Genomic DNA, 71,899 nt, shown 5'->3' with positions numbered 1-71,899 from the left:
CACGTCAGTCATACTCGTGGCGCCTTAAGCAAGATATTATATTTTTTTTAGATCTTGCTTTAAATGCTGAGATGTGAAGGTGAATCTCTGCATTCCCCACGCGCAGCCACGCCACTCAGCCACACCACACACCCACACAGCCACACCACACACCCACACAGCCACACCACACACCCACACAGCCACACTACACAGCCACACCACACAGCCATGCTACACAGCCACACCACACAGCCACACCACACAGCCACACCACACAGCCATGCCACACAGCCACACCACACAGCCACGCCACACAGCCACACCACACAGCCACACAGCCACGCTACACAGCCACACCACACAGCCACACCACACAGCCGCACCACACAGTCACGCTACACAGCCATACCACACAGCCAAGCCACACAGCCACACCACACAGCCACGCCACACAACACACCCATGCCACACAGCCACGCCACACAGCCACGCCACACAGCTACACAGCCACGCTACACAGCCACACCACACAGCCATGCCACACAGCCACACCACACAGCCACACCACACGGCAAGCGACGGCTGAGCGCCACATAGGTCATTTCAGAACCATCACGATTGTTTTAATTTCTTTGCATGATAAAAACTTACTCCCTTGTGAAAATGTAGCCACTTGTAACATTAATGGAAGATTTGATGTTTTGTTGTTTTTTTCCCTCTCTTCTTTATAACTTATCATTTTCATTAGCATCACCATCATAATCATTGCTTTCATCATTACAATAACAACAATAACAATAAAATGCATAATGATAATGACAGTGACAATAATAATAATGATGATGATGATGGTAATGGTAATGATAGTTATAATAATAATAATAATAATAATAATAATAATAATAATAATAATAATAACAATAATAATAATAAGAGTAATGATAATGATAACAATAACAATGATATCATTAGCAGACATTATTATTATTATTATTATTATCATTATTATTATCATTATCATCATCATCATCATCACTTTCATCATAACTACCATCACCATCACCATCACCATCATCATCATCAGCAGCAGCAGCAGCAGCAGCAGCAGCATCACCAGGGACGCATTGGATAAAATAGGATTTAAAGTTTCAACTCCCTGCGATAGAGGTTTTCAATAGCATGAGTGGCGTACACGCGGTTAGTGCGCACTGAAATATTCCTTGGGAGAAGGTTTTTCTGCTGAAATAATGGCGTGAAAAGAATCTATGAGCCACACCTGCGTCTTGGCCAGGAATACTGCCGATGATTACGTGAAGGTGTGTGTGTGTGTGTGTGTGTGTGTGTGTGTGTGTGTGTGTGTGTGTGTGTGTGTGTAGATACATACATACATACATACATAAATACATACATACATATACATGCAGATATTTAGAGAAATATGAATAGATAGATAAATAAACACACACACACACACACACACACACACACACACACACACACACACACACACACACACACACACACACACACACACACACACACACACACACACACACACACACACACAACCGTTACAGCGTTTCTGTTATCATTTATCACTTACATAATTGCACTGCCTCCGCCAATATTACAACATAAAAGCAAGCCAGGTGTGTTGGAGCAGGTTATTAAGTTCATTAGTAGCGAGCAAGAAGTCGCTCTCTAATTTGCCAGCCCTCGTCCCCTGTGAGGTGCATTTATCTCAGGTGAGGAGTGGCGACACCTGCTGTGCACCACCGTCAACATTTCCAGGATGAAGTAAAATCGATGTTATGGCTTCCTCGTGAAAAAACCCTAGATTAATTCTGGGATAATTAATTCATTAATTCTAATAATTCATAGAAGAAAGGCCAAACCTCGCTAATTTGAGGCGCCGCAATCATAAGGTCAGGCGTGAATGAAATATGATGACTGGCGCAGTTTACATGCCTCTGGACGGGCGTGTCTAGCCCTGTTAACACCTACCCGTCACGACTTAGTATTTACAACACAGGCTTATTCCACGCTTATTAATATTTGTTGACAAGAAGGTGACGGGAACATCTACTGCTGGCTGGGATGTCGGGCCGGCACGAAGCTCCATAGAGAGACAGGAATAAGGAGAAGTGATTATAGGAAGATGGAAACTGACACAATAATCTCCCTGGTTCTCCTCGCATGCTAGGAAAGAAAAAAATAAATAAATAGAAGAAAGGAATAAAAGCGAAACCCATTTGAGGGAAGGTCGTCAGGGCGTAAAGGAAGGAGGGCTCACAAAGACCTGGCGTTTTGATGGTGCTGATAGATCCATCTTTCCATTCCCCTTATATTGATCAACGCTCATAGACACCCAGACACCAGCCAGCCGCCGCCTTGCTCACCGTAAGGCGAGCTCGGTCAAGCGTAACACTTATACAAGGCAGCAGCCATCGTGCCGCTACCCTTCCCCTCTCCTACACCTTAAACATATGATAATTTTCCTTCGTCATTTACATAGGAAAGATATATATATTTTTTTTAATTCCTCCGCCTGTGCATCACTCCGCGGTGTGGCACAGACCATTTCTGACCGTAATTTCTGGTCTGTTGTTGCATGCGAGCAAGCAAGCAAGAGCACACACACACACACACACACACACACACACACACACACACACACACACACACACACGTACATGGCAGTGTTGCCAGCTTTCCGCCCATGGCAGGTTGCGAGGTCACAATTATTCGCGGGTTACGTCTTACGACCAGTATTTAATTTCCGCTAAATGAACCAAGGCCACCTGAGTACTCCAGTAACCTTGAGGTGTACAGGGACTAAAAACAGCGAACAACATCAACCCAAATGGTCTTCACCCTTTCGTTAGTGAGCCCGGCACGCAAACCGTTGATCACTACAACACCGCACATATTCAAGGCATTGGTACTTATTTCAACCACTACCGCTCTTTAGTAAGCATGATGATTCCAGAGTCCCCCCTTCCCTTTACCAGCACTACGTACAGTACATCCTGCCGTGATGGATGAGTCATGAATCTCTCCTACAGCTGAGCCGAAGTGATATTCTACGTAATCACTCCTTCCCCTCCCATTAATTCTGAGCGAAGGACCTACTCATGAAGTCAGGCAGCATGCACAAGAATGTTATCAGGTGTGTGTGTGTGTGTGTGTGTGTGTGTGTGTGTGTGTGTGTGTGTGTGTGTGTGTGTGTGTGTGTGCTGAAACCCCTTCATATCTGGTTTACATCACGCGAGGGATGTGACCGAAGCGGTTTTGCTTGAAATCACATGGACAAACATAAAGGCTGAAGTCTAAATTAACACAGCTCGTCTGCATCACCGTGGCCTGTGTTACGTTTACAAGATTGAGGTGAGTGACGAGTAGGTACAGAAAGTGGTGACATTTGTAGGGAGATCAGAGCAATGGAGATATGCTTTTGCTATTATACAAACGATACAATAATTGGGTGATATGTGAAATGACTCTATGTACGAATTTTGTCATTAACCGTTCAATACCATGACGCGTTTTCATATTCATTCTAGCTACTACTTGATGATTTTATATAGCTTCGGAAACTTATGTGGGGATTGAAATAGTGAAGACTCAGGCCATTAATCTTCTGACCTCTATAGACCCTTCCAAATATCAATAAAATCGTCTAATCATACCCAAAAAAATCAAGGTAAAAAGGCGTTCTAATAATGCGGGAGTTAACCTGAAAATTTAGATTATGTAGGTACCTTTATTTTCACTGAGAATTCTTTGCATTATTCACAACGAAAAAAATCTTCGATCAAATAATTAGTCACGTGATTACGTTTAGTATATCAAACCCAAAAGAGTTTCCCTGCCAGCAGGTGCTCGCACCCTCGCTGGCTGTCCCACTCGTCTCCCGCTGGCATGTGTTAGTCTCAGGAGTCATCTCGCCCCACAACCTCGCCCCGCCACGATAATTAGAATAAATCTACGCCAATGGTTCCCTTGTATCATGTGCCACACACACACACACTCACACACACACACACACACACACACACACACACACAGAGAGAGAGAGAGAGAGAGAGAGAGAGAGAGAGAGAGAGAGAGAGAGAGAGAGAAAAGGGGGGAGGCCGGTGGAGGAGTCCTAAGACACAACGGCCTGGCACTCTGGCAAACGATCTCGGTTCTTTGATTGTTTTCACGCGGCGGTCGCTGCTTGCTGGCCACATGTCTTCCGCATTACGCGGCTGCTGTCATTCTCACAATCCTTTGCCGCTGCTCTCTTACGCTGCCCTGCATCCCACATGATACCACGAAACTGTGTGTGTGTGTGCGTGTGTGTGTGTGTGTGTGTGTGTGTGTGTGTGTGTGTGTGTGTGTGTGTGTGTGTGTGTGTGTGTGTGTGTATTCTTATCCATTCATTCATTCCTTATTCATTTCCTTCACAAGAGTTTCTCTCATACATCAGTCTTACAAATGACTTATAGAAACGTGTCAAATGCGTTCTGCGTATTCAATGCATCCCCAGGAGAAAACTCTATGGAGAAAACTCGAATACCAATACTATAACGTCTCCAGATGAAGAAGAACGCAATTTCGGTACGCTAAGGAAGACATCTAATCATGTTTCACGAATGGCGTCCGTGTCCCGCTAGTACCTCCACCACACTGTCCGTTATAATAACACTGCGGTGGAAATGTACCACACATATTCTGCTGCAAATACTAATAACATCATATGACACACAGACTCTTAAAATGGAATGCACCGGATTTGAATGCCCAGCTCTGATTCTGAATCCTGAAATGCTTCATATTTCGTGCAAATATATATACGTGCATCAGAAATGTGACTTTCAATTTGGAATACGAATCAAAGAAATTTATTTATTTTTTTATCGCAAATAAATGTTTTAATTCATTTCCATTTATACGAATTCCATGACCGAATTACAGAAGCATTTAAACTGACACTAATTTCATAACCGTGTATAAATGTTTTATATTTGTATTTATAAAGCCAAGTAGTTGTGGTGACGAGGACAAGCCGCGTGTTGAAGAGCAAAGGCCACTACAGCCTCTCACTGCACATGTGATGGCTGCACCTTGTTCCAGGATTCGCACATCGACAACACAGCTCTGCATCATGGCGATAGCATCAGGGCAAGGAGGCCCAAGGGAGGCAGCGGAAGGCCTTCTCGGCACAATACAAGGCTGTCGTAAGAGCTGACGATAACAGCTTTAGATATCAGACGCGGGTTAACGCTGATGGCATTGAAAGGCCACTCGGTTTATTGCGACAAAGAAAGAAATCTTGAAAAAGTTGAAGTGAAAAGTCACCTCGTTACGTAGAGAGCTTATATTCTCTTAACTATACCAAACTTTACTCAGAAGCTTTCCTTCGCGCCAATCTATAATACACTTCGGTAATGTGTTTATTAGCAGCTTTACGAGGCACGGAACTGCTTTCCATATATCAGATAAACTCATCAGCCTCTCATAATTGGCTCACGAGGGCGTGGAATGGCAGTGATATATGAGGCTGACACATCACCCTCACCCCAGTGACAGCACCACTCCCCCAATGAACGATGACGCACCGGGGGGCGACACGTCTCCTCTTTCTTGCCTTGCGTGTCTAACCAAGGACTCCTGGTGGATGTTCACTGAAGTGGAGAACTGGTTTGTATATTAGCCTTGCTGAGTGTACATATGAATGCAATTTTTTTTCAAGAGCATGCAACTGTTCTGGGAGACGCTACGGGAAAAAATGCCGGAAAGTCAGGCACGGGAAGCTACTCAGCCTTTTATCCGCCATGATCCCCAAGATATATGGTGTCCAATAATGACATTCTGAGGAAACTTTAGCCGAGACACCGCGGGATGCACAGCCGAGGAGGAAGGAAGGAAGGAAGGGGCCGGAAGTGCAACATGGAGAGAAGAAAAAAAAAGTTGAGAAAAGTGAACGAATATATAGTTTACGGTAAATTGACCTCCACTATGTATGTCGGGAAAACCCTTGATCCAGAAATATTGAAGTGAAGTCTGTTAGCGGGAATGTCTTGTAGGTTCTACGCCGGAATTCCTCAAGGAAATACTAACGGCTATCTATTCTTAAATTAGTTTGTATATGAGTGTTTTTCAACAGATATAATCTATCTATTCACATGCGTATTAATAAATTCATTTATTTATTCATTCATTTGTTTTTTTATGTTTATTTAGAAAAGCGCAATGGAGGTCATTTGATAATTTATGATATTTCAGTAAGATATTCCGTAAAAAAATTCCAAATTAATGCATATATTAATGACTAATCTAAAAAAGAGAGGAAATAGAAAACACTTTTATCTCACATGATAAAAATTAATTGATAATAAAAAAAATTTATAAGTCTTTCTGTTCAATCATTCCTTATTTTTCTCTGCCAACCAGAATCCAACAGAGCCTTAATTGTGTGTATGTCAGCCTGAGATGTTCCTCGCTGCTGGAGACGTATCTGTGCCGCCCCCCATACACTCCCCACACTAGCACGAGGGAGCACGAGGGACATGGAAACGGGACTGACGGAAGCACATTAGGTACAGTGACCTTGCGTGCTGCACAAAGTAAAATATTCATAATGTAAGCGTCCGCGATAAGACCTGGTTACACACACACACACACACACACACACACACACACACACACACAACAGGAAAGATTTATGATGCGTAACAAAACATGAATGACAAGTTTGTGAATATGACGTCATGTAAGGTGCTGTAATTGCCGTGCGCACTGTTACTCTTACTATGGCAGCATAGTGTACGTAAGACAAGTACGATCACTTACCGGCAACAAGTAGGAGCCAGAGAAGAGTGAGAGCTCCAGTCTGGCCTAACCTCAATGGGGAGGGGGGGAGGAGGTCGCAGAGTCGTGACCTCCTCAACGCCGTCTCCATTGTTGACCGTCACCACTCTGCCCGTCTCAACACCGTGCGAGTGGCTTTACGTCCCAGTCTTTCCACTCAACAAGTTTATTACATAAGACCCATGGGAAATGTTCCCCGCAAATTCATCAAATTATAAAGGATATATTGCAAACGTTAGTCACCGAAGTTTGAAGGGCATTTCTTTAAGTTTGTTACAGGACGAGTGGTGCGAAGCAAAGCAGAGAGCTAATAGACTGAGTGAGATGCAGCCTTGTAGAGCGAACCGAGCGAGACTGTGCTACGACTACTGACGCGCGCCAACTGACGGGAAACTGGGGCGAGAGCGCGCTTTATCGACGTGCGGTGGGCCAGTACGCACGGTAAATTTCCGCTGAAACTTTGTGCCACACAAGCTTATGACTTCTTGTGTCACAAACTTTCGCTTATTGCCTGGTGAGATTCCAACTCTAACTGTTTGAAGTCTCACCAGACTTTCTCACAATATCCGATGGCCACCCGTGACCCATCCCTCTCCCAGCGAGTCCCACCAGTGTGTCACTAATGCACAGTGCACACTTCACAGCTACATGTACTCACCGAAACACTACCTCACTTTGATGACACGGAAAAGAAAAAAAAAAAAACGGATTTTTTATTTATTGACGAGTGATACACACACACACACACACACACACACACACACACACACACATATATATATATATATATATATATATATATATATATATATATATATATATATATATATATATATATATATATATATATATATATATATATATATATATATATATATATATATATATATATATATAAGTATATAATCACGGCGGATGCTCCAAATGAATGGGTGCGGACAGGCGCCTGTGGAGTTTTGACAAAGGCACGTGCAATATGACAGCGAAGACAATCTGAAAATATTGCCCAAAGAACTGGCAGAAAATGTAAAACTACATCACTGAACTAGGAAGAGTTCTTAAAATTAAGGAGCTGTCATATTTCATGCCAAAGAAAGACAAAACTTAAGGAACATGGGATGGACTCTCGGGTAATCGTCAGATGAAGTTGCGACGAAAGAGGATAAAATTACAGAATAAACAAACTTCAACACTGATAACTAGTCGAGAGAGGGAACTTACTCATAGAACTGGCAAAAAAAAATAATTTCAAAGTGATGCACATTTTCCAAGTCAAGTAATTAAGAAGTGGACAAGGAAGAGTATGGTGAGACGAATATTAAAATTCACTCAGCCAGGATACGAGTAATTACAGCTAGACTTGAATCGAATACAAAACAACTCACTCGTCTCTAAAAGTAAAGTTAATCTCCTAACCACCAAGTTCCATGTGCTGCATCCTTAGACCTTAACCCCTCTGCTGCTCACATAAACACTGGCGCGTCCGAGGTTCTTGCGGCTGTCATCCCACTTGAGGGACCGCACTCACAAGTCTTTCTACCTCTATCTCCATTACTTTTAGCAGCCTCCATTGTAAGATAGCGAAAGTTACATAGATATTTCCGAGATTTGCGAGAATTTAACGACGATTTAACAAGTATTCTGCATTACCAGTACTAAAAAGATGATAAGTAAGAGAACTTGCTTTGTCATTTTTGCAGCTTTTAGTCGTCTTGGGAACCCGCAGCATTAAAGAATATTTGCTTAGGAATAATATATTTTTTTTCCTAAGCCTCTATCATAATGCATATATCTTTTCTACATAATGATCTATTCACAGGACATCAGAAAGTTACCCTCCACACACACACACACACCGCGTAGTGTAGTGGTTAGCACGCTCGACTCACAATCGAGAGGCCCGGTAAGCGGCGAGGCAAATGAGCAAGCCTCTTAATGTGTGGCCCCTGTTCACCTAGCAGTAAATATATATGGGATGTAACTCGAGGAGTTGTGGCCTCGATTTCCCGGTGTGTGTTGTGTGTGATGTGGTCTCAGTCCTACCCGAAGATCGGTCTATGAGCTCTGAGCTCGCTCCGTAATGGGGAAGACTGGCTGGGTGACCAGCAGGCGACCGAGGTGAATTATACACACACACATTTGAGGGACTTAACGACTGCAGAAAAAATTAGCACGGATGACCAAAACTTAGCTAATGCTTGGCTCTATACCTTAAGATTATGCAGCATAGTTTTTTTTTTTTTTTTTCTTGCCAGTGGTTATAGCACTGCAAGTCTTCTCCTCTTCCTGTAACAACAATAACAACAACCACAAAAATACTGTCGCTACTGCTACTCAATGCTGCCACTTCATAAATTACACTATCACAAGAAAGACTGGACTGGCAGACTGGTATAGACATGTAGCTTATGCATACACGCATAAGGGAATACATAAAGGCAAACAGGAACAGATAATAAGCACAAGCAGGGTCAGAATTTATCAAGCCTTTCTCTCTCTCTCTCTCTCTCTCTCTCTCTCTCTCTCTCTCTCTCTCTCTCTCTCTCTTTCAATACCGGTGTGCGCATGACGAAGATGAAAGATAAAAGAGCGTTGCTGTATAAGTAGAATCAACGAGATATTTTTCTTCTACTGGCACAATATTGTATTAAACTGCTGTTATGTATGAGTGTTCCGGAAATGTATCCTGTTTTGTGACTGCAGAATCTTAGGCTACTCACTGACATATCGAACATCATTTCACCACCAAAATTAATTGTTACCCATTAATTTGAAAACCGTAACAGAATTCTGAGGTCAAAGCAATTCCCCGAGGGTGTTAGGTCGGCGCCTCTATATATTTAACCCTTTCAGTACCATGCTACGTTCTCTTATTCATTCTGGTTACTATCTAACGATTTTATACAGCTTCAAAAACTTTAGTCGGGGATTAGAATAGTAAAGACTCCAGCCAGTAATTTTCTGACCCCCATAGACCTTTCCTAATGCAAATAAAATATATTCTAATCCTACTCAAAAATCATGGCAAAAAATGCGTTTTGGTATTGAAGGGGTTAATGTAGATGTTATATGAACACATCACGATAGAAAACTGCAGCGCATCACGAAGCAAACAAGGCTAATTTTCAGTTTTGCACATCTTTTATTGGCACTCTCGACCATCACTTCGGTAAAGATCCATGTGAAGAACGCTCGAGTTACTAACCATATCTTTCTTTTTATTTCTATTTTTATTTTTTTCTATTTTTTATTTATTTTTTTATTTTTTTTTTTTTTTTTATTTATTTTATTTTATTTTTTTTTTTTTTTTTTGCCAGAGACAGCGATATGATGGCGTCTGTTTGGCTGTTGCTGCTCGTTACGACCTTAGCGATGGCTTGCCTATCTGCACCAACGTAATAAGCGGACTGATAGTTACTAAGTTCGCTCCACTGTCAGTAATTGTGCCGATGCTAAGGAAACGAACAAGTAAAAAAGTAAATGAATAAGAGATGTAAAAATGAAACACTGAAGAACTGCATAGTATGTGAAATTGTGAAACACTGGCATATTCAGAAACGCTTCTAACTTTCACCACGACCATTTTCAAAGACTACAGAGACGATTAGCCGCGTTTTTTAAATATATTGTTCCTGTTGATAATGCCGGAAACTTATTAATATGTCACTAGAATCATAGAAACATCCTTAAAACCCGTGTCACTTCAATTAGAACCCTTTGAACATAGTGGAAGTGCAGCGCGGAAGTGTTTTCATTACTCCCATCAGCTGTACTCGTATCTACTATAAACTGGCGGGACCCTCACAAGTCCTTCAAGTAAAGCAGTTTTTCGTGACTATCGCAAGGAGGTCTGTCAATGCAAGTTTATTTTTCTTTAAGTTTCAAAAAGGTTCGTAGAATATCCGAAACAGGTTGATTTCTGGGAAATCGTATTTTCAGTAGGAAACCAATCACTAAGGTAGCTACGAGCAGCATCTTTAATGGGCCAAACGTTTCGACATTTCATCTTATGTCATCATCAGTGGTCTAAAATAAAACGATAAAACAAATATAAGTATAAAAGAATAAAGTTAAAATACAAAGAGAATTACAATGGTAAAAATTCACACTATCATAAGTGGGTATGCTGACAGTATTGTTGAGGGATGGCTATATATGTAAAGCCATCCCTCAACAATACTCTGTCAGCATACCCACTTATGATAGTGTGAATTTTTACCATTGTAATTCTCTTTGTATTTTAACTTTATCCTTTTATACTTATATTTGTTTTATCGTTTTATTTTAGACCACTGATGATGACATAAGAATGATGAAATGTCGAAACGTTTGGCCCATTAAAGATGCTGCTCGTAGCTACCTTAGTGATTGCTTTCCTACTTCAAAGAGGTTAGTATGAAGGAAAAAAAAGGGGGGGGAAATAAACCTCTCAGATTTCCTACCTTTGAAAATTTGAATATTTTTTAACAGTTGGTTAATCTAGTTATGGTTCGAGGTGTCTTTATTTTTCCTTTGAAACAGCTCAAATCACAGTGTGGACCAAAAAGAGAAACAAAGATTTAAGGTTTGCCAGTGAAACTTATGAAAACGTGAACATCTGATAATTCCTGTATTCGTAAGATGGACTATGTAAGTGTGAGCGCGAACACAAAAATCATGTGTAGCAACTTAGGAAGGCCGCGGGACGGGAGGAACGCAATAAAATAATATAAAAAAGATTAATAATAATAATAATAAAAAAAAAAATAAATAATAATAATAATAATAATAACAACAACAATAACAACAATGTAAATAAAGGTAGAAGATAGCAAGAGATCCAACATTCCGGCCATAAGTGAGACTGAGAAATTTTTTTTTTTTTTTTTTACATTACAAGGGCACTGGCCAAGGGAAAACAAAGTTGGAAAAAAAAAAATCCCGCTGGTTGCCAGGCCCTGTTAAGAGGAATAGTATAAAGAGAAAAAACAAAAAAATCTAAAAGGAGGGTCCAGTTAACGTAAGAGGTGTCTTGACACTCCTCTTTTGAAAGAGTTTAAGTCATAGGCAGGTGGAAATACAGACACAGGTAGAGAGTTCCAGAGTTTACCAGTGTAGGGAATGAAGGAGTGAAGATACTGGTTAACTCTTGCATTAGGAAGATGGACAGAATAGGGATGAGAAGAAGTAGAGAGTCTTGTGCAGCGAGGCCGCAGGAGGGGGAAGGCATGCAGTTAGCAAGTTCAGAAGAGCAGACAGCATGAAAACAGCGGTAGAAGACAGATAAAGATGCAACATTGCGGCGGTGACTTAAAGAATCAAGACAGTCAGTTAGAGGAGAAGAGTTGATAAGACGAAAAGCTTTAGATTCCACCTTGTTTAGTAAAGCTGTGTGTGGATCCCCCAGACATGAGAGCCATACTCCATACACGGGCGGATAAGGCCCTTGTACAGAGCAAGCAGCTGGGAGGGAGAGAAAATGGACGAAGACGCCATAGGACACCTAACTTCTTGGAAGCTGATTTAGCAAGAGTAGAGATGTGAAATTTCCAGTTTAGATTTTTAGTGAAGGATAGACCGAGTGTGTTTAATGTAGAGGAGAGGGAAGTTGAGTGTTATTGAAGAAGAGAGGATAGTTGTCTGGAAGGTTATGTCGAGTAGATAGTTGTAGAAATTGAGTTTTTGAGGCATTGAACAAAACCAGGTTTTCTCTGCCCCAATCAGAAACAAGTGAAAGATCAGAAGTTAGGCGTCCTATAGCATCTCGCCTTGAGTCATTTAATTGTTGTTGGGTTGGGCGTCTGTTGAACGCTGTTGAATAATGCAGGTGGTATCATCAGCATAGGAGTGGATAGGGCATTGAGTCAGATTTAGGAGATCATTGATGAATAATAGAAAGAGAGTGGGTGATAGGACAGAACCCTGTGGAACACCACTGTTGATAGTTTTAGGGAAGAACAGTGACCGTCTACTACAGCAGCAATAGAACGATCGGAAAGGAAACTGGAGATGAAGGTACAGAGAGAAGGATAGAATCCGTAGGAGGGTAGTTTAGAAATTAAAGATTTGTGCCAGACTCTATCGAAGGCTTTCGATATGTCAAGGCCGACAGCAAAGGTTTCACCGAAGTCCCTAAAAGAGGATGACCAAGATTCAGTTAGGAAAGTAAGAAGATCACCAGTAGATCTGCCTTTACGGAAACCATACTGGCAATCAGAGAGAAGGTTGTGAGCTGATAGATGCCTCATTATCTTCCTATTAAGGATAGACTCAAAGGCTTTAGAAAGGCAGGAAATCAAAGCTATAGGGCGGTAGTTAGAAGGATTGGAGTGGTCACCTTTTTAGGGACAGGTTGAATGTGGGCAAACTTCCAGCAAGAAGGATAAATAGAAGTAGAGAGACACAGATGAAAGAGTTTGACCAGGCAGTGAGCGAGTTCGGAAGCACAGTTTTTGAGAACAACAGGAGGGACTCCATCCGGACCGTAAGCCTTCCGAGAATCAAGGCCAGAGAGGGCCAGGAAAACGTCTTTATAAAGAATTTTAATTTTAGGGATGAAGTAGTCAGAGGGTGGAGGAGTAGGAGGAATATGCCCAGAATCATCCAAATTGAAAGCAATTGAGTTGATGAAATGTGTTCCACCAGGTTTATGTACTATATGCCATGAGCGGAGCTTTTACACACGTATGTAGAAGGCATACCTCATACAAAGACGGCAAGACCCTTACACAGAGTACAAAAGCAACTGGATGGTAGAAAGATATTGGCAAAGACAATGATGAATACATCACAGAAACTGTTTAGAAAGAGATAAGATGTTCCCAACTGAGATCTAAATCAATGGAGATGAGAGTAAACTGTTATGACTGGCATTAATAAAAAGTACATGGAATTGCTGTAAACACGAAGAGAGATAAAAGGAGAGTTTGAAAGGGAAGACAAACATACTCATAGCAGGAGTGCAAGAGGCACACCTGAATGGTTCTGTGATTCTTATAACAGATAAATCAATTTCAGGGTTGAAGATTTCCCTGAGATATGGAAGAAGTAAGGAAAAAGTGTCAAAATAGAAAAATATAATAAACAAATAAATAAATAACTGAATTCAAGGAATAGATGGAATATAAAGTTGAGGTAAGGAGTCCCTTCTTTGAGTTACCAGAGGGAACAAATAATACCCAGATTTTGAAATGGATGTTAGAAATAGAATTACTATTGAAGAAATATTTTACTAGAGTACACATTATGGTTACACATCTACACACCCCAACTTCAATTTGTGATATTTTGCTTACACAACTGTGTAAAAAATGACATGTAAAGTGATACCAACTTTATTAATTCCTTCTACTTTCCAAAGTTTTGTTAAGGCTTGTGGCTCCAGAAAAATGAGATCTGGGAAACTAGTCCATAATATAGTCATTTAAATTTTCCTATGCTTTACTCAATACATCCAAAACTTTTCAAAATATCTTAGGCCAGATCATAAATAGAAAAATGTGAGTAATATATGGTCATTGACTCAAAATATCTTCCGTACATAAAATCCACATATTATTTCATAGATCATATTTCATTAATATGTATCTAGAAGGCATGGATAGCTACTCACATGTAGTAGTGTGAATTCAAATGCCAAGTTGATATGCATGTAAGGGTATGCAGAGTTAATAAAAGAACACAAGTAAAATTGTAATGAGTATGTTGTGCAGAGATTAAGCAACAGATACACTTTCATTTTGAAGATCACATACATACCAAGAATTATTATTAATCCTGAAAATTCTCTTCCCATACACAGTAGTCTACAGACCCAGCAAAGCTATTGTTCTAAGTACTGAAAAACAGGTAGAATTTTTTTTTAATTCTGTCAGTTCCAATGAATTCTAATTTACACCATGCAGTCAGTATTCAGATCCAAACATTAATCAGTTACTTAAATCATTTTATCACCTACATAGCATGACAAGGATAATTTTGATAAGTGACAAATGAAAATGCATGGTTGCATCTCTAGATAATCATATTGAAAGTCTGAATATAATTTCTTGGCATTTAAACAGGTCTAGCCCAAGACCACCCCATCAAAGTTTACATAAACTCATTGTTAAAAAAGCTATTTGACCATGACCAGTGTCACAAGCACAAAACAAGTGGCATGAGAGAAATATGGTAAGATGGCAAAGGGAAGGAAGAGCAAGAGGGATAGGGATAAGGTACTGCATTTCACAAATTTCATACTTGTTTATTTGTATCACTAAAGGGAAGGCTACCAATGTAGTAGTACATACACAGGTGTATGAGAGCTTTGGCAGTGTCTAAGTCATGGATGCAAAACAATTTTTGTGCTTTACCACGGTGTTGCAAGTGCTGAACACCAATCAAAGGTGTACAATAAAACTGTACACAGGACTAAAATATAATTAAATGAATTAGCTTCACAACTACATATGCTACACATCAATGACGTATTAGTGACTCACTAAACCTTGATACCTTCTGTTGAGACAGCAACTGAGATACACAAGAACATGAGTTAATAGGAAAGGTCAGCGCCACAGGAGTACTCATAAACACTGCATAAACATCAAAGCCAAAGGTAATTAAGTCTCACAAGTACGTTGGCTATGCTGGCACAGTTTTGTAAGTGTTGAGGCTGATGTCATCCTGAGGCAAGCACAGTCTCAACTTCAACACTTTTTTCAAACAAACTGTGCACCTTTCAACTTACAAAGAAACAACAAAACACAACATATATTCACCATAAAAATATTTTGATATATCAGAATATAAGAATACATAACCTGAAATAACTGGTACCAGTCTGGCACACAGCACCTCCTTGAAGCACAACCTGGCAAACAGCTACCACAGGCCACTATACTTTTGCTCCAATTTCTTGTACAACTTATTTGGTAATAGTGGCAGTTCAAGATACAGTGTAAGATGTTAATATCAACACTATCAATGTTACTTCCAAGAGATCCATCACCTCTTGGTAAAATGGGTGTTACTTCATCACATATTACACATAATATTATTCTTCTAGAGTAAACATAAGCATAATGTTATGGAAGAGGATAGGACTATGCTGCACAACAATTAAAGATATTGAACTGCTCCTCATCCCACACTATTTTCTTTTACTATGATAACATGGTATGTATTTAAAATTGTGGATAATCACATCTATATGTAAATATATATGTAACTGTTTTTGCACGTAAAGGGGACTAGCCAAGGGCATAAAAATTGGTGTGCAAACACAATACACTTAGTTGCACTCACTGACAAGAATGCAGATCAGCTCCAAATAGACAGGCCACTTTTAAGTTCTGGATAATTTTTCATACCTTTTCTTTTGAACTCATTCAAGTAGTAGGGAGAAAGAACAAAAAAGGTGGCATGCTACAAAATTTAACAATGAAAAAAATGAACTAATGAAGATGGCATATATTACAAAAGCACTATGATTGTTCAGCAATGATGTGAACTTGTGGATTTTCGGTACACAGTGAAAAATAGAATTATTGAAAACTAGGGACTGCCAGAAGTGTTTCAAGTTAAGGCACTCGTTTGTAAGTACTGAACATGAAGCTTTTCTGGTAAAACTTGGGTTTGAGTTTTGGTATAAGGTATGAAATTTTACAAGGAAACATATTAATAAAATAAATAAAACTATATATTTATACAAAAATGCAAACACTGATTCTTCTGAGAAATAGTCTTGAGCAGATACCTAGAATAACACTTAGAGTTAGCTAAAACATGCATATTCAGCACACTGCCTTTAACCTGTGAGCTGCAACATACTGAACATCACAAGGGATGGTAACGGTGGACTGTGACTCGTATTAGACGAGGGAGATTTTCATAATTGCTCCAAAACAGTGAGCTATATTCTATTTCACTCTCATCCTTAGCCAGGCCAAAATTCCCTTGCAGTGCTTAGAAGACACTGAGATACACCATAGTGAATAAAACATCAAGTATGACACCCAATCACTTCCAAATTTACTAGCAGAGACAAGCTAATTTACAAGGTTTTCATCAGCAATGGTGAGGATGAAATGTATCAATAGGACATCATTCAAGAGAAGGAAAGGTAGAGAGCACATAGCCTAATGAGCAAGAAGACACTGAGGTGCAGCCTCTTCCACTCACATCTGTTGTTGCAGTATCCAAGAGGAACAGAGAAGCCAGACTTATAAGATCTATCATTAGCTCCAGCTCATTTTGATTTTAACTTGAGCTCTCTTTAAAGACCTTCAGGCAAATCATAATCCCAGTTTGGTACCTGAAGTAACTGTTACCAGGATGGCAACACCTCTGAAAGTCAGTGCCACAATTGATTAAGTGAAAGTCTAGTTTGTCAATGGTGACACCTGAAAATGTTTTATACTAGGAGATGTAGACTGTTGAAACAAGCCCAAGGATTATTAATGTAAACCATCCAAAGAAGAATAAGAAAAAGACAGTAAAATCTAAATGGCATGTTTGATTCCAGAGCTTCAGCAACCAATGCAACAGATGCTAATGCTGGTGAGAAGACTCTGCAAACCAGCCCCCTGCCAGTCATGCACCCTTCCACAGCAGACTAGGCAGAATCTCTTATGGGATTCTTTGCCATGATTGATATGAATGTGGAACACCTGATAAGCAAGTTACAAGATCTCATGACACTTGAAGCTCCAAAAAAAGTTAAAAGAAAAGAGTATGTACAAAGAAGTCAGCTCTGATCAAGATTCTTCCAAGCACAATGAAGGAGTCAACTGCACCTGTGTCAAGTGATATATGACTTGACACTCATCTGAATCCAGATGACCACTTGCACTGGCCACACCAGTGCAAGTGCTTCATTTGAGCTGAACTGGATGCCTTCACTTTTCTTGAAATGCATTATAGATGTTGTCACTGAAGTGATACATTTATAGACAAACACATTGACTCGATACAATAAGGGCAAGAGCAGCTCTTAAAAAATCTTTTTACAAAGATTGGCTTCTCTGTCTTCCTCTAAGCTGCAGTAACAGTGTGTGAGCAAGAGAGGACAGGGCAGTCAAGACTGACCACTCAGGACTTGGCAATCTTCTTAGTCTAATTGGTAACATGTAAACTTCATGTTTCTTTGATTGTCATGCTGTAGATTCAGCCACAAGTTATCACTTTCTCATTGCCAATTTCTCTTACCCTAATTATTTTTTTTTAGTCTTATAGTGATGTTTCAAATCTTTGCATGACACAGTCTAATATTTCCTTAATAGAAACATGATTGCTTTTCTCTAACCACCTGCCTAACTTGTATGTTTCATATCTCTCCCTTCTGGTTCCTCCTCTTATTATAAAACACTTCCTTTCTTTTTTCTCCTTTACATAATACTAATTTGTATTTGTACATAATAGATAAAATATTTTTAATATATATACTTCTTGTATCAATATTGCACAGTGCTCAACAAAAAGACTTGGCTTCTGGTGAAAGCATGGGATGTTGTTCATTCTATCATTGAGGGGAATATGAAAGACAAAAGTTGTGACACTTGCATGTTGTCATAAAACTTTCAATGCTTTCTAAAGGAGGTAGTTAGCATCCAACAAAGCTGGTTTTGTGTTGTAACTGCTGAACACAAACCTGATTGAATTTATGAGTCCTTGCTGGTTTATAATGGTTTCTAACAGTCACAGACAAGATACAAAACTAAAACACCTTGTCATTTACTTTCTTTACTTCTTCTCCATGTATTTACATCAATAATTAATATCACCAGAAAATGCTTTACGATATTATGAGACTACAGAGCTCTTCTGGAGACAGCCAAGACTTTTCCTTAGCAAAAATGGCCAACAACTATTGTCTTACTTTATTAGACCAACTGACTCCTATATTTCTCTGCTTTTGTGACCTTTTTCCTTCAGAGCAATTTCCAAGCCTATTCTATGGGTGTTACTATTACAAGTCATACTAAACCAGTAATCACAAACCCCAACCATTACTACATAAATTCAAGCAAGTTCATATGCAGCAAAGATGATACAGAACCAGCCTTGGTGGACACCCATAGCAACTAACATGCTATCTAATTCCTGCAGGGAAAACAGAGGCTATAACATCACATAGGCAACTCTGTCTCACACATTAGCATCAAAAATAAAATGAACAAAATTCACCACTATGTATGAGCACCTTATACTTGTTCTTTTTGTTGGACCTTGAAAGATTTACAAATTCCCTAACCTCATACCTCATTGTACTCCCAGAGTGCACTAAGCCAGCATGTGGCAGAATTACCACCTCTCACCAACAAAGGGACTTGCTCAACCACAAAACCAAACAATATTACAAATGCAAACTGAACAAATAGATCTTAAAAGTAGATGTAGCTACAATGCATAATCAGTTCATGTATGTATGTATGTGCATATGTGATTTGAAAGTGTTGGAAATATGACCAACAATACCTCAAGGCCACTGATGGACCTGTGCCGTGTCTTAGAAGTTAATGGAGATTATTATTCCTTCAACATACTGATGCTGGAGATTAACTAAATGGTTGCAAAGATAAATGGTAATTGCAGTGAGTGACTCATAATTAGAGAGAGAGAGAGAGAGAGAGAGAGAGAGAGAGAGAGAGAGAGAGAGAGAGAGAGAGAGAGAGAGAGAGAGAGAGAGAGAGAGAGAGAGAGATAATAATAATAATAATAATAACAATAATAATAATAATAATAATAATAATAATAATAATAATAATAAATCGTTTATTCCATGAAACATGGTTATTCAATTGAGAGAGAGAGAGAGAGAGAGAGAGAGAGAGAGAGAGAGACTACTGTGGAGGCGGGAAGCTCAGGCGAGAAGACAGAGGCTGATGACATTAATGATCACTGGTATTGGCAGGTATTAGGCAAGCAAGCAGTAGGTAACCTCACACTCAGCACTAGTACTTGTGACTAGTGCAAAACTGTTCACGAACACAAGGAGAATATAGGAGCTGGTCGTCTGGCAACCAGACTGAGCCATTTGGCGGATCTTTTAAACATGGCAGATAGACGGAAGCGTGCTGCGAAGAAGAACATGGCAAAGGAGGCACTGGAGGAGGATGAGCCTATGGTGAAGAGAGGACGTGGCAGAGGAAGACAGGCAGCATGCAAGGCGGTGGCTGGAAGGAAGAAAGAAGAGCAAGTACAAGTGAAAGAAGAGCTGCAGGAGAGAGATGAAGAGGAGAGTGTCACACCAGCAGTCACAAAGAAGACTAAAGGAGGAGCGCAAGCAGAAACAGTCCGCAAGGAGATAAAAAAGGAATCCACAAATGAAGATGATCAAATAGAGGAGGAGGAGGAGGTGAAGAAAGGGAGGCGAGAGAGGAATGCTGTTGAACATAAAGAGAGTGAGGATGCAGCAACCCAGAGTAGCATAGTAAAGAAGAGAGGCAGAGGAGCAGCAAAAAGGGCAAAAGAGGAAGGAAGCCAGCTGTCAAAGTAGAGGAAGACACAGCTACCAAGGGAGAGGTGAAGCAGGAGGCACCAGCCACAGCCAAGGGGAAGAGGGGCCAGCCAAAAGGTAGAGGAGGCAGAAGAGAAGAGTGGTGAAGCAGACCAGGAAGAAAGGAAGGCTGCCAGCTCTTCCAAGGCCTCAGGTGAGAGAAATGCTAAGTTCAAGGGTGCCAAGGGGAAGAGAGGGGATGCTAGGGCCATCAAAGCTGAAGAGAAAGAGAATACTGACACCAATAACCTGTCTAAGAAGTCTGGTGAGAAGACAAGTGTGGAGCGAGTGGTGGTGGTGAAGGGCTGAGCAGCAGTGGACGCCCTGTGCCCCATTGCCCATTGCCATGTGTATGAGGACGAGGATGGCATCTAGGACTGCATGCTCAACCAGACCAACATCCAGTTCAACAAGTACTACCTCATTCAGCTGCTGGAGGACAACTCGCGCAAGTCTAACTCAGTGTGGATGCAGTGGGGACGTGTGGGTGCCAACGGCCAGAACAGCCTGCAGGCCTGTGGTGGTGACCTCTCCAAGGCCATCAACATATTTAAGAAGTTCAGTGACAAGACCAAGAATGAGTGGGAGCTGCAGTCCATATTTGAAAAAGTGCCTGGAAAGTATGACCTGCTCAAGATGGATTACTCTAAAGGGAAACTAAGGACTGCTTTGATTACTGCCACAACTATGCAAAAATCTAGTTAACTTAGACTTACTGGTATCTATCAATTACATTTCCCATTGAAGACTCAACTACTAAAAGGAAGTATGCAAGTGCAAACAATACTCAACATTCTATTTATATTTTAAGATATTCATTTTTTACTTATGTAAATCAGACTTAGATTGGTTCACCTGTCTTATAAGTATCAATCTTCATATTACAAACAATTGCTGCCTAGACCAGGTACTTTTCACTATATATCTTTTTTTCACAAATAGTCTCCAGACAACAGAGGTCTGTGTGTGTGTGTGTGTGTGTGTGTGTGTGTGTGTGTGTGTGTGTGTGTGTGTGTGTGTGTGTGTGTGTGTGTGTGTGTGTGTGTGTGTGTGTGTTTCTGTATTCATGCTAAAAGCACAATGAAAATATTCTCAACAGAAATCCAAGGCATCTGTGTGATATTTTGTGCATATTTCACATAAAAGACTACACTGTTCACATAGTTCATATTTGTAAAAATGCATTAATGTGCTTCATAGCATACTTTATCACAGTAAGTATCTTAAGACTCATGAACTGCTTTGAAGAATGATATTTATGCAAAATATTTTCAATGATATACATGGACAAATTTGAATACTCAATGGAATGATGATAATAACATGATACTAGCCTCTAATAATAATAATAATAATAATAAAAAAAAATAAAGGGAAATATTCTTGTTTGACAGATAAGTTTTTCATACATATATATTTACAGAATTAAAATTACTGAAAAGATAAAAAAGCACCTCCTGATTTTGCTTACAGTTCAACTTTAAGTATCAATAGTGGACTAAATGTATCTTTTTTTTTTTCTTTTCAGGTAAACAATAACTCTTACTCTAAAAGAATGCATAAACATCTCCGCACAGAATAAGACAAGACCTCCTCTATTCTGTGTTACACACAAGTAAAGGAAAATGTCACTAAAATCTAGTCAATGCAAAAAACAAAAAACTCATTTGGGACTTCCTACAACTCAACACAGACTTAAGCATCAGAAACTGTACAATAATATCAAGTCAATTTCAAATTCAATCTGTGTCGTTACCCAAAGAACTAAGACCAATATAATCTTTCTCTATCCTTAATAAAGATCTATAGCATACAACAGATAAATAGTATCTAATGCTATAATACATATTTAACGAGGAAGATATCAGGCATAGGAATGAGTGTAAACCCATGAGCTGTGACTTATAAAAAGTTTTTGTGTGAGCATATACAAACCTACAACACACCATGTTCATGAGTTTATCATCATCATGTTGCTTAGCTGTGATTTCTCACCCTCATAGGCATGATGAGTCTGATGAGCTGTAAAAAAGAAAAAGAAAATATAAGATGAACTGTATTTCACTTAAGCTACAACCTTAGCTCCTTTTCTATCTCCTGTTCATGCAGGGTGACATCTGAGAGCATTTCCTCAGAAACACAATACCTAATGTAATCATTGTAACTTTCTCTAACTTGGTTCTTGCAAAACTTGAGTCATGCAAAATTATTTTGGAGAACAAATTTCACCATAGCTACTGTAAGCATTCTGAAAGGGGACCTGAATTATAGACAAACTGCAAGGACTGTAACCCATTCTTTCCTATCTTCCTTCCAACACTGTGACACCAGGCAACACCTTGTCATTGTGTTCATATTGTCACATAAATAATGAACACAAAATAAAACATTAATGAAGATTTCTAATCATATATTGTAGAAAAATCTGTTTAATTGTGCCTGATTTGATTCTTTGAATTTTGCGTTCATTTACTCTATGACATTTTGGAGAAATATAAAATATACAAGTCATAATAAATTCAAGCAAAAAAAAAAAAAAAAAAAATTATATTCTTATGAGACAAGCCATCTGATGCTGCCAACCACTGAGCATCCTTTGGCTCCAACAAATCCAGCCTGTCACCCAGACATTCTAATGCATCATGGAATAAATGGAGGAAATAAAGCAAAGTTTAACATCTATGGTCATATTATGCATGATAAAGTCATGTTCAATTTATATTTATAGAATAATACTAAAACACACACAGAAACACAGACACACATACGCACAAGGAAATAAACTAAAAGGGCCTTGGATCAATTTGTTTACTGAAAAATTTAAATGTACTCCAGTCTGGATGCTTGGAAGCCATCACCTTTAAAAATGTTGGTGCTCACTCTCATAAAATTTCTAGATTCACATGGAATGAAACATGTATATGGACCAGTCTTTGCTTTGCAAATTGATAAATTAATTATCATTTAATATCAAACTGAGCAAAACAGTGAAAGCCACTGCCTACAGTAACTTGCAGTCACAAAAAGAACAAAGAAAGATCAGTAACTTACGTTTATAGAACTCAGCATTAAAGAAAATGTCTGGGACTAGACTATGGACTTTCTTCATTACTGATGCTTGATTAGTAAGGTTGCAGTCATAATTCCAGATTTGTAACAGGTCATCACGCTCCCTCACAGAGACGGAGATGCCGCACACTTCATCTCCGGGCGCTAGGTGTCCCTCAAACTGTTCACCAATTGCTGCTAAAAGTAGCTCCTTCCACAAACGTGACTGAAAAGACAAAGTTTTAAAACTTATCATACTCATGTAGATTCAAAATTTGTCACATTTAGTAAACAGAGCAACAATTTCAAGGAAACATAATATCCACATACAAGATTTGAATAATTTTTTAACTTTGTACTTACTGTATCTTTCTTTGATACTTTAATTCTCCATGTTCCCCCATTCTGATTTCCTTCATCTTCCCACATGGGCCTCCTGTTACCCCTCATCAAGTGGTAGGAATAGCGCAGAGACAGCTCCGCAACATCAGGTATGTGATTGTAAACTGACCAAAAGCTCTGAACTGTCGAGACACTGTATATTTTCTTCATGTTGGCCTCATATTGAGCTGCTGTTGCTCCCCTTGTAGCTCTGTAAATAACACAACAATCTAAACAAACCCTTGCTGCTCCTACAGAAAAATGTCTGGTATGATAATTGTCAGAAAACCCTTAGAGATTTAAAGATGAAAAAAAAAAAAAACTCCATCGATTAGCCAAAGTCCCCAAGCTTGCTGAGAAAACAGGAAAAAAAAAAACACAAAGGGTATAAATACAATGTATGAAATGGCAATTTTTACATTTCAATCAATATCACCTAGCTTTCTTTTTCCTTTCCCTCTCAGCAAGATACCCTAGACTTCCACGGAAATTAAGTAATAAAAGAGAGTTGATATATATCTTTTTTTTTTTATTTATTTATTTTTTTTTTTTTTGCTGTTCTTAACTGTTCTTACAGGTAAAACTAGAATTAAGATATATCCTAAAACTGAAGAACCATCATAGTTAATTGCAATATACTCCACAAAACCAATTAAGTCCAAAACGTATTCCAGTTATAATAAAATCATTCATAAGTGGGAAATAATGACACCCTGCCCAATAGGTGATATTCAGCGGTCCCTAATTTCACCACGATGGAGACTAAACAGTGAGGGTTGAGGTGCACTCACTTATCAATCCAGAAGGTCCAGGGCGTGTCGAGGGGCACCCCATCAGTCTCGTCCTGCTTCAGGGTGTCCAGGGTAGAGGGCGGCAGGCCAGGGGAGCGGGAGGTCTCTTCCTCTATATTGCCATTCTCACTTCCAGGGATGGGAATAGAGGCCATGGTTCTTCCTGCAGTCACTAGAGTTTAGAGGGAATCGTTGTGGGTGCAAAATAGTGGCAGCCACACAAGATGACAAAACACTTTCTGCCCAACAGGTCTTTAGTACGTACCGTCTAGTCAAAACGTCAACAGAGTAACGGGTATTTCTATATTTTATAACTTAAACACTACCGTAAAGGGAACAACACAGTATCAATATTGTAAATTTAAAGGAAGAAAATTAAAAGGAGAAATACAGCTACAACAAATTTGTGATGTTAAGTGAAGAGATCACACCGTTGTAAAGACTGACGAAAAGAAAGCTACTCTCTCTCTCTCTCTCTCTCTCTCTGAATGTCTTTCAGTACTGCTCAACATTTTTTTTACTTTGTACCCGTCAGCTTCATTTTTTGTATGTTTGTCTATTTCCACCAAGGAGATTGAATTTTCACAAAATTACCGTCATTCATGAATTTGTCTTAATTTCTCTCTCTCTCTCTCTCTCTCTCTCTCTCTCTCTCTCGTTTGTCTTTTTCTATCTAGCAGTCACAATTGTCCGTTTCTCTCTTAAATCTTTCTTTTGTCTGTTATAATATGTTGTCCTCTTTTCGTCATTACGCCTGCATGGTTATCTTTGTTTTATCATTTTCATTGACTCTATTTACCGGTCTATTTTTCTCTCTTACCTGTCTGGCGAGTAACGAGGATGGGTGATAAGTGAGATAAAGAGAAAGATTCCTGTACAAAATTAGATGTGGAGATCAGAGTGAGAAAAACTGGCAGAGAGAAGACTTAAAATACCTAACTTCAGAAAAGTTGTTTTAGTTAGAAAATAAGTGAAATTTCCAGTATGAATTATAGAATAAAGGACAGTATTCATCATGCGATCAATCGATGGAGTGTCATTGAAAAGCAGCAGGGCATAGTTGTCTGAAGCTGTGTCGAGTTTTTTTTAGATAATTAATAATACTAAGTTTAATCTGCTCTAATCAGAAATTTTGGAGAGATCAGAAGACAGCATTCTGTGACTTCCCTGCGTGATCTGCCTTCTTCCTGAAAGGTTTATCGTCTATGAAAAGACATGGAAAATTGTGGGGTGATATTATTAGCATGGGCGTAGATATGACGAGAAGTTTGGTTTGAATCAATGATGAATAATGAAAAAAAATGTGGGTGATAAACCTGAGAAACACTATTTAAAACGTTCTATTTGTTAATTTATCTATCTAGGTATTTAGCTATCTATTTGTCTAATTATCTATCTATCTATCTATCTATCTATCTATCTATCTATCTATCTATCTATCTGTTTATCTATTTATCTATTTCTCCTTCTGTCAGTTCGTCTATTTCCTATTTTTTCTGTTCTTCTGTTTCATCCTATATATATCTAATTTCTAATAGTTTCTCAGCTCTTTCTTTTCCCCTGTTGATCTACCTGTTCATGTTTGCCTTGCCTGTTTTCTTTATTCATCTGTATTTCTCCGCGTTTGTCTGACAATCTCTATTTAGCTGCCTGCTTGTCTTTTTTCCATACCCATCTGTCAGTCTGTATATGTCCGTATATCTGTGTATTTGTCTTTCTTTATATTAGTTTGTGTTTATTTGTCTATTAATCTGTCTCATCTATCAGCTCTTAATGCCTTTCTATTCAAGTATCCTAACTGGGTATATGCGTTTGCATTATCTATGTCTACAGTTATTTTGTGTCTGTATATGTTTGTCTGTCTGTTCTTATCAATCTTGTCGTATACCTTCTTGTCTGTCTATCTCTTTCTCAGCCTGTCAGTCTGTCTATCTATCTCTTTCTTTTGCTACATGTGTGCCTATCCAGACGTCACTGTCAATCCTATTCTCAGACTATGTAGTTATTCCCGCTGGCGGGACCCCGCCGGTAATCGTCTCAATCAGTAGGTACCCGCCCGCCGCCCAGTAATCGTCTCAACTTTGATCCCTTCATCACTGAGCGCTGACGAGTAGCAGTTTGTGATGGATACCCGTGATCTATACTTGGGTATATCGGGTAGACCGAGATGGATACCTATAATCGTGATTACCAGAAATCCCGTACTTTGCCTGCCCTAGAATGTACTGTACTTCCCTTGGAAGCTCCCGGCGGGCCGGCAAGGATTCCCCACTCGGCACTCAATAATACTATTCTGTTCCTGATAAGCACACACAGAACTTTACCATATCAACACATATCTTTGATTTGCCCTGTTTACACTAGCAGCCGCAATTGATCACATGCTCTTTTACACTGTAGCTAGTTTTCTATAATACAATAATTTATGTGGTTGTAGGATAACAATAGATACAGCTTATTGCAATTAACATAGCTAAACAAGTATCTGAAGGACAGTTGATCTTTTAAATACTTTTATAATAACTTGTATTGTCTTAAATATTATCCTTATACACTATTTATCTTACCACCGGCTGGCAAACAAAGAATGTGAGGAATTTTCCTCTCCGAAAGAGAGAATCAGTCATTTTTCTGATCAAGGTAATCTCGGTATGTTGTGTAAGTATCTACATACTGTATAAAATGACACAAATATCACGCGTAATTTTCAATGTGGGTTTCATTCGTTAAAACAGAATCCGGCTGCTTTACCTATATCGTCTACAAAGAAACAAATTTCCGCGCCAACCATTGAAACTGAAAACTGTTTTTTGATTGGCTGGTGCGTAGGACCGTTCCCATTCCCTAAGACAACTCACTCCTGGCGGGATTAATTGACAGGCAGTTATTGCGTCCTATCGAGCTCCCAGTATATTCCAAACGACTCATACTCAAGCATTATCTTATCTTCCATCTTCTGGTTATGGTGAAGGTCCAAATAAAGGACGATGTAGGGAGAAAAGGGAGGATTTAAGGGGTGGTCTCTTGGTTCCGTTCCGCAGTGTACCACGTGACGGGTATTGACCAATCAGGGGGCGCGCTTTGTGACCGCCGCCAAGATCATACCGCCGCTCGCCTCGGGAACACTGTGGGGACCAACTCCAATTTCTCCCCCAGGACGGTCTTAAACGCCCCTCCATGACACTCCCAAGTAAATGAATGTATGCGATATACCATCACCGCCCCGCTATTCCAAAATGTAGGCCGCAAGAGGCACACCAAGCGGCCGAAAAGGGAGTGAACAGCTCGCCATTTTAGGAAGCTGCAGTCGGTGGGCTGTTTGTTGTTGTTTTTCTGTGTCCGGTTTTTGGTACTGTGGAGGCGTCTTTTGGGCAACTGAAACTCTTGCCGGATACTGTGACGCCTGTAGCAGGTCAAGATGGCTCAGAACCAGCAGAATATCACCACATTGCTCATTCCTGACCCGAATGGTGAGTGGAAATTTGCCTCCTTTCCCTCCGACTTACAAATTTCACCTTTATTGTATTACCTGACGTATTCCTCAGCTGCCCACTTCACCGTCTGCGTCCTCCAGGCAGGGGCCACCTGGGCAAGGTTGTCAGAGTTTACAGGTTTTTATGCATGACCTTTGGTGCATTTAACTTTTTTTTTATTCGTCATATATTTTCGGCAGTTGCTACGTAGTAAAATTTCGGTGGGATTTTTCTGTATTTTATTTTCATTTTTTCCCAAACTGTTGAATGGGAGTGTGGTGTACTGTATGGTGGTGTGTGATGGTGAGGTGAGTCGGTGATGTCATTGTAAAGGCAGGCAGGCAGACAGGCAGACGTGGCCGTGGAATACGTGAACAGAACCACATCAGGTGTTCATTGTCGTGCTGCATTTCAAAGGTAAATGAAGTTAACATATTTCGCTGTACACTATAGCTTTCCCCACTGTTTTCAAATTGCTTTTGCAACACAAAGGAAGCAGAGTGGGCCTCGTCCTAAAGTGCTGGTCAGGATTGGTTGCTGGTAGCCACTATAAGCATTAGCGAGCAGCACCAAGGCTGTTACAATTTAGAGAGTGGGGGAAAATGCTACTTTGGTTAAAGACACAGTTGGTATGGTTGTGGCTGGCATGCTTATAGTTAGAACTCCTTGCATGCTCATTACCACCAATGTAGTCTCAGGTAAGCAGGATAGATGCCTTATAAGGTGGAGTCTGCCTCATGCACTGCTGCTTCATGTTCCATCATGCTGCAGCAGATTGGTGCAGGCTTCACCATTCACTGCAGTGTGCATTGAAGGAAATAGAGTGGAAAATTGTGGGAGTGATAGTGCATGTTGAATGATTTTGCAGTTTTGACAAGAAATTTAATGTGGCCCTTTTTCTAGGCAAAGGTCCAGTTTAACTCCAGTGCCTTAATTTTCTTTCTTTTTTTTTATTTTCACAAAACCCTTTGTATACATATAATACAATAGTAAAAAGTAGCAGAGGTAAGATAAGGTAAGGTTAAGCATGTGTTTAGGGGTCAGTTTATTAATGAAATCTATACTTACCCCTTAAACCTGTGGTTTACCTTATCTAATCTAGCCTCTGTCACATTTTACTAATGTATTACATGTATACAAAAGGTTTTGTGAAGGTTTGGAAGAAAATGTACGAAAATTAAGGTGTTGGAGTTATGGTGGACCTTTACCTTTCCTGCAATAATTAGTTGATTTTTGTAGAAGTCAGTTTAATTCTGAAATGGTCTGTTGAAAGCTGCTCACCAGGACATATCAATATCTAACTTGCCTATCACATCCTTTACTTTCAGGATATCCTTTGTCACCACACACCTGCCCACCTCTGGCTACCCACTGGTATGCTGTATGAAATCTAACACATTTATTTCCATTCCCCCCACTGTGTTAGCCAATACAGTCTGACGCAAGTAACTTGCAGATATCCAAATATTGCACATGAGGCTAAAGTACTGCAGCCTATCAACTAGTCACTGGAAGTTAAGCTGATCCTTAAGACACACCCTGCCTCCCTTCCTTTCCCCTCATCAGGATAGCTTGTTAGTTCACTGAAGTTCTTGTCACTTCCTCATTTATTTACAGTTAAGTGTTTTCAGTCACCTTCTAAGTTGACCTTGCTCCAAACCAGTCTTGAAAATATCAATAAGTAGATGATAATAATGTCAAAGTGTCAGTTATTCAGTAAGAAAAAATATAAATTAGCAAACCTGTTGTTCAATGGTATAGATTCATTGATATGAATGTCAAGAAGCACCACCATTTCAGTGTAACATCTGCCTCCTGTTTCTTAATTTATCTCTGCAATTTTTGTAAGGAATGATAAGAACAAATTATTCTCTCTCTCTCTCTCTCTCTCTCTCTCTCTCTCTCTCTCTCTCTCTCTCTCTCTCTCTCTCTCTCTCTCTATATATATATATATATATATATATATATATATATATATATATATATATTTATTGCAAAACCATCTTGGGGCAAATCTATTTGATAAGGTGATGAAAATAAGTACTTAAATAAATTAACAGAGAGAGTTATAAGACCCTTATGCATGGACCTATCAGCTGCTGCCCCACTGGAAATAGGAGGTGGAGGCCCTACATTCCACATCAGCTTAGCCTCTGGCAGATATAGTCTTGCAGTTTCTATCCTAAATCAAGCTAGGTAATATTTACATTTCACCATGACCAAACACCCTCTTACCCATAGCTTACCTTGAGTTCTTTGAAGAGGGAGTGTCAAAACAGTGATGACATGATTTAGCTTTATCCTTTCAAAATCCTTCAGCAGTCTACTTTTTAGGAATGGTAGTTATTGGGGTTTTACCACACGTGTGTGTCTTTATAGCTTCATAACTCTATGTCAGTCTTCCATTGTTGTTTCTATTCATATGATTAATGAGTGAAGTCATTATTTGTGTCATACTGTGGCTCATTTGAATGTGAGTATACATTATCTCTCTCTCTCTCTCTCTCTCTCTCTCTCTCTCTCTCTCTCTCTCTCTCTCTCTCTCTCTCTCTCTCTCTCTCTCTCTCTCTCTCTCTCTCTCTCTCTCTCTCTCTCTCTCTCTCTCTCTCTCTCTCTCTCTCTCTCTCTCTCTCTCTCTCTCTGAGTCTACTATAATTAGTAGAATAGGGCCTTTAGACATGAGGTGGAAGGTGTAATCTGTAGAGAATTTTGAGTGATTGGTAACATCTGATGTAGCATTGATTCATCTGGTGGTGCTACAGTAATGGGATCTTGGTGAATTTTGAGATATTTAGCAGCTGGCTGGCAAACTTAACTTTGCTAAGAAATAATATATTCAGTTCAGGTCACCAAACTTGGTGTCGTTTCATAAATTCCAGGAATTTGTAAATGTAAGATCTAATGGATAAGAATTTTGGGAAATGAATGGGTACTGTCTTGATTTAGTCTATATGTATATTTATTCAGAAAGTGCATCAGTAGTTTGATTATTTTGTGCTTATGTTAACTCACAACATACTTATTTTTTGAGTATCAGATCATGCATATAGTTAGTGAAAATTATAGTTTTTCACTTTAAAAGTTTAAGGAATCTATAATGGTGAGGAAAAATATTTAATGTTTATTGTTTTACAGGAGGACAGCCACAGATGATCAAGTTAATGGGTAACAAGGGTGGGCACTTGCCTGTCCAGCTGGCTGGAGGGGGTGCTAGTGGTTCTGGAACCAATGTCAAGGCTACATTTGTCAAAACTTCAGGTGACCAGGTAATGTTGCCACTAGGAAATTTTAGAACTTGTCTCACATAAGATGTGTTTACACCATTTTGTTGAATTTAATTTTAAACAAGAATAAGTAATGAATTTTCACTGTGTGATTGGAGGAAGGTCACTATGAGGTTATGTTATAGGAAGCAAGAGTTTCCTGAGTGCTAAGTTTGCTAGAGAAGGCCATAGTACTGTGCTCTTTTTAGCCTCTCAGACTGTAAGGCTGCAAGAATGAATTCATAAGCGACTCAGTGATTTATTATACATTCATCTTAACATTCTTGCATGAACTGCATCTCAGCTCATTCACCACTCAAGGCCTACATCAGGAAGTTCACAGAGGGAAGGCACCAAACACCTGACTTCTGATCTCTCAAAAATTTCTGATTAGGACACAGCAAATTTATTATTGTTCAATGCATTAAAGGACTCAATTCCTCCATCTATCAGCTTGACACAACCTTCCAGACAACTATTCCCTCTTCTTTAGTGACTCAATTCCTTTACTTATGTTCTTAAATGGAAACTTCACATTTTATCTCTTGGTAAAACAGCTTTTATGAAGTTAGACATTCTGAGTTGTCTTGCAGTTTATCTCAGTGTCTTTATGCATCTGTGAACATTGGAAAAAAAACAATATATATATATATATATATATATATATATATATATATATATATATATATATATATATATATAATTTTTTTTTTCCCACTTATATATTCTGTAAAATTTGTTCATCTAGCTATTGTATTTATTCATACATAACTTTTTTTTTTTTTCAGAACCAGACTGTACTGCAGACCAGCAAATTACCTAGTGGTCAGATTATTGCCATACCAACAAAGCAAGGCCAGCTCAGTACCCAGAATATGCGTAAGTGTGTTGGAAAACAAGTAATCACATTACATGTAGCAACTGATTGCTTTTTTTTGAAGTCGTACAAGAAGTTATAATTGCTTCTTTAAAATCTTTTATGTTATGTTATGTTTATGTTCTTTAAAATCTTACAAAAAGTTACAAAGTGTTGTCTTCCATGTCACTTGTGGCTTTAAGAAGTCTACACTTCCCTTTGAATGAATAGATATTGCTTAGTTTTAAACATTTTAGTTATCTAAACCCTTGTCTTATAACACTGGCTTCTGGTCAGAGGGAGATATTACTTAATGTTTAATTGGCCACATGTGAAACTGGGTAGCAGCTAATTATAAACATAGCAGACTGCTGTTTAATAAAATGGACATCACCATGCTCAGTTAAGTTGAACTGTGAGAAGACATAGATTTGGACAGTTTGAGAAAGGGCATAAGTATAGTTTTATTTTGTTTTATTTATTGTATTTATTTTATTTATTTATTTATTTATTTATTTATTTATTTATTTATTTATTTATTTTATGGCAGGATTACCATGTCTATTTGAAAAGAAATCTTGCCTGTGATTCTTCAATTGAGTGTACTTCTCTCTGTGGCAAACAGCCTTAAGGTTGTTAAGGGGAAAATGTACTTTATTCCATGATCATATTTTGAATATTTTGTTGATAATTTCTTGTTTCAGGTGGAAATCAAGTAGTGTTACCAGTCAGCAGCACACAACTCAAGTCACCATTAAGAACTTTGGACCAACAACATCCAGTAGTTGCCAGTAGATCATCTCTCACTACCTCTCCAGTTGTCATTCGTACACAGACAGGTTCCCTTACTTCCACTCCTGTAGTAAGTATTTCTAATAGAATACTCATCAATTTGGTTATCATAATCATTGACATTACTTTGAAAGATGAGGTGCATCTGTGTTTGTCATGTAGTAGCAGCTTGGAAAGGTTAGGATTGTATGTTAAGCCTTTTGCCTTTCAGGTTTTTCAGGACATGATCACATGTCTTGTATACATTACTGTATTCAACTGTTCTCTTGGTTCATAGCTGATGCTTAAAGCTCTTTTCCACATACTCTAAATTAATCTAGACCCTGACAATACATGACTGCTACAAGAAAGTTTTCATTCTTATAGATTGTTTTGTAACATTACTCTTCAATAAGTATATAGCTCAAGATAAAATGCACTTGTGTGAAAAAAAAATCTTACTCATGATAGATATGTTTAACAGGTGTGATAGCTTAGGTTATTTGATAAGGTCATAGAAATGGTATAATTTCATACTTTGAAGGCAATAAGTAGTTGATCACAGTAAACAGTCTTGGCTCTTTTTATACATTAGATGTGTGTTGATGTGGTCATAGTTTTGATTACTCTTGTGTCATGAGTGAAGTAATACTTTTGTACTAATTATTCTTTTTAATAGACTTTACAGACACAGCAGGTGGGGCAGCCTCAGGTTAGGCATCATCAAGCTCAGCAGACACAGCAGCAACAGTCACATCAACAGCATCAGCAGCAGAATACCAGCCAAGTCATAAACAGCACACCTCCCAAGAGTCTCATCACAACGCCAATCTTAGATCACAGTGGTGCTCGGAAACGACACGACTTCGACTTCGATTATGGAGTTGAAAAGTATGCTAATTACTTCCTTTCACTTTTGGATGAAAAGAAACATCTCTAGTAAAGAGGGATTGAGTATGTGATTTTATAGGCTATCATTATCAGTCATAAAGATTCCACTGCTGAACAAAGGTCTCTAATAAGTCTCAGTATCACTTACGTCACTTCAGAATTTGAAGCAGGTTACAGAACTATTGAATTGAAAAGCAAATTTCATGAAGATAGTTTCTTGGTTATGCTGAAGAATTTTGATATGGCATTGAGTGATAGATGAGTGAGGGGATTTGCATTTATTCATATGTTATCAATTTATTTATCTTGTTTATCCATCAAGATCTGAAGTAAATAATTTCTAGTCCCATAATAAGTATACACACACACACACACACACACACACACACACACACACACACACACACACACACACACACACACACACACACACACACACACGAGGAAGACAAGACAAGGTCACAACTTCTCAGGTTATATCTCATTCCTAACTAGCTGAGCATGGATGAATGGAAATAACACCTGCCTAGTACTGATATTTCTGGCTCAAATGTGCACACACATGTTATTATAAAAGTATTGTGATGTGGATGTGTATGTTTGTGAATGAGAATGTGCAATAAGGTATGTAACTCTTGTTTTACTCAGTTCATCTTTTGCAGCAAACGAAGGAAGAGTGAGAAGGGAGGTAAAGGCCTACGTCACTTTTCCATGAAGGTTTGTGAGAAAGTTAAAGCTAAAGGCACGACTTCCTACAATGAAGTTGCAGATGAGTTGGTGTCAGAGTTCACGGATCCCACGCGCTGTGCTTCACCGTCTGATGGTGCTAACGTAAGTCACCCATGTGTATACCTAACTATTTCATGGTAATGTTTTTACATCTGCACTATACATATTAGGCTGACTCTTTATTTATTTATTTATTCTTGAAGCATTTCAAGTACAGTTTTAAGTAGCTTAGAGAGTAAATACAATTGGTGATAAGTTTTCATTACCTGATTGAAAGTTACATGAAATTATTGAAGATTCCTGTACTTGTATAATTTGAGGTTCCATAAAAATGTGTATTTTTCTTTTTATTCTAATTAATGTATTTGAATCGTAATGTTAACAATGTACTTTTTCATAATTTGAACAAGGTATTAATATATTGATTTATTTCAGTATGACCAGAAGAACATTCGGCGGCGAGTTTATGATGCTTTGAATGTTTTGATGGCCATGAACATTATCAGCAAAGAAAAGAAAGAGATAAGATGGTTAGGATTGCCCACAAATTCAGCTCAAGAATGTCGGAAACTGGAACAGGAAAGATATAAAAGAGTAGAACGAATAAAACTCAAAACACAACAGCTTCAAGATCTCATAATACAAGTAAGGCATTTGTTTGTACTAGCACTTATCATTACATGCCAGTGGAACTTTCTCTGTAAAGGATCTCTCCACTAGATAGGAACTCCTGATTACTTGTTTCACTATTCCTGCTTCCTCCACTGGATAAATAAAAATAGATAAGCTTAAGTAAACTAAATAAATTGGTTCTGTGTCTTGAGGTCAAGTAAAAATCTGAATTAGTGAATGCTGGATGTAGAAAGTGGTGCTGTCTTTAGATGCTACTATAGTGGTGGTTATTTTAGAGGAAAGATGTTAAAGAAATGTTAATTACAATGTGTTAGGCTGTACTATTTCTGTTGTTGAAGGACAGACATAAGCTATGATTTTAGTTTGATGGATACTTGTTTTCCAACAATTGTATATTTCTTCCCTGACGAAACAAAAACTTTCTCTCCATTCAGCAAATTGCCTTCAAAAACCTGGTTGAACGAAATCGAACTGAAGAACGGATACAGGGAGCACCTTCGCCAAACTCAGCCATCCAGTTACCATTTATCATCGTTAACACTAACAAGAAAACCGTTATTGAGTGTTCTATTTCCAATGACAAGTAAGTTGCGTGATCAAGTTATTTATATTCTGTTGTTAAAAAAAATGTCAGAACTAATACTGTATTTAGCGTGTTAGTTTGTGGTGAATGTAGTTGGTAAGTTGAAGGTGAAATTCTTTTTAGGTGTTTATTTTTTATTTTTTTTATTTTTGAAGTTCAAGAATAAGTAAGTAACTGCTAAGGAATTATAATGATGCAGTTTGATAAGATAAGGTTGGTAATTCTGTCCTTTGTGTGTGTGGGTGTGGATGTGTGTGGATGTTGATTTACCTATTTGTATTTTACCTTTTTGTGCTTGTACAAAATTAGTTTATCTCATGACATCACATTTTTATATCTGATTGTCACTTCCTGTAAGTGTGTGTAAATTGGTTGCACTGTGTGTGTGTGTGTGTGTGTGTGTGTGTGTGTGTGTGTGTGTGTGTGTGTGTGTGTGTGTGAAAAATTATGCCTCTTCAGGTCTGAAGTGGATACTAGCATGGTGGCCACTGATGCTAAATTCAGCATATCTTTTATTCTTCTATAGAATGTAAAGGAATAGGTTAAGTGTGGATTATTAAGTTAGGAGTGTCAAAGGGCAAGATGCTTACCAAACAGAAGATAAGTCCATTATTGTAAGGCTTTTTTTCTGCAGTTACTATATTCATCAAACTTTTTCACCTCTGACTGCCTCTAATGAATACTTGCACAGCTACCTGCCTCATCTTGTTTTTTCTCCAAAGTTTAAGTTTCAAGTTTGTACTTGTTTCTATGCACTCTTGTTTTTATTTATTTTTACTATCCAACAGACTTTCTTCTCAAACTGTAGTTGATGCATATGTTTTCTTTCTGACTACTTTTTAAATTTATTGCATCACACACTCCCTCTGCAGGAATGTCACCAATTAGCCTTCATGTGGTTATCAGATTCCAGTGCTTTGTATGAATGCCAGGTGATGCACTTCCATTAGGGTTCTCTCTCTCTCTCTCTCTCTCTCTCTCTCTCTCTCTCTCTCTCTCTCTCTCTCTCTCTCTCTCTCAGGGAATGTATTGATGATAATTTAATGATTTGTTCATATAACAGGCAAGAACAATTTCTACTTTTGTTTCCAGGATTGTTTCAGTTGTGGAGTTGTTAATGTGAGATAGGGAAAATATATTTATAGGATATAAAAAATATTTTGTAGCATTAACAAACTTGCCTATTTGTCCTTACAGAACTGAATATCTTTTCGACTTCGAAGATAGATTTGAAATCCATGATGACATTGAAGTTTTGAAACGAATGGGCATGGCTTTAGGTTAGTTGGTATTTTTATTTAGATAGAAATTATATGATATTTTGTTTGGATCTTGCATTTTCTTTGAAATGATTTAGCATAATAGAAGACCTAATATATTGTAATAGCGTAGTTTTGCAGATATTTGTCTGTTATTAGCATTGACAAAATATATTCAGTGTTTCTCATATTCCCTCAGGTCTCGACAAAGCTCAGTGCTCAGAAGTGGACCTAGAGAGAGCAAAGGCATTGGTACCGAAGGCTTTGGAAAGCTACGTAATAGGTAATTTATCCACTATAGTGTGCAATATTTACAGTATGATTATTCCAGTCCTGGTTTTGCAATGCAGTGTGGAAAGATGTAGTACTTGTAGTCATGTATGGTATATTTCTATTAGTTATGCACTACAAGACTGAAAAGTGTGAACTAGCAATTTGTGCCATTACTTACTTCATGTAGGAATCAAATGAGAAGCAAAACGAGGAGGGCAATTTGTTTTTGAGAAACTATAATTGAGCAGAGTAGGATGAGTTGTAATGGTTCAGGGATGCAGAGAAATTGAAGAGCTACTGATGAGGTAACGATCTTTCGACGAAGGTAAGGGAAAGACCAGGAATGTGGTGGATGGACAGTCAAAAGCAATATGGATGCTAGAGGGACATTTGTAGGGAAAGAAAGAAAAAAAAAAATTGTGAATACACTTAACCCTCGGCTATTGCGCCCAATTGGGGCCAAAATAGCCACGCTATAGCCGAAAACGCGATAGCCGAATTGATCTTGGCGGTAAGGCGGCTTTGGTCAGTGAGTGCTCAGATATTCCATGATGTCATGGCTGGGCGTGCGATAGCAGGCAACTGAAGTCGCGATAATTAAATTTTAGCAGCTTTTCATGGGTGCGTGATAGCAATAAAACGTGATAGCCGAGGGTTGACTGTACATGAATGGTGACATGACATCGTGTTTCTTTGGGAAGGTCATTTGCATCTGGTCTAATCAGGGACAGGTGTGAAGTAGGAGACATGTATTATGTTGCAGCAGGGATCCAGCTGTGTTGTTTAGGCTTTAGCAGCTGACCCTTGCACGATTTGAACTGTGAAGAATTAATGATGTGAAGGAATACTGATGTAAATAAAAGTGATGGGAAATGTGAGTATATGCTTGGGAGGAATTGCCTGAGTGATGTATCTTCCTTATCAGGTGATGTGATTCTGGTATATAGATCAAGATTGTCTCTTTAATAGGTAATCTGTGTTATACTCGTATGTTCTACTCATGGCCAGTCATTCCATGTCATTCCTTTAATTATTCAATGATCACTAACACCTTTAATAGTTCAGTAATATTAGTATATTTGCTATTCATTATTGTTGTTATCCGTTTTATTATTTACTTATGTATTATCTATTCACTTATTCATTTATTCATTTGTTTATTTTTTAAAAGTCTTATCTTGACAAAAGCATTGTACCAATTCCAGGAATAAAGATATGCACAATAATGTTCAGCATACACAAGAAAGTTCAATAAAGATACAGAACTGAGCACATACAAATACAAATTTCTTGAAGTATGCATAGATGTGTCTGCATATAGTGAACAGTTGTGCCTGGGTGTGGAATATTCTATGCTTTCATAAGTAATGGAAACCAGTAAAGATTGATGCCACTGTTATTTATACAAGTATCTACAAGTGCACTTTTGATAATGTTTAATGATATTCTCAACAGATTTAGCGGAGGGTAACCATGAACCGAAGCTCAATCTGCGAGAAGATTTTACTGTGCTGGGCTCAGAGGGCTTTGCAGAAGAGGACCTAGAAGTGGGTGCCATGACACGGACAGGTACTACAAGTTCTAGTAACACACTTGGAGCCATATCCCGCCACTCCTCACTCATCTCCCTCCAGAATGAACATCGAGGAGACTCTGCTTCGCCGTCTTCCTTTGGTGATGAGGAAGATGAAGACATGTTGGATGACTCTGATGTGGACATTAGTTAGTGATGCAAATGGCTTAGGAGAGGTGACTTTATGTTGGCAAACCTGTGAAACATGAGGAAGGATTTTTATTTTGAGTATTGTGAAGCATGGTGTTGCAGTGTTGTTTGGAGGTTGATAGTGTAAGAAAATTTGTGGAGTGTATGGTGTTGGAGCAGTCATGTAGCATGCATCTTATGGCCTGTGAAAAGTTAGCACAGGTTAACTGGTGATAAGTGTACATCCAGTGATTGATAAAAGGAATTATCTGAAGCTTCTTTTATTAAACTGGAAGGGAAGTGGGATGTGGTTGAAGCTGGAAAGTTTTCATACAAATTACTCGAGCATTTTTAAGCGTGGAAAGTGATATCAGTGTGGAGTACAAGTAAGGAGTTGGCCCTTGAATGTTAATATTGAAAAGATAGAAGTGCTTTATTTTCCTGAAAGTAAACACATTGGGAAAGAGAAGAAATGGGAGTATACTAAGTGGGATTTGTAATACTTGTATATGAGGGAGGGCCATTTCAGCCTTGGGATTTAGTACAAAGTAAAGTACAATTTGTACTATTGCATCTCTAGTGGCATAGGCATTTCTTTGACTGGACTGTTTATATGCAATCTTTATTTGAAATGTCACTTCTTTTATATCCAGAATTATTTATGAGTTTTACAGATCTTTCTGCTGTGGGAGACTGGCAAGACTTGAATTTATTGTGAAGTACTGTACTAAAACTTTTATGAATTTTTCTGAAATTTATTGAATTAATGTATGTATACATACTCAATTAAGTTTTGACCATGCTCTCGAAGTGGAAAGGCTTGAATCACAAATGATAAGATTTTTTCCAGTGATAAGGTAAATGTCCTTGCCTGCCAGCTTATTGGTGGAATACATTATATGCCATTTAGGGATATATAGGTATGTTTGCATCACCAATAATGTCATTTCACATCTTACAAAGTGAGTTTATTTTTTATGAGAAATATATGTGCAACAGAAGCTTATAACCTAGTGTGAAAAATGTGTACATAAGACTGCTCATACAGCCGTAATTAATGCTAAAACTGTCTTCACATATGCATGTAAGTGGCAAGGGTAGATGGTCCTTGTTAATCAGTATGTATGCTATTGTGTGTATTATTAACTTCTAATTCTGGAACTGCTAAAACCTAGTAAATGAGGATCTTCAACCCTACCCTTGTCACAGGCACCCCACCCCACCACTTTTTTGTGATTTCATTAAACCACATAATGGTCTCAATACAATCATTACAAAATTGTGAATAGTACAAATTGTTTAGATTGAGGTGTTGATATTCCTCTCATTCCCAGATAAACTTAGAGGGAAATGATGCCTGCCTACCACAGTAGAGTGAGTGTGGAATGAGTCTGTCTTAACAGTTATTGGTTGCCTGATTAATATTGTTACATTGTACTCATTCTTATTGATAGCCTGTGGCATGACAATGAAAATAGAAATGAAGGGGCATTTAATGTTTATAGGTAAAGTTGTTGTCTTAGGTAGTAATGCAAAGTAATTTCTTGTTCTATGCATACCCCATAATGTTGATTTATATTACGGACTAATAATTTTGAAAATTTTTATTTAATATACCATGTATCAAATCAAATTGAGAAATTTGGGGCAAAGGAAAAAGATTATTGATGAAATTGAGAGTTAAAGATTAATTACTATATATTTTTTATATCAGCCTTTACCAAGAAATGTTAGCTACAATTTAAAACCAAAGTTATGAATGGAAACGTTCAGTGTTAAAGGATGGAAGCATGTTTATGAATTACATTTCAGTATAAAATACAGAACTACAAATTCAATGGATTAAAGTTTCTTATTCTCCATCTGAATGAGATAAACCTGTCCGGTGTAGATGAATATGAATAAAGACATGAACACTGATTTCTGCCAATCTTCAAAAATTCAAGATGGAAGGAAATAAATGTGTGGAAATGGTGAGAGTGCTATGTAGACATTAGTTTCTGCACTGAGGGGTCCCTGTTCTTTTGTCTTCACACAGACCTTAAGGATCACATTGTAAAATGTTGGAATAGATTTTTTTGAGTAATTTGCAGTTTATTTTTGAACCAATTTATGCTAAGAGCAAGTTAAGTAGAAATTACCTTGAATTAATTTTATGAATAAGTGTGAAGCTGTTTTTTTCCTTATTTTTCTCTGCCTTACATTTGTTAAGCATTGGCTGTTTTTCTTTGTTAATTAGATACCACCTTGCATGCATGGGAAGGTCCAAGAGAACAATGTATAACAACTGTATTACTTACACACTGGAAATTCCTTTTTCTGCTCTAAAATCTTGCACTTTTTAGCAGTGTAAAGCAATTTCCGGAGTCCCTACCTTAGCAGATCCTCCTAACCCCTCACTCCCCTTGCTCTCTCTCTCTCTCTCTCTCTCTCTCTCTCTCAAAAAAAAAAAAAAAAATACAATGTGAGGGGTTAACAGTGTAACTAAGTGGGGAAGCTAAGATGTTAATATGATTTTACATTATTTGATAATATGTTAACTTTATCAGCTATCTCTGTGTGTGTGGGACAGTGATGACATGGAAGCCTGTCCCAATCAGAAAATTTTAGAAATCAGAAGTTATGCGTTTTATGTCTTCCTGCTCGTTTAGGTACTTCCCGAAGGGTTGGTCATCATCAGCACAAGTATTTACTTCTTTTCTTTCATTCATCCGATGTTCATTGTTTGCATTTCATTATACAAAGGGTGATAAAATATAAAACCATATATATTGTGATAGCACAAGGGTAAATCCAAACAATGGCTTACATTTCTTCAAAGTACTCCTGTCTTTTATGGAGAGTTTCATCCTCCTTCGCCACTTCCTGAAGCAGTCACGTATGGTATTCATGAGCCTGGTACAGGTCTTGGATGCGATGAAACTGTTTCCTTGCGATCGCATCCTCGGTCTTTGGAAACAACAAAAAAATCACAAAGCGAGTTGAAATCGATAGGGTGCATGAGGGAGAATCGTGATCCCCTGCTTACTGCTGCTCCAGGCAGGAACTGCAGTGAGCGAGCTTGTGTGAGCAGTATTGTCATGGTGCAGCAAAAGATATTATCGGTACCGGGTTAGTGCGGACCTTTGGTCTGATGTTCCATGACACGAGAAAAGACCTGGGCAGTGTGATACTGGGCTGTGATAGGTTGTTGAGGTATCATCCACACACACTGGCCCTTGAGAACTAACGATGGTGAAAAGGCACTTCCAGCTGTGAAAGCCGAATTTCTTCAAAACCCGAGGTTAAGTCTTCATCACTCAGTCACACCATGCTGGAATGCTTAGCTCTGGTGGTGAAAAAAGAAATACAGCACTGATCACCGGTAACATCAGAACAATATCCGAGCACCTTTCTCGACCATTTGACTCAAATTCAATCAGCAGAGACGTCAAAACCGCACCGGTTCTCTCTTCTGCTCTTGCGTTAGCAAATTGGATATCCATCGAGCACACTTCTTCCTCAGCACGATGTCATGTGCACTCCTATTACTGACACCAAGCTCCAAGGATTAAAAATAGGAGTGTAGCAGCTGGATCTTTGTCAGTGATGATCCACGTAGGGACTATTGTTGCTTCATGAGTCATGGATCATTGGATATACTCCAGAGTGATGGTCATCTTCCAGTTGAGTTTTTCCAGCTGCGACACCTCGAATCCAGTGAGAAACAATTTCCAATGATGGAGTAGACTTGGGAATAACCTGCAATAATCCCCCCTCCCCTCTCTCTCAAGTTTGCAGCTAGCTACCGTAACTGGAACCTCGAGAGATACGTGTCTATGGTCACTGGTCAAAGGATGACACCGACACTGTGGACGTAATATCGCACAGCATAACGAGAAAATGTAACTTAGCCACAAGAAAATATAAGTTTAAATGATTTGCAATAGACAACACTTAATTGTTCCCCTCTCTCCTTTTTTTCTTAAAAGCCACTAGGTTTCTTTCTATCTGTTACAAGTCCGCCTGTATATGTGTGTAGTATTTTACAGAATAAGAAAATTATCAATGATTGTTGAATGCCATCACTCCCGAGATTTGTCAGGCCACCGTCCCGCCGACAGCCCCGCCAGCACTCCAGCAGGCAGCAGCAGCTGACGGATGTAAACACCAAACACAACATGGCGGGTGACGAGTGACGTGCTGGGCTGACCTCAGATGCTGCAATGGCATCTTCATATTTTCCAGGCTCGGGAGATATTATTAACCTTAACGTTGGTGGGCAAAGGTTGGTAATCACTCGGCATTCAGTGAGTGTACTCTCAGGTGTTGTGAGGGACGCTGCTGGTATGTACTTTTGTTAATGTTGCGGTAGGAAGCAGAGGTGAAGATATCTTATTTCATTATTTGTTACATTTGCATGTAATACATTCTAAAAATCTAAGTCTTCAGGGAGGAGCTGTGTCCAAGTGTGCTGTGTCTGCCTCACATCCGTGCTTTTGACATGAGATTTACCATTATTGTTACAATATCAACTTATGTCTTAACCATTTGTTACAATTTTAACATAAGTCTTAGCCATCTGAGGCAACATGTTTGGGCATTGAGTGCATGCTGGATCATACAGTGCACCAATATTATGATCACAACAATATTAGGTAAATGTTACCAATAGCATCTTATAATTATATTCTTTTGTACCTCTCTAACCTAATAGTATACATGGGGACTGGAAGAGTGCGTGCATTCATACAAGTGCATTTGTCTAACATTTGAGAATAAAACTATGATTTTTGGGTAAATTTTGGTGTGATTTGTGTGGATGTAGTAGCTACTTCCACTGCCATTCAATTTTTTTTTCAGAAAATACTATTTTATCTTCATGTATAACTCTGAAAATGGGCAATCTTAAGGAAACCTAACCTAAGTAAACTTAATCTGATCTAACCTAATGTACTCTGACTGAACCCATCATAAGTAGTTCACAACTAGGTGTCTCTATCCTTCCTCTTGTAGATAACTGTTTGTCCGTCAACAATCAAATATAGTAGTAGTGCCAGGGAGAATGTGGTCTTTTATTATGTCAAGGATAATATTGTTGTGTAGCTGCTGAATGGAAGCCGTGAAGCACTTGAGTCTTGCAACACACACTGCCAAACACCCATAGTCTTATCACCAACCTATCCTCATTAAAAGGCTAGAACAGATGTATTTTCTTCCCAGTTAGATTGTCTTTATGATTTTCTTGCCTTTAGATAATGACTAAGGTATTCTATACATGCACTGAAGTAATACTGTGATATAATTTTGAATAGATATATTGGGTAAAAAATTATGCACATATCCTTGCCAACGTATTTAAATGGCTTGGTAACCCATCTTAGGGTTGCAACCCTGAGGTTAAGAACTGCTGACCTAAGGTATAATATCATGTGCAGTTTAGTGAAATCCAGTAGTGTTCTGTATGTGGTAGTTTTACAGTATTATTTGTAACTTGTAATGTTTCTACTTTTCAGGTTCAGTACATCACGACACACATTAACATGGGTCCCTGACACTTTCTTCACTTCATTACTCTCGGGGCGTATTTCAACACTAAGAGATGAATCTGGTGCTATATTCATTGACCGGGATCCATCTCTCTTCAGCATCATTCTTAATTATCTGCGGACAAGAGATCTCAACATGGTAGTTGTGGACATCAATGCGTTGAGGTATTATAATGTATAGTGTGCCTTACTGTGACAAATGTAATGAGTAGTCTTATTTGTGAAGTTAACTTGTTGGTTTACTCCAACATAGATTTAGGAAAATCAGATGTATGTGACATTTAGGTATACTATGTCTGTGATGTAGATATTTTATTTATTTACAAGGATTTTCTTGAAGCATGAATGTACCTTTTTTTTATTTACAATAGCTGACAGTTGTTCCTGAGGGCACTCACTGGGGGATAACATTGTTAGTTGGCCCACCATGAGAAGGTTGATGAAGATTTCTTTGTTGCAAACCACAGATCTCAGGGACCCTGGCAATGTATATCAAGTGGGAATATTATGGAGACATAGAGCATAGTTGAGGAAAGTGTATTCCTCACATCACTCCATCTAGACTCATACTGGGAGTCCTTTTGTTTTCTGACCATTCTTCTACAGTGTTGATGAAATATAGGAAAATATAGAGTATGGAATAATCTATTATTTTTTACTGTCTACATTTTAAATTACACTAGTGGTTACCAACCTGTGGTACATGAATGCCTTCCAGCTGGTACACTTTTGGGATCATACGATTGGGATCATATAAATTTTTGAGAAATTTATTAATTTCTCAGAAAAATTATGATTGCTTTACTCAAGATAATCTGGCACTGATCAGCTTGTGGAGAAGAAATAGGTGCATCCCTCGCATTAAATTGAGTTGTGTTTCTTGTTAGTTCATCTGTGTGTTCTACTTGTGAATAATAAATTGTTATTTGCTGGAATTGGCTTTTTCTGGAACCATGCGGAGACTATATGGGACCTCCAAGTGGTACTTGGTCAAGAAAAGTTTGGAAACCACTACACTAGATTATTTGTGGCTTACTGATACTTCAAGTTGAGTTTTTTAGTTAACTGGCATAGGCAATGACACAAGACATATATGTATAGAATGTATTTAAAGACTTGGCACCTATAGTGGGTTGATTTCCCTTTAACATCACACTGCTTTTCCATTTTGTAAGTTAGAATTACTCAAAGACAGAATCAGTTTTGTCATACTTTCTAATATTAAACCTTCTCTTTTTTCAGGCATGAAGCAGAATTTTATGGCATTGCTCCATTGGTGAAAAGATTGATGCTATGTCAAGACTTGCATCATTCATCATGTGGAGATGTCTTGTTTTGTGGATATCTTTCACCTCCAAGTAAGTCAAAGTGTATAAATGTTGCACTTTGTTAGGTGAGATAGTAAGTAAAATGGTGGAGGTATAGCATAGTTTTGTTTAGCTCAAAATTATTGCTTCACGTTTTCCAGACATTCCTATTCAAGAGCCCCCACCAACATCAGCATCTGAGTCACGTCCATCAAATAGTGTGAGCAATGCTAGCAGTTCCAGTGGCAGTACTAGCAGCGCCAACACCACCAGTACTGTTTCTTCAGTGGGAGGCATACGTGTACCTGAAGGTCTTGCTGCAAGTGGGGGAGTGCCTGGTGCTGTTGCTGTGCCCAGACCAGGACACTCAAGAAACTCCTCCCTTGACATGCGTCACAACCCACCACAACTTGTCGGTCAAGGTTTGTTTCAGTTTTTGTTTATGACGCATCTCTCCAGTATAGTGGGTTAGATATATTATTAGTGATATTTTTCATGAGCCTAGCCAAGAGCCTCATCCCATCAACCCGTGGCTTACTTCATGTGCTTTGAGTTACTAAAGGTCTTGGCAGTGTTTTATCCTATTCTCCTCATAGATCATATTGTTTCTGCTTGGCTTGAAATACCATTTTTTCTTTCTTTTTTATTTTGTATTTATAATTCTAAAATTATTCTTTAACTTATATATAATTACTAATGTGTGATTCACACCACATTTGGATTGCAATTAGTCACATGAAAAATACATGTGTATATGCAAACACGAGGGCTGAACTGTAGTGGAAACAGTGAATAGCATAGGGCTGTTATTTGAGAATTGCAAGTATGACATGGATTAAAGATTTTCTCTGATTCTTATTAGGTTTTCAAGCCTCTCGATTCTAGGTAATTAAGTAATGTTCTGATATTTTGTGTTACCAGTAGACAGCATGCCCCACTCTCTCACTGAAGATATAAGGAAAAGATGAATGTAGAGTTCCTGGAAACAAGCTGTGAAACCATGACAGTTACAATCATGGCAAGATATGCAACTGTTGCTCATCCGTCATCAAACTTCACTAACTTATTGCATTTTTTGGTTAATGTATCTTGGATAACAAATAAGTTTAGAGTATATGGCAAGGTCACATTTTGAATATCTATGATTATGAGAATAAAATGTATAAAGCAAGATCTATCTTCTGTCACCTTTTAGACTTGACATCTTGTTACATTCTATGTGAGTGACGGCATGAAGCTTGAGACTTTCCTAATTTCATCTTTCATTCATTCTTTTCATGCGCTGTGTGATGAAACTGCCTTAAATTTCTTTTGATTTCATTTATTCTAACAAAATGTTCCACATACTCTATCATTACCCTTTCCCTTTCTTTCTGTTCAGACTGCAGGCATATCTCTAATCAGAAATATATATTTTTTCCCACTTCTTTTAGTCTTAGATATTGAACTGAGTTAAATGCTACCAGTTGATTGAATTTTTGGATGAGCTGTCTTTCCCTGTGTAATGCATGACAATTAGGTGATGTAACTTTACCAAAGGCTATCCATAATACTTATTTTTGTATACCAAAATATTAGAAATGGCAGAAATATCTTAGGATTTTTGTGATAATTACAGAGATGTAAAACACTAGATTACCTGAAATTAGTTAGATCATATTTTGACAGCATGAATTGCTGTAATTTGATATCATATTTTTGGAGGAATTTTAGATAATAAAATTACATCAAACTGAAAGTATTGAATTTTTCATGTAGGTATTCACAGTGGTGTGTATCCAGGCCATATATCACGAAGCTCAAGTGATCTGCGGAGTCATGCAGCAAGAACACACTCCAGAACACCCTCTATGGACCTGAGACACTCTAGAAATTCCTCGGCTGATCTTAATAAATTCTTCAAAAATGAAATCAGTGTTCTGAATAATGTTGGACCACCTGGTATGTTACATTGTTTGCTGTGTTACCTTGTTTAATGGTGTATTTTGTACTTTGAGCATAATCTAGGTTGACACCTAATCCTAAGAATTCTGTCAAGGCAGGTAAGTACAATAAGGTATGTCAAAATAAATACAATACAGTAGGATCTCTTTGTGACTTTGGCAGACATGTGGTCAGTGGGAATTATATATGTAGTGGATGCTTTCATTATTGAGATGACTATTTTTGTCCTTGAAACAAACTATGCATGTCACTGCTTATTACTAAATTAAGGCCAGATTTGACTACCATCTTGTGAAATGGACTGTGGTATTTATGATTGTGGATAGACAATGAAGGTGGTGACTGGTTTAGCTTGTTTGACTTTTACTTTTGTTAAATTGGAAGAATTACATAATGCAGTTAGTCTATTTTTCTTAATGAGAAAATAGATTTTTCATAAAATACTTATTCTCTTAAACGTTTGTTAGAACTCATTGTATTTTAATTGTGTATCCTTATCTAAGGAGTTTTCCAGTAGGAAATATTGTTACAAAGTTCTTGTATGAAAATAATGAAGGAGCAGGAGAAAACCCTTCATCACTTAAGACCAGATGTATTGCAGGAAACAGTGAAAAGTAATAAAGATATTTTATTGAAAGTACTACTTACTCTTGTTTCAATTTTATATTTAGAAGGAAAATATTTTTTCAAATAAGTTATGAATAATGAAAAATATAATTGTTTACTGGTTTTTTTTTCCAGGTTCAGCTTGGGTCGATCCGTTGCGTGTTCGAATGGTCAAGGCACATCATAATTGGATTTTAGTGGCTTATGCTCACTTTGTCACATGTTATAGGTAGGTCATATTCCATTTAGTTTTGACATATTTTCATATTTTGTTTGTTTCCCAAAGGATTGATTCCATTTACCCTGTGTAATGGAAGATTCAGAGCAACAGGAGATATTCATCCATAAAGATACAGAGAATTGATTGTTGTTCGGATCCATTGTACCACAGATGAATACCTAAGTGGTTGTGATTGTGATGGCTGTGGTGCAGGATTCTGGAAGTGAAAGAAAAAAAAAAAGAAAAAAATAGCTGTACAAATTTAGTGGTTGCTTGTTTGTAATATATCTTGGGTTATAAAAACATCCGTTATATTGTGCCATAAGTTTTTAGTATTTGACATCTATTATATCTTGTATTATTCTGCTGCATCCATCTGGTGTTTCTTGTACTTTATGTTGAATTTGAAATCTTTCATATGTGATTTATCTTAATGCAAGATAATGATTGAATGATGTGTTGATTAGCATATAATCTTCTATTACATGCTTCTTTTAAAAGTGCTGTGAATCGATGGTGAGTATATGTTCTTTGCTGGTTGATCTGATATTCTGTGCTAATAAGACGTTAGCTTCCTTGCTGTTTTTTTTTTTTTTCCATATGATTCAAAAGTATGCTTTTTTTTTATTTCATATTTTGGTATTCATGTGAAAATGCTACCAGTGTGCGTTTCATCACTGAAATATATACGTAATCCATTGTCTTTTTATTTATCCATTGTCTTTTTATTTAAAAGATGCACACTTATCTAGGTTTCTTTTCAGATTATTTGTGTTGCCATACCATACTGTAGATGGTGATTTATGGTTTTCCTTGAATGTAACTTTTTTTTTCAATTCTTCCATAGGAATAAAGACAGTACAGGCTGGCAACTGGCATTCACCTCTCCGTACATTGACCAACTCATTGAAAGAGTTGCCCTCAATGCTAAGCTTTCCCCGCCAAGTCAGGGTGGAGAAGCGGGCCAGAAGATGCTGGCAATTTCTTATTCTTCCCACATTCGACTCTGGGGCATTGCTGAGGATGGCAGTAAGAATGATATTGGTGAGTTGGAGTTACCACAAGATATGCCTGAATTTATTGTTTGAGAAGGTTTTATGCTACATCAGTTACATGACTATTGAACATTGTAAAGATATTATTTTTAAACAATGAATAATTCCTTAACATATAATTATTATTAAAGCTGAAAGTCTGTCTTCCTTCTTTCAGGAACGTTTAATCTTAAGGTCTCGGTGGAATATCTCTTCTTTATTGGATCTCAGTTAGTCGCTCTCTCATCTGTGGGTAAAATTGGAGTGTGGCATGCCATGACTCAGCACTGGCAGATCCAGGATGTGCTCCCCATTGCATCTTTTGACACTGCTGGTTCCTTCCTGCTTCTTGGCTGCACCAATGGTTCCATTTACTATATTGGTAAGTAGGGTCCTTGTGGATTTTCTGTATAGATTGCATTAGAACTTTTAAGATTGGCTGTCACACAAATGTGAAGTAATTAAACCTCCAGAAGCATTTTAGTTTAATCAAGAGTTACATGTTTTTATTAATTCCTTTTATTGTCATTTTTTAAACTAACCCTTAAATATTGGCTGAAAAGCTTGCAGTGATGGTGATAAGAGAGAAAACAGTATAACACTACTATTGGACATTGCAAATTTGTATGTCTATCATTTACATATTGAGCAGTAATTTTAGTGTTGATAATGATGTCTTCTTCACTTTCATATATTACAAGTTACAGTATTAGTGATTAAAACACTGCATTGGAAAGAAGAGAATGAATATAGGTTTGTTTTGCAGATATGCAGAAGTTTCCACTGAGAATGAAGGATAATGATTTGCTTGTTACTGAGCTCTACCATGATCCATCAAATGACATCATCACTGCTATCTCAGTGTACCTCACACCAAAAACAAGTAAGATATATAATTACCACATCATGTTTATTATTATTATTATTATTATTATTATTATTATTATATACATGTATGTTTAAAAAAATTTCAGACAGGCATGAGTTTTTCTGTATTCAAGACTTACAGAGATAGGGAGTATGAAAGAGGTATGAGACAGATGTGAAGAGGAATGTGGAAGGGCAGAGGAAGAAGGCAGGTCTATCATACATGTCAGGGGCAGCTCTAGCTGATGACAGCTGCCATGAAATAAGAATGACAGATGTCACTTTTGTTAGAAATATAGGTGCCAAAACTGCTGTACATATTGTTCCCCATACTCATGTTATTTGTTTTATTTTCAGATGTTTGTGGAAATTGGATTGAGATAGCCTATGGCACCAGTTCTGGGACTGTGCGGGTTATAGTGCAGCACCCAGAGACAGTTGGACATGGTCCTCAGCTCTTCCAGACTTTTACAGTTCATAGATTTCCTGTCACCAAGGTTGTGTTTAAACTACACTACATACAGTTTCACATTTTATATTTTTGTAGTAAAATATAGGAACATTATTTTTAATTACTGAATTTCATGGTGGCAAAGTTGCTTAAAAAGTGCTGTCTTCTTTGCCTAATTAATTGAAAGATTACATGTAATCTTTGAGAAAATGTCCCAATTCTAGACATTTAATTTTTGCATATGAACATATAAATAATTGTAGATTGTAATGTCTGATTGTTTGATTAGGTTGTTTGATGTTTATTTGGATGTGATAAGAGGTGAGTGTAAAAATATTACTTAGAGATCTGAAATTAAGAACATAAGAACATAAGAAAGGAGGGAAGCTGCAAGAGGCCGCCAGGCCTATACGAGGCAGTCCCAGTGTGCTTAATCTACCTAATTCCATCTATCTTCCCCATCCATGAATTTATCTAACCTTCTTTTAAAGCTCCCTATTGACTCTGCCCTGACTATGTGCCCACTGAGACTGTTCCACTCATCAACCACTCTGTTTGAAAACCAGTTCCTTCCCATTTCTTTCTTAAACCTGAATTTTTCAAGTTTAAGCCCATTATTTCTGGTTCTGTCCCCATTACTGATCCTAAGAACTATATTCATGTCCCCTTTGTTAAAACCCTTATACCACTTAAATACTTCTATCAAGTCTCTTCTTAACCTACGTCTCTCTAAGGAATGCAGACTAAGTTTTTTCAGTCTCTCTTCATAGGGAATATCCTCATTCCCTGTATCTTTTAGTCATCCTCCTTTGCACTGACTCCAACAGAGCTATGTCCTTCCTGTAATGTGGGGACCAGAATTGTACCGCATAGTCAAGATGTGGCCTGACCAGCGCCAAGTATAATTTTAGTATTACTTCAGGACTCCTGCTTTTAACACTTCTAAAGATGAAACCTAATACTCTATTCGCCTTATTTCTGGCCTCAATACATTGCTTCCTTGTACCGAGATCAGAGCTAACTATGACTCCTAAATCTTTCTCATACTTGGAACTTCCTAGTGCCACGTTATCTATTGTGTACCTATTGTTTGGATTATCTCTACCCACGCTCAGCACCCTGCACTTGTTAATATTGAACTGCATTAGCCATCTATCTGTCCATTCTTTCATCCTATCCAAGTCAGCCTGCAAAGCCTTGGCATCCGAATCGGACCTAATTAATCTACCTATCTTTGTGTCGTCCGCAAATTTACTGATATCACTATTAATTCCACTATCCAAGTCGTTGATATATATTAGAAATAATAATGGCCCTAAAACTGAGCCCTGTGGCACCCCACAAACTACTTCTCTCCATTCGGAATTCGAACCATTAATTACTACCCTTTGTCACCTGCCGTCTAACCACGCCTTAATCCAGCCTAATATTCTACCCTCTATACCGTGTGCTTTAACCTTTTTTAAGAGCCTCTGGTGAGGTACTTTGTCAAAGGCTTTACTGAAATCTAAGTATAGAATGTCATAACTATCACTTTTATCTGCCGCCTCATAAACCTTGCTATAAAAGCTCAACAAGTTGGTAGAACACGACTTCCCCTTCGTAAATCCATGTTGTGTGTGATTTATCAAGCCGTGTTGTCTAGATGTTCCCTAATGTTTTTCGCTATTATTGATTCCACAACCCACAACTGAAGTTAAACTGACAGGCCTTTAATTAGACGTTAAGGTTTTATCCCCCTTCTTGAATATAGGAACCACATTAGCTTCTCTCCACATTATCGGTACCTCTCCTGACTCCAGTGACATCCTAAAAAGTGCTGCTTACAACGTTCTTGCATTCCTTTAGGACGTCAAATTGCTAAGTATGAACTTACTGTTTACTGTCATTACTTGCCTTGCAGGTGACACTGTCAGAAAAGTTGCTGATCAGTGTGTGCAGTGAGTACAATCACGTCCGCACTTGGTCAGTCACTCGGTTCAGAGGAATGATATCAACACAGCCAGGCTCAACACCGCTATCATCATACAAAATTCTTACTATTGATGAAGTTGATCCAAATATTTATTATGCTATTGCTAATGACTGTGGTAAGTGTTCTAGCCAACACTTTGAGTCACCAAGCTGTAGAAATATATGATTTTTCATCTTGCAATATTTTGTGTATGTACATTGTAGCAAAGGTGTAATGATGAAACCCTTGTGTGCATGTCAATGAAACTAAATTTCTGGTGTTTGTATCTTTTATTCATTCATTTTTTTTCATAGAACATATTGATCTTGCTGAATTTTCCATACTAACACAAGTACTTCTGATATCTAACTCAATTTGGCAATTATTTGTCGTGTTCTTTTGTCACACAAAAATTGCTGATGTACAAGACCCACATCCATATTTTAATCTGTCTTTGTAGCTCAGTTTCTGGACCAATTCCAAAATAGTACAATTATGATTGGGTTTTATCTTATTTTTGCCACTAAATTTGATATTTTTCAGTATTACATTAATATTATTAGGATTCAAACCTCATAATGAGTACAAGAGGTTGAGGTTAATATTACTTGTAAGAGTGAATATTTACAGATGTAATTGTTTTTCAGGTCCATACGGAGAGCAGGATGACGAACAAGTATTTATTCAAAAAGTGGTACCAGAAACAGATCAGCTGTTTGTACGCCTTGCTAGTAATGGCAGGAGGTAAGTCTGCAGCAAAATACACTCACCATTCATTTTTCATAGCGGATGGTTGATTATGTTTTCAAACTGGCACTACAAAATTGAATTGCTGCAGCATTAGTAAAAAATAATTTAAATGTTATTTACTTCAATATGAACAGCAAACTTATCAAAGAAAACCAGATTACATACTTTGTTTATTTTTATCATTATAAGGCAGCTTTTGTGATTTCATACAGATAATCTTGTTCTGGTGAGTTTGAGAAATGTAAGTAATCATAGGCTTATATTCAGTGTGGTTAAAGTAGTTATATTGTCTTTACAGAGTGTGTGTTATCAAATCTGTAGATTCCACTACAATAAGTGGGTTCTGTGTACATGAGTGTGAGGGAAGCAGTCGCATGGGGTCAAGGCCGAGACGCTACATATTCACAGGTCATTCCAATGGTGCCATTCAAATGTGGGACTTAACAACTGCCCTTGAACTTAGTAACAAGGGTGAGTCAGGTAAGTTGAGCTGTGCAGAGGATGGTAGAATCAAGTTCACTGTATTCATTCATGCCATTCATAGCCTTGACACTCTTCTCATTTTTCTTAATATGACCGTCAACCTTAAGCTGTAAAAAAAAAAGTTCAGGGGTTTATATTCTTAACTCCTACTTACTACCACATCAACTCTAATCATCATAATTTTTGTTGTTATTGTTATTGTTATTACCATTATTAGATTTTCTATTTCAAAAGTTTAAGTTTCAGGTTTTTAACTATAAAAACTGCACCCATATAATGGATGTTAATACAAATTAATTGCAATTTCAACATATATTATATATATATATATATATATATATATATATATATATATATATATATATATATATATATATATATATATATATATATATATATATATATATATATATATATATATATATATATATATATATATATATATATATATATATATATATATATATATTAATTTGGAATCCTTCACTTTAAGCACCCCCCAAAAAAAAATAAGAATTGCTTTCTTGCAGTTTTCTAATATAACATAAATCTTTCATATGAATCAAGTGCAACATGAATGGAGATGTACTGATGTTCATTGGCTCCTAACCAGGTGTACTGATCAATGGGGGCCCCGAGCCATCTGAACTTCTGCGTCTCCTGGATGTGTGTGATCTGAGCAATTCATACTGTACCACACCGTGTTTGTCACCATCGCCTCTCACACCGGCCAATGTTCCACCACCTCATCAGCGTCCCTTCCCAAATGCCAGTTACCTTCATTATGGATTGAACTCTTATCTGCACCAGCCAAACAGCAGCTATGTGGTCAGTCCGTCCACCAGTGGAGGGGCGCAGGCACAGCCCCACCCAGGCCCTTTGTTGAAACCGGCCAATGTGGCTTTCCTTTCTCATAATCAAGCCTCTTCTAGTAGAAATAATCTTCCAGGTGCTTCCAATGATGATGAAGATGAAGGAACAGCATGTTGATGGTTTTCTTCAGGTATGGTTGCCAGAGTTGCTCAGAATGCAGTAAGATGAATGACATAAATCATCTTTTTTTGTTAAGATTTGTGCCGGGAAATTTTCAAGTGAACCTTCTTTTGCATATTTTATTCCAGATAATAATTCTAGCATAGTTTAAAACTGATATATGTGAGTTAATAGTTTGTGTGACATTTTTTAATTTGTCTTTCAGTGAAATTTATTATTTGATGCTTAAAATTGTGTTTTTCAGGTGTGTAGTTTATAGAATCTCATAAGAATAACATTTCTCACATGAATGGCCATCTCACATATTGGGTGACACTATCAGAAATGTTATACAAGTATATGAGCTGCTGAGTCTTGCTTTTTGCAACTGTTACATTCCAGGAAGGAGTTGTGAATGGCAAGTTCATAAATGATGAAATTACTTTTGAATTTGAAAAATTTGGTTATGTACCAGAATGCTCCTATTCTATATGTATTTTCCATCAACACACACACACACACACACACACACACACACACACACACACACACACACACACACACACACACACACACACACACACACACACACACACACACACACACACACACACACACACACACACACACACCGTGTGGTGTAGTGGTTAGCATGCTTGACTCACAATTGAGAGGGTCTGGGTTCGAGTCCCAGGAAGCAGTGAGGCAAATGGGCAAGCTTCTTAATGTGTAGCCCCTGTTCATCTAGCAGCAAATAGGTACGGGATGTAACTCGAGGGGTTGTGGCCTCGCTTTTCTGGTGTGTGGAGTGTGTGTTGTGGTCTCAGTCCTACCCGAAGATCGGTCTATGAGCTCTGAGCTCGCTCCATAATGGGGAAGACTGGCTGGGTGACCAGCAGACGACCGTGGTGGTGAATTACTCACATATTAAGACTGGCAGAATCACTGACATTGCAGTAAATCTTTTCCTCCACTTTACATATAGAATGTTCAGTAGATTAATTAACAACCAACTTTTTGGTGGTTCCCGTAAACAAAATTTTGTGCCATGATGAGCACAAAACTCGTGGTTATTGGAGTATCAAATAAGTAAGATGAAGGTAATTTAGGAAGCATGATAGAAGTAGAAACCCTAAAGAACCCCCAAAGTGTGTTGTGTGTGGTAGTTTTGGTGTAAGCTGAGTGTAGAGGCTTTGTAGTTAGCTCAGCTGAGTGTTAGACAGAAAGACTGAGGTGAGGGTTTGATGGTCCCACTTGATGAAGTGACAGGAGACCAGCTTCATTCCAAATGTATCAGTCCTTACTGCCAATGATGAACATTGAAATATTCTATCCAGTTGCATATTCTGTAGACAGGCTTTTTGAGGAGTCAGTCCAAAAATGGCAAGGAACAATGCTGTATATATATATATATATATATATATATATATATATATATATATATATATATATATATATATATATATATATATATATATATATATATATATATATATATATATATATATATATATATATATATATATTCTTCCACATATATCGAATAATGACGCATAACTAGCTTTATTGATATTAGTGCGTACTTGGTGTAGTAGCAGTCTGATCAAAAAGATTTTATCAGCTTTTGTTAAATTTTCTGAGTTGTGGAAATTTAATAATTTTAGTAATGTTACTTGTGATGAATTTAGTATACATATCAACAACACTCAAGACAAACTTTTGTACAACTGGTAAATTGACTTATTCACTGCAGCAACAAAATATTTTTTTCTTTTTGTTTCAGTCAATTCTTCTTCTTTAATAATTTTCACATTTTTATTGTACACCAATATTCATAGGGCCTGTAAGTATTGAATAATGACAGATATCAAACTAGAAGGAATACATATTAGTGGGAATTGTATTTTTCATAGTGCCAAATCTGCACTTGCACGTCACACACACACACACACACACACACACACACACACACACACACACACACACACACACACACACACACACACACACACACACACACACACACACACACACACACACACACACACACACATTTTTGTTCTATTGTTATGGAATGTTTATGCAGTAAGAAAGAATAAGTGTGTGTGATAGAGTGAATGATGAGTAGACAAGAATTGCATGGTGTTGTAGACCTTGCAAGGGGTTGTGGGTGCACTTAATGGGGCTTATTGGTGTCTGGTCATAGTTAGGATGTAGAGCACTCCATAAGAAATACCCAGCATTTGCTCTAGTCTCAGATTTTGGGTTAGTTATAGAATAGGGAATGGTGTTATTATGAAGGAACAGGAATAAATCAGTATATGGTGTTGGGGTTGCCATGGATATATGTTGCTAGCTGTGTTTTGCCTAAGTACAGTAGTCTACAAGATTATATCCTTCCACCGGAGATTGATAGGTCTAAAAGTGTGAATGTGTTTGTATGTGGTGCTTTGTCTGAGCAGCTCAATGTGAAGTTGCTGACCTGGTATATAGATAGATGATTGCATGTATAGAAAAGAATAAAAGATAAAGAAAAGAAAAGTAAAGGCTGAAGTCTAGAAGATAAAGATAAGTGTGGAAACACACAAACACACATGCACATGCGCACGCACACATACACAGTGCTGGCTTCACAAGCCAGAGGACCGGGGTTCGATTTCCCGGCCGGGTGGAGATATTTGGGTGTATCTCCTTTCACATGTAGCCCCTGTTTACCTAGCAGTGAGTAGGTACGGGATGTAAATCGAGGAGTTGTGACCTTGTTGTCTCGGTGTGTGTTGTGTGCCTGGTCTCAGGCCTATCCGAAGATCGGAAATAATGAGCTCTGAGCTTGTTCTGTAGGGTAACGTCTGGCTGTCTCGTCAGAGACTGCAGCAGATCAAACAGTGAAACACACACACACACACACACACACACACACACACACACACACACACACACACACACACACACACACACACACACACACACACACACACACACACACACACACACACACACACACACACACACACACACACACACACACACACACACACACACACACACACACAGAGTTTTCTCCAAGTTTAAGCAAATTGTCATATGAAGAAAGACTATGAATACTAGATCTTACAACATTAGGACAGAGGAGGGAAAGAGGAGATTCAGTAGCAGTGTACAAAGCAATGGAAGGACTGGAAAAACTAGTTAGAGATCTTACTAATTTGGGACACCATTGACACAAAAGGACATGGAATGAAGAGATATCAAGAAGTTCAGCTTTCTACAAGATGTGTAGAGGTGTAGAATGGTCTAACAGTGGTTCCCAACCCCAGGGTTACAAAGGTATTTCTAAAGGTTTCCAGAGGGTCTTACAAAAAAATATCTTAATAATTCACAGCTGTTCACATTTTTATTTTGATTAATGTAACTGATTTACTTTATTAGGACAAGGTAAAGATTCTCCTGGACACATAGTAAGAAAAGAGTCGCTGTAATAAAACACCTATACTTGTGCAATTCCGCCCGTAGTACCAGTAGCTTTCATGTGCAATACAATAAGTGTAACATGAGATGGCTGGATTTATTATTACAATTAGTGTCACTACTCCAGGTTAAGACTGCATTTAAGGTCGCAACACTGGTCTAGATGATAAAGTTGTTTAAGCAAGAACAACTCATAATTTCAAGGAAATGTTTGATTTTCATAGATGTAGAGCCGGAACAGCACGGACGTAGCTCCTTTTCTGTATTTTACAACTAGGTAAAGACACACACACACACACACACACACACACACACACACACACACACACACACACACACACACACACACACACACACACACACACACACACACACACACACACACTGTAGTGTAGTGGTTAGCACGCTCGACTCACAATCGAGAGGCCCGGGTTCAAGTCCCGGCGCGGCGAGGCAAGTGGGTAAGCCTCTTAATGTGTGGCCCCTGTTCACCTAGCAGTAAATAGGTACGGGATGTAACTCGAGGGGTTGTGGCCTTGCTTTCCCGGTGTGTGGAGTGTGTTGTGGTCTCAGTCCTACCCGAAGATCGGTTTATGAGCTCTGAGCTCACTCCGTAATGGGGAAGACTGGCTGGGTGACCAGCAGACGACCGAGGTGAATTACACACGCACACACACACACACACACACACACACACACACACACACACACACACACACACACACACACACACACACACACACACACACACACAGTAGTACAGTAGTAATAACCTGAATTGAACTTCTATACACTTACACTTTAGAGAAGTCCTTGCTTCATGTAGGCTACTTGGTGATCTAATTCAACTCATAAAGTCTTTGTAACTATACTCCCAACATGTAAGATACTTTGTATATATGAAAATGATTGTTGCATATTTGTCTTCGTTGTAGGTATGGAGGCAGGTTCGCTCTCACTTGGGTATAAGGTATAAATGCATATTAAATAATATAGGACTGTTTAATTTATTTTAGATATTGTGTTCCACTTATCATGTGTTCCACTTACTTGGTCACATGATGTAGGCTGTGATACTTGTAGCAGAATGAATTTTGGAGTACTTACATTGATGGTGAAATTCTCTACTTAGAAGAATAATTACAAAAAAATATCCATACTATGCTCTGGGCACACTGAAATATCAAAGATTACAAATAAGTAATGATTTATGATTTGTAAGGGTATTCATATGATAATAATTAATTTAAGACTTTTATAATGTAGTTATATCATATACATTAACATTTTTGAGAATCAACCCCCTTCAGTGTAAACACTCAGCTATATTTCAGTCATTATAAAGCTGCACTTTTGGTAATTACTCAAATGATGAAGCTATACAAAACTGTTCTTAAAAATTTCCCTTCACTCCTTGAATCTCTTGAATGTTAAATTTTAAATTCCTTGGCATTGAAAACTCTCTCTATATAATTAATCTGAATCTCATCTTTTCTCCTTTGCTTTCTATAGATAATGTGTATATTTTTTGATGAAGGCATGCTTTGAGAGTCAGTGTGTTGGGTGGAAGGAATGGGATTCCCTTCAATAAAGGGATGTGCTGGAACCTGAAGTTAATACAAGTTCAGGCTAGTGCTGTAGTAGGTTGCTAATGGTAGGGAAAACTCAGACTTCTATGGTTACACTCTAATAAATTTTGTGATGTGTATGTAATATGTATGTATGTGTATGGACAGGGGTCTGTCATCATGTATGGGGTCTAGGTAAGAGGTATATGTGTAAGCAAAATTCTTAACAATTGCTGCTTTCCTAATAATGTTTGATTTCCTTTTGTTAAAGTTATGAATGAGCTGTTTCTCAAAGAATGATTGAAGAGTGTAGTAAATTTTTCATTTTGGATCAAATACAGTTTTTTTTTGCTACCATGAAACAAGTTTCTCAGTATGTTTTTGGTTAATCCTTGAAATTTGTAATTGTGAATTAGAAAAGAAATAAAATTATTCTATTCTCTATCTGAAAAATAAATTGATCATTTGTAAATTGTAATTTGCATTTATAATATGGTAAATGTGAAGAGACACTACATTCTATTTCTTTGTATTTTATATATTTGATCTCAGTTCATAAGAACTCGCTCTAAGAGAGTATTCCATAATAGGTTCCTATCTGTCTCACAAACGGAAAGCTTGGAAACATATCAGGAACAATTATGACTAAGTCGCATATTAACAGCAACCTTTGCTCAATGGTTGGGCTAAGACACCTCAGACTGCATATGCCGCAGTCTTCACATGAGCTGTTGCATCGCACCAAAGCTGTGCACATTGAAGCCCATCATGAATGATTTAGTACCTACATGTCACTGAAGTGATAGTGAATGATAAAAACTAAACCAAAAAGACAAAAAGGCGAGAAAGGAGACACTCAACAGGTGTATGACAGACTGCAGTTTTTTTTGTGATTTATTTGGTTCTTAAATATCCTAAAAGTATTAATCTTTACTGACATGGAAACAACATTATGATACAATTTTTAAAAGTTGTATTTCTCATTATTTTTTATCTTCAATCATACAGTCAATCCATGGTCTGCACACTTTACCTAGGCATCATGCGTCCTCCCGTGTTTAGGATAATTTCTGAAACACAATGCACACATCACTATATTCAAAGGTTCTAGTTGAAGCTACACTGATTTCTCAATTGTATCGTAAGGCCAGAGCACGCCACGTGGTGTTGGGATCCTTTAATATTGCGTAAATGCTGGATGTCATCGCGCATTTTGGTGAACTGCACAGTTACCAATGCGAGGCCAAAATCTACCATTCAAAAGTGATGATGATGGATAGATAAACAGATGAATAGGTTAATGAAATAAATAAAATGAGGTGCTTGGCCATGTCATGGACATATCGATAGATAAACTAGGATAATTGGCCGTTCCAGTGAGCAATAAAGGACAAGATGACTAGTTATAGCGAGGATAACCATATGAAGCTTTCCATGAAGGCTAGCGAGTAGCAGCCAATACTCAATGACCTTAATGAAGGAATAATTATCCCTTATCGTTAGCCTATCTCAGTCGGGCAAATATCGTGGAAACCGTACCCCGAGTCGCTTGTCTTGGTCGCCACTCGCCAGTCTAGGGGTGAGGATCGCCGCAAACCAACCCTGCTAGCGGGAAGAATATTGGCCGAGCAGGTTTTTGTTTTAGTGTTTCTAGTGGGACACATTTCGTGCTGGCTGAAACACGGAAGTTTATCGGGAAAAATCAGTGTAGGAATGACCATGTGAGGTGATCGCCATTTTCGTGCCCTACATACCAACCTAATGAGAACAAAGCTTAAGTCACCACAGGGAGTCTCGAGTCCTTGGGAACTTGATTTGCTAGAGATTTGCTTGGTGCCACGTGTGGTTCATTTGGAGTCTTTTACCGTCATTTCTTTTAGGCAGAATGACTTCGAAATTATCAACGTGCCTAAAACGCAATGATTATCTTAAGATATTTAACCAAGAAAAATACTGTGGGCAGCTCTGGGAAACCGGGAAAGAACGAGGAACTGAGCTGCTGACCAAACCTTAGACCTGTCCAGGGGTAGCATAAAATCCGTGCCCATACTCAAGGGAAGCACATTGAAGTGATTCACAGAGCCGTTATAAACTTCAGCCAAGCGAGAAATGTTTCTTCCTCGAAGCTAACGTTTCTCAATGGTGAATATTCCGTATTGAAAGAGATTTCCGCATCTTAACAGCTCAAACAACCACCCCCTAGGGAAAAGGTGTGCTGCATAATGCCCGTGATGTATGGGCGATGTTTGGAACTGCATGGCTGCTGGCATTGTATCGGTGTGTGGCCGTGGAGAGTGTGCCGGAAAACTCCAATGGTGTGTTGAGTATTGAAATGCAAATGAGTGAAAATATTTGTTTATGCAACAGGTAAAGGAGTGGGCATGGAAAGGATGTTGATTCTGCATGCACCGAAATGTACTGAAAGTGTTTTGGAGATAGATAGGCTGTGTAAATACTATGCTAGGAATATTGCTTGCGCCCCGTGTCTAGTGCCCGGAGCAGCTCAGGATGGTGGGAAGGTGATTTGTTGGTGAGGGAACCGCGTACCCAGCGAGTCTTCTCTCTGCAAGGTCAGCCAGTTCTTTTGGTTGACTTTTAGCCATCCGTGGTAAAGGTTGCATGCAGGTCGATTTCTGAAGCCTGTGTAAGTAACGCTAGCGTGGGTGGGTCTGCCGGTACACCCTTGAGCTGCTAAAGGCCACTGCACGGACACCGGTGAAACGAAAGTGAATCAGAAACATGACATAATATGATTTATTTATCATACACTTATGTAAGGCTTTGATTGCAGCTAAATTTTGATAGAACGCAAATTATGAGACAAGGAGAAGTAACAGAGCGCCACGTAGACTTTGTGAGTAGAAGAGTGGAAGAGAGTGGCTTGGAAGTACCACCCAGGAATTTCCTCGGAATCTGAACCTAACACTTAAAACTGAAGTAGCATCTTGGATAGATTGATGGGACCTCAATTGTGGTTCCTTCCCAGAAATTGAGCAGCAACAGAGTGAGGACATCTTCGCGGTGTAAAGAATGAGGTCTGAGTAGGAAAAAAAAAAAAATATATATATATATATAAACCTGTTCTATAAAAAAAAAAGGTTGTAATGAATCCCGTGGCTTTGGTATGGGTATTTCGGGAGAGGCGATGTATTGATTACACGAAAGAAAAAAAAAAGACTACTTAGCAACCAGATGAACGTGCAGTGATGAGTACTGCTGTAATGCAAAGGACAAGGACTAATATCTTAAAATGTATGAGAGAGAGAGAGAGAGAGAGAGAGAGAGAGAGAGAGAGAGAGAGAGAGAGAGAGAGAGAGAGAGAGAGAGACTGAGCTATATATTTAAATTTCAACATAGGGGAAGGAAGGCACGTGTTATGAAGTGTGATACGATACCAGATTATTGATACTGATACATTGATGAAGGCCACAGACGTACAGATGTGTCAGTGTATGAGTGTCACGTTTATTGACATTCTTGGACCCATAACTTACTGATACGATAAGTACAAACATTCTTATATTCCTCTTTTTTCTCAATGCAAGTAAGATGATACTCTGACCCCACAGTGAAATTACGAGGTTGTGTAATTAATGGAGACAGTGATGGGTGAAGGTGGGTGAAAGGTGTAGGAGTGACAGAAGTTAACATTTGACGCCAAACCTGACAGACGGGTGTGAAGGTGCGGCAGGTGAAGCTCTCAGAGGAATCACGTGCTACTGAAGGGATCGTAAGGAAAAAAATGTGGTAGTTAGATGGGCATTTATAGTACGTGATGGGAAGGTGTGGTTTGTGATGGTGAGCGATGGAGTTAGGATCAAATGAAGGATACTGGAGAGTTCATCATTGCATTGTCTGAGTTATTTCTTTTAGCTAGTTTAACATGTACACTATCTACTGTTACTGTCCTACGGAGCAAGGATGAAGACACTAAATTTGCATTCCTTAGAGAGATGTATGTTAAGACGGAACCTGATAGAAGTATTGAAGTGGTATAGGTGTTACAAGGGGGCATGAGCAAAGTTCTTAGGATCAGTAGCCAGGAAAGAACCAGAAATAATGGGTTTAAGCTTGAGAAATTCAGGTTCAGGAAAGAAATGGGGAGGAACTGGTTCTCTAACAGAGTGAGTGATGAATGGAACAGACTCAGTTATCATGTTGGTGCTGAATCAATAAGGAATTTTAAAGGGAAGATAAGACATATTTATGGATTGTATGATAGATGGAATTAGGTAGCTTTGCACATACAGGGACTGCCACGTGTAGACTTAGCTAATAGCCTCTTGCAGCTTCCCTCATTTTCTTATGTTCTTTTGTTCTTTACTAATACCTGAAGACTCTTGATTAACCTCTCAAAAGGAAAAAAAAAAAAAAAAGTTAAAATCTTCACAAATCAAAGACCGGTCCCACTGCTATTGAATTAAAAGTACCAGAGCAATGAAAGAACCGCCGAAAGTGACAACTAGAGCGACCAGAACAAGTTTTAGGATTAGCAAGGCACCCAGCTTTCCGCGCCGCACTTAAAAGTACTATTGACATTCTGATACACCCACATTACCTGCCACGGTGGAGCCGCACGGCAACACCCATGCACTATCGGATGCGTGGCTCCGTGGCGTGTATCAATTATTCTTACGACGAAGTTATAAGGCGATGATTGTTATATTTTCTTCTCTTCCTCCTCCTCCTCCTCCTCCTCCTCCTTCTTCTTCTTCTTAACGTTGTCGCGTCGTGGTCGTCATCGTCATTGTAGTAGTAGTAGTAGTAGTAGTAGTAGTAGTAGTAGATAGTAGAGAGAGAGAGAGAGAGAGAGAGAGAGAGAGAGAGAGAGAGAGAGAGAGAGAGAGAGAGAGAGAGAGAGAGAAAAGAGAAAAGAGTTGAGTGGTAATCTTTTTGTGTTGTTTTTTCTCTCGGCAGGTTTGTTAAGATTTCCTCGTGGTCGTGTTGTGACAGCGCAATGACATCTTTCCTTATCGTTCTCTTTCTCACTTTAGGTGGCAAGTTTTCTAAAGACTTTATGATTCTCCCTGGACTGTGTGGTTAGGTTCCTTAGGTCAATAATACGCGTCCTAAGTCAGATGTATGAGAGAGAGAGAGAGAGAGAGAGAGAGAGAGAGAGAGAGAGAGAGAGAGAGAGAAAATGAAAGGAAAGAAAAGAAAATCGTATTATAAGTAAAGTGAAAAACAAGAATATTTGGTTAATTGAATTTAGCTTATCTATTTTTTTATATTCTCGTAGTTGTGTGTGTGTGTGTGTGTGTGTGTGTGTGTGTGTGTGTGTGTGTGTGTGTGTGTGTGCGTGTGTGTGTGTGTGTGTGGGATACAGTGTCCAGTATCCTTGGTAGTGAAATATCCAGCCACGGGGAGGAAGACGCTACCCTGGTGCACGTGGCGGTGCAGGCTGACGGCGAGGCGTGGCGGGCTGGCAGGTGGCTCTCTGTCTGTTACTTTCAGTCCAGTAATTCGATATGTCTTGTCAACACGTGCAATGAAATTCAAGAGTGCCCTCCTTCAGTTACTGTGTTGCTAGTTATTGAACGTTAAAAAGTCAGGTTTCCAAGTTCATTGAAGTTTTTTTTTCCAGTGCATGTTTTTTGTTTTTGTTTTTGACGTGATGGGCTATCCACCCTCTTCCTTTGAACGTGCTGCACAAAAACACAAAAAACTGGTCCCGCCGTACAGGTTTCAAGAGGCAGGATACAGCGACGGTGGGGGAGGGTTGGTTTCATAACAGCACCAAAGAATAAATCAATGTATTTATTTAAGCGTACAAACATCTCCTAGCCTGTCTTAGATAATTACAGCGTTTACAAGTAGAGGACAGTTATGTTATGTACACACGTACATAACAAAACAGAATCGGCTATGTGTGTGTGTGTGTGTGTGTGTGTGTGTGTGTGTGTGTGTGTGTGTGTGTGTGTGTGTGTGTGTGTGTGTGTGTGTGTGTGTGTGTGTGTGTGTGTGTGTGTGTGTGTGTGTGTGCGTGTGGTGTTTGTGTATGTGCAAGAGTCTTCCATTGCAGACCAAACCTACAAACATAGTTACTATAACAGAATGAGCCGCCTGGCACTCGCTAACACAGTTCACACTCACTGGGAAGACACCTGCCAGGCCGCGTCAGCCTTCTCAGCGTTACATTAACGCTCGTACGATTCGTGAACCACGCGTGTTAAATTAAGAAAAAAAAGAAATGTTTCAGAACAGTTCAGCTTCAGCACCACAACCCTTTCAGACTAACCTTTCGCTCAGCACAAACTTGCCGCATCCACTTACAAGAGGAAATGTTAGTCAGGCGAAAATTAGTATTGTTTCTTAAGTGTCTTCAGAGTTCGGTCGTGTTCACGTTGCTTTACTGAAACTCTCACTACATTATGTTATAAAGGATTCCGCTCACACAAATGCACACGCTGCCGTCAAGTACGTTCCACATAACATTTTCTGTCTGCTAAAGTGATAAATAAACTTCGAGTAAACCTGCATATGTATATATATACACTTCCATGTGGCAAAAATTGCTCCAGAAACACACACACACACACACACACACACACACACACACACACACACACACACACACACACACACACACACACACACACACAAAGGAGTTCGGAGTCGCCTTCTTGCTGCGGGGAAACGCGAGATCATAGCTTGACTGATGATGCCTGTACAGCACCTTTCCTCAGCTGGGTGTACAGGGCTATTGCATCATGAGAGTGCATTGGAATCACTCACATCTTGCTTGTGAGTCGAGATCTATGAAAATAGTTACTACGTTACTAGAACACTAATATCAATTTCTCTCTCTCTCTCTCTCTCTCTCTCTCTCTCTCTCTCTCTCTTTTCTGCCTGTTGTGCACCGGTACGTAACTCACTGCTATGCAATACATAATGAGGTAGTTCCCTAGGGTGTGGATCAACTTCCATCCATCGAATCCCCACGCCCTTGGCTCAGCCTGTTGAGTCACTTACTAGTTTTTGTTGGGTAGCTGCCGCCCACCTCCGATGCTGTAAGCTCGGAGTCAGTGAGTGCGTTGCTATACCAACCCGTGGCTTCGTTGCGAGATGGGGGTTGCCTTGACCCTTTAGGAATCCAGGAGGCGCATCTACCGCTTGGCAGACTGGCTGACCTGCTGAGCGGTGTGAGGGTGACAGGTAATTTCAATTTGGGTTCATCAGGAACGCTTGTGGAGGTGTTGTCTTTTTTCCCTTTCTCTGCATCATCGTTTGTGTGAATTACTGCTGCCTTTGATACTTCAATTCCTCTGAAAAGAAAGGACATTGCTTGTACTAGTCTCTGGTACAGGTGCTCCAGCAAGAATTTGCCAAAGTTAACGGTCACATTCCAATTTTTACAAGTGTAAGGTGGTGCTCACATGAAGGCAATCATGATGGTGAAGTTGAGGCTGGCGCCAAAGAAGAATTGAGTTCCTGGAAAAGTGTCCACTGTGTAATAGTAGATTGGAGAGTAGACAGCGTATCCGGCCATCGGCATGAGGCCGTTGAGCGCCGCCATGACGGCACTGATGCGTCCTGCGGGAAAACGGCGCCGTTAAGGGGCTATCACACTGGCCTATGATACGCGGAACGCGGGCCACGGTTCTTGGTACGAAACCAGGAACACTATCACACACAAGCTGCCCGTGTTCTTGTTATGCTAGGCAAACGGCCCACTAACCAAGACAAAGCCCAATCAAAATAAACCAGAACAAAACCATGCCGCTTATACCTCAGCTTGTGTTTTGTCCTGGAACTGCATTTGCACTTCCACTTGTTGAAGAAAAGTAAGTAAAAAAAAAAAAAACTAGAGAAAAGCTGAGACGTGCGCGATAGCAACTTTAAAGTCAGAGGTGGTTGCGATGAGCCCAAACTATCGACATTATATATATATATATATATATATATATATATATATATATATATATATATATATATATATATATATATATATATATATTTTTTTTTTTTTACCTTTCTAAATTGATGAAATATTATTTGATATTCCAATATGAAAAATTTAGTCACATTCTTTTTAGTTCAAATGAAAGATTTTTATTACATATATCATGTTTACTTTTCCATTGGGATAGCATACGGAGAACCGGGATGGATATGAAACCATCCCAACTTGGTTCCGCTAATCCCGGGCAAGTTCAGCTATCTAGAGCGGATGTTCCTGGTTCCGCGTATCATAGGCCAGTGTGATAGGGCCTTTAGTCACGGCTAACGAATAGGATTATACAGTTGGGATGGCAATCTTTAGCTGACTATTTATATGATATTCAACTAGGTTCCACGTTCCACCTTATGAAATAGATCGACAAATAATATGAATAAGCAAATATATATATATATATATATATATATATATATATATATATATATATATATATATATATATATATATATATATATATATCGCGCGTGCGCACACACACACACACACACACACACACACACACACACACACACACACACACACACACACACACACACACACACACACACACACACACACACACACACACACACACACACAATAAGTAGATTCTTGGTTAAGTTAGATTCATAGTTAGGTTAAGCATTTCATTGTTTTAATGTCCCCCCCTGTATATTTTCAGTGTACATTTTTTGTTACACTGCCAAATTAATAAACCGTATATTATTATTATTATTGTTACACACACACACACACACACACACACACACACACACACACACACACACACACACACACACACACACACACACCCGGTAGCTCAGTGGTTAGAGCGCTGGCTTCACAAGCCAGAGGACCGGGGTTCGATTCCCCGGCCGGGTGGAGATATTTGGGTGTGTCTCCTTTCACGTGTAGCCCCTGTTCACCTAGCAGTGAGTAGGTACGGGATGTGACCTTGTTGTCCCGGTGTGTGTTGTGTGCCTGGTCTCAGGCCTATCCGAAGATCGGAAATAATGAGCTCTGAGCTCGTTCCGTAGGGTAACGTCTGGCTGTCTCGTCAGAGACTGCAGCAGATCAAACAGTGAAACACACACACACACACACACGTTGCAAATAGTAAAAACGTACCTTTTTCCTGGGAGGTGACCATTTTGGTGGACATTGATCTGAAGGCGATAATGTAAGCGTTAGAGATGATGCTGACCACGGGACCCAGCCACATGAGGAAGGTCTGCGCGGCGCTGCCCACCAGGCCGTAGCACACGTACTCGGAAACGATGGACAGCGCCCCAATGATGATGAGTAGCGTGTCTTTGATATGGAGGATCTTGGAACACAGAGGCACGAGGAAAAGGGAGCCTGAAAAGAATATATTAGTCAGTCCTACTGCCTCTTTGTGGGTGAAGCTTTAATGATATGTACTCATGAATGTCAATAAACCAACGCTAAAACAATATGCACTACCAAGAGCAGCCAGAAGGTTGCGATAGGAGATCCAGTAGCCATAATCCGAGGCGTCCCAATGCAGCACATGACGCACGAACTGGTACATGAAGAATCCTGGAACACACCACCCAAACTTACTAACTCAAGCAACACAACTACTGTGAGTGTGTGCAATACCGAGAATGTTACCAACAGAACGTAAAATACTGAAATGTGAATGAAAGCAAGCAAAATTACCTCTGGCCATCCGACGTAAGCTGTTTGCAATGATAATTGTGATAAGTATAGCGCGTAAGTTGCCGTCACGCCTCTTGAGGGCAGTCTTGAACGACTCCACCACTCTTCTCCAGTTGAAGAGATCCATCAACATCTTGGCAGCTGTCACCTTCTGCGGCGCCGAGGATTCCTGAGCGTGTGAGTTTTTCTCTGCGAAAGGACCGTGGCTTTCTTTGACGTAGACAACGATGTACACGGTGGCCACGGCGTAAATCAGCAGAACCATGGCCAAGGGCAGGTGGTAGCCGACGTGCTTAATCATCACAGCCGCCACCAGGGTTCCTACAGGGCCCCCGAGGTACCACAGGGAATTTGCCACGATCATACGTGATGTTCGTTGTTTCTCATTCGTTATGTCACTAATGTAACTAGTGGTGGCGGAAAGAATGCCCACGTTAGCTCCGCCCAAAGCCTCAAAGAATGTTATTGGGTAGAGCAACTCGACCGGCCAGGTGGTCTGCCAATGAGACACCAAGTACCCAGCGGCGTAGATAATGTGGCCACACATCGTCACCAGCAAGGGAATCTGCAATGCAGAGTGGGACATTTTACACACCCAAAAAAAAAAAAAAAAAGAGAGCGTGAGCGACTGCACACACACACACACACACACACACACACACACACACACACACACACACACACACACACACACACACACACACACACAGAGAGAGAGAGAGAGAGAGAGAGAGAGAGAGAGAGAGAGAGAGAGAGAGAGAGAGAGAGAGAGAGAGAGAGAGAGAGAGAGAGATTGGGGTATGGGGCTAGATGATGTGGCAGAGACGCACCTTCCTGCCGTACTTGTCACTCCAGGCACCCATGAAGAGGATGAAGATGAGTGGCGGGATGGACATAAGGATGCTGTTGTAGAAGGCGAACAAAGAAAACTCTCTCTGGACGTTGACACTTTCCTGCGGGTGGGCCGTCAGGTTGGCACAGACCTGTAGAGAAGACACTTTATGTATCACTAGTGCAAATCAACCGTGACACAGTTGTCACTCACCATGACACACACACCAACACTTACCTCAGGTGAATATCCCAGTTTAACGGAACAAATTTTGTTCATTTGAACATTTTCGGTGTAAATTAGCATTGCTTCCTTGCATGCTCCATCCACGAGCATGACTGGCTCCACCGTGATGGCGCCCAGCACGGCGCGCACCCATTGCACGGCACTCCCCACCATCATCTTGTGGTGTTTGGGGGCTGACTCCCTCTTACTAATCATGAATATCACGTCACTTCTTAATGAACAATAAAATATTCGTAGATAACTTTCAAAATTTAGTTACATGTATTCATGAATAGGGATATTTCTCTAGAAACTTCTAAAGTAGCAAGAACACATTAAACTTGTTCCTCTGTTGTTGTTCAATATTATTTTACATTTCTTCAGTAAATTCCAGAGTTAAAGAGATGAGTCTCTTAGCACAGCGTTGGCAGTTTCGAAGTGGCGGCGAGGAGCGCCAGGGCTTGTATATACTCCTTGTGGGAAGGTGGGAGGGGTCTCATGTAAGGGCGGAGCGAGGATCTCTGCGCCAGTCAGCAACGCGCTGGCTGGATGAAGGGGGACGCAACAGGGAGAGAATCCTATAGGGACAGGGAAAGAGTTGGAGGTATTTTTCCCTATCTTTTTTGTTCTCAGGATTTCCTTATACACCCACCCACTTCAATGTTCTCGTCTTGACCTTTCGCGGTCTGGCAGTATATTTTGTATCCTGCAGGAGCAGTATAGGTGTTCTTATTTGCGCTGACAACTAGAAGACAAATATGTTTTCATACCAGTAACTGTATGTTTCCATATCTTATTTCCTTGAGTCCAAGAGGATGTTGCAAAAGTCTTAGGACGGTGTCTCCATGAAGTGAATAACTGATTTGTTCTCAGACGGGAGAAGGTCAAAGTTTTCCTCTTGTGGAAAAGCATCCCGCGCTGTGGTGGTGAGCAGGCTACGCTCCTCGCGCTGTATTGGAAAGCGGAGACACTGCACTTTTTTTTTCCTGATGCTCCAATGCAAAACTGTTTCACATTGTCAGAGGCAGTGAGTGTGAGGGGCGGCCCCGGCCTTCTGCCCCGCCAAGGATGCATCCTGCTCGCTGTGAGGGAGTGTCGGGTTGTGACGCAGACCCTTTA

General features: G+C 38.9%; 5 protein-coding genes across 14 annotated transcripts in view; 2 read left to right on the top strand and 3 right to left on the bottom strand.

The window, feature by feature from the left end:
- The window catches only part of LOC123516957, a 74,795-nt gene extending 67,585 nt beyond the window's left edge, over positions 1-7,210 (bottom strand). For all 4 annotated transcript variants that reach the window (XM_045276749.1, XM_045276751.1, XM_045276750.1 and 1 more), the window contains exon 1: positions 6,820-7,210. In XM_045276749.1, the coding sequence (XP_045132684.1) occupies positions 6,820-6,928 (109 nt within the window). In that variant the 5' untranslated portion in view covers positions 6,929-7,210. The remainder of the gene's footprint in view (positions 1-6,819) is intronic.
- Positions 7,211-21,083: 13,873 nt separating this feature from the next.
- On the bottom strand, positions 21,084-24,939 carry LOC123516742 (eukaryotic translation initiation factor 4E type 3-like). 2 transcript variants are annotated; one of them, XM_045276346.1, is made up of 5 exons: positions 24,782-24,939; positions 24,517-24,688; positions 23,708-23,936; positions 23,348-23,570; positions 21,084-22,318 (listed from the first exon to the last, which is right to left on the bottom strand). In XM_045276346.1, the coding sequence occupies exons 2-5, from the start codon at positions 24,669-24,671 to the stop codon at positions 22,248-22,250; spliced, it is 678 nt and encodes a 225-aa protein (XP_045132281.1). In that variant the 5' UTR covers positions 24,672-24,688; positions 24,782-24,939; the 3' UTR covers positions 21,084-22,247. The 2 variants fall into 2 exon arrangements, with proteins under 2 accessions (XP_045132281.1, XP_045132280.1); XM_045276345.1 differs by having other exon boundaries at positions 24,517-24,934.
- Positions 24,940-27,435: 2,496 nt separating this feature from the next.
- LOC123516642 (transcription factor Dp-1-like) lies at positions 27,436-41,035 on the top strand. 4 transcript variants are annotated; one of them, XM_045276239.1, is made up of 12 exons: positions 27,436-27,986; positions 29,318-29,363; positions 31,125-31,255; positions 32,041-32,131; positions 32,813-32,970; positions 33,559-33,770; positions 34,433-34,601; positions 34,935-35,144; positions 35,567-35,715; positions 36,913-36,995; positions 37,174-37,257; positions 38,703-41,035. In XM_045276239.1, exons 1-12 carry the CDS (start codon positions 27,984-27,986, stop codon positions 38,972-38,974), a joined length of 1,608 nt encoding a protein of 535 aa, XP_045132174.1. In that variant the 5' UTR covers positions 27,436-27,983; the 3' UTR covers positions 38,975-41,035. The 4 variants fall into 4 exon arrangements, with proteins under 4 accessions (XP_045132174.1, XP_045132176.1, XP_045132173.1 ...); XM_045276238.1 differs by lacking the exon at positions 29,318-29,363 and having other exon boundaries at positions 27,445-27,986; XM_045276240.1 differs by lacking the exons at positions 27,436-27,986; positions 29,318-29,363 and adding an exon at positions 28,277-28,406.
- Positions 41,036-42,989: 1,954 nt separating this feature from the next.
- On the top strand, positions 42,990-55,691 carry LOC123516641 (BTB/POZ domain-containing protein KCTD3-like). Of its 3 annotated transcripts, XM_045276236.1 has the most exons (16): positions 42,990-43,216; positions 44,445-44,642; positions 45,720-45,835; positions 45,946-46,206; positions 47,543-47,725; positions 48,470-48,563; positions 49,056-49,070; positions 49,402-49,598; positions 49,767-49,970; positions 50,355-50,471; positions 50,813-50,952; positions 52,810-52,996; positions 53,508-53,604; positions 53,909-54,090; positions 54,707-55,096; positions 55,331-55,691. In XM_045276236.1, exons 1-15 carry the CDS (start codon positions 43,155-43,157, stop codon positions 55,081-55,083), a joined length of 2,430 nt encoding a protein of 809 aa, XP_045132171.1. In that variant the 5' UTR covers positions 42,990-43,154; the 3' UTR covers positions 55,084-55,096; positions 55,331-55,691. The 3 variants fall into 3 exon arrangements, with proteins under 3 accessions (XP_045132171.1, XP_045132169.1, XP_045132172.1); XM_045276234.1 differs by having other exon boundaries at positions 42,991-43,216; positions 54,707-55,691; XM_045276237.1 differs by lacking the exon at positions 49,056-49,070 and having other exon boundaries at positions 42,993-43,216; positions 54,707-55,691.
- A 10,148-nt stretch (positions 55,692-65,839) lies between these two features.
- Positions 65,840-71,293, bottom strand: LOC123517048 (proton-coupled folate transporter-like). Its single transcript, XM_045276877.1, has 7 exons — positions 70,793-71,293; positions 70,554-70,706; positions 69,724-70,288; positions 69,505-69,600; positions 69,169-69,399; positions 67,478-67,634; positions 65,840-67,366 (listed from the first exon to the last, which is right to left on the bottom strand). Exons 1-7 carry the CDS (start codon positions 70,994-70,996, stop codon positions 67,066-67,068), a joined length of 1,707 nt encoding a protein of 568 aa, XP_045132812.1. The 5' UTR covers positions 70,997-71,293; the 3' UTR covers positions 65,840-67,065.
- Between the last annotated feature and the right edge of the window lie 606 nt (positions 71,294-71,899).

The sequence above is a fragment of the Portunus trituberculatus genome, chromosome 41, assembly GCF_017591435.1.
Source record: "Portunus trituberculatus isolate SZX2019 chromosome 41, ASM1759143v1, whole genome shotgun sequence".
NCBI lineage: Eukaryota > Metazoa > Arthropoda > Malacostraca > Decapoda > Portunidae > Portunus > Portunus trituberculatus.
This window is presented reverse-complemented; position numbering and strand designations above follow the sequence as displayed.

Coding starts and splice junctions, on each gene's coding strand:
- LOC123516742 (XM_045276346.1), bottom strand. CDS start 24,671: ATGGCCTCTATTCCCATCCCTGGAAGTGAGAATGGCAATATAGAGGAA. Junction 23,571..23,707: donor AAGTATCAAAGAAAGATACA/GTAAGTACAAAG, acceptor TTGTCTTTTCAG/TCACGTTTGTGGAAGGAGCT. Junction 22,319..23,347: donor TAATGCTGAGTTCTATAAAC/GTAAGTTACTGA, acceptor TCTTTTTTACAG/CTCATCAGACTCATCATGCC.
- LOC123516642 (XM_045276238.1), top strand. CDS start 27,935: ATGGCTCAGAACCAGCAGAATATCACCACATTGCTCATTCCTGACCCG. Junction 31,256..32,040: donor TCAAAACTTCAGGTGACCAG/GTAATGTTGCCA, acceptor TTTTTTTTTCAG/AACCAGACTGTACTGCAGAC. Junction 35,145..35,566: donor TTCAAGATCTCATAATACAA/GTAAGGCATTTG, acceptor CTCTCCATTCAG/CAAATTGCCTTCAAAAACCT.
- LOC123516641 (XM_045276236.1), top strand. CDS start 43,155: ATGGCATCTTCATATTTTCCAGGCTCGGGAGATATTATTAACCTTAAC. Junction 43,217..44,444: donor CTTAACGTTGGTGGGCAAAG/GTTGGTAATCAC, acceptor TCTACTTTTCAG/GTTCAGTACATCACGACACA. Junction 46,207..47,542: donor ACCACAACTTGTCGGTCAAG/GTTTGTTTCAGT, acceptor TTTTTCATGTAG/GTATTCACAGTGGTGTGTAT.
- LOC123517048 (XM_045276877.1), bottom strand. CDS start 70,996: ATGATTAGTAAGAGGGAGTCAGCCCCCAAACACCACAAGATGATGGTG. Junction 69,601..69,723: donor CTTACGTCGGATGGCCAGAG/GTAATTTTGCTT, acceptor GGTGTGTTCCAG/GATTCTTCATGTACCAGTTC. Junction 67,367..67,477: donor ACCATCATGATTGCCTTCAT/GTGAGCACCACC, acceptor CTTTCTTTTCAG/AGGAATTGAAGTATCAAAGG.